The 68,549-nt window shown below is 45.5% G+C and overlaps 1 protein-coding gene across 1 annotated transcript; it reads right to left on the bottom strand.

Annotated features, from left to right (window-relative positions):
- Positions 1-28,641: 28,641 nt before the first annotated feature.
- TAF4 (TATA-box binding protein associated factor 4) lies at positions 28,642-67,709 on the bottom strand (the record flags this gene model as incomplete). The annotated part of the gene is made up of 16 exons (XM_082491204.1): positions 28,642-30,198; positions 33,984-34,103; positions 34,185-34,241; positions 35,940-36,065; positions 36,676-36,806; positions 37,400-37,569; positions 38,166-38,280; positions 38,649-38,793; positions 40,257-40,508; positions 41,650-41,739; positions 42,744-42,866; positions 43,639-43,758; positions 45,494-45,613; positions 46,140-46,306; positions 64,354-65,442; positions 67,394-67,709. 16 exons carry the CDS (start codon positions 67,707-67,709, stop codon positions 30,031-30,033), a joined length of 3,309 nt encoding a protein of 1,102 aa, XP_082347330.1. The 3' UTR covers positions 28,642-30,030.
- Between the last annotated feature and the right edge of the window lie 840 nt (positions 67,710-68,549).

Here is a 68,549-nt window from a genome sequence, read left to right as displayed (position 1 = left end):
AAAAAAGTGAGACTTCGGCTCCACTGGCAATGATGCCCGGCTGGCGGGGGAGCCCCTGGCCATGCCACCCCTCTGCAGATGGAATCTCAGTCCCCATCCTCTGCGCTCCCTCCTGCTCCAGGGAGGCTGCAGTAAACCCGGAGACTTCAGCCCAGGCAAGAGAAGGTTTTTTTACGAGAAACTCTCCATTTCATTACCTAGAAACAACGCAGATGAACAACCAAAGGGCCAAGGCCAGCTCAGCCTACCTTCTGCAGGAGTGTCTCGGGCAGGGTCCTCAGGGCTCGCTTTTCTCAAAGCATCCTAATAAGCACGGCCGAACAATGGCGAGTCTCCTTTGTGGGCTGAGCGGGGAGCAGAGGGCAACGCTGGGTCACCTCCAGAAAGGAGATGCCTTTTTAGCAGGATTTCTTAAGAAAAAGCAGCCTTGTTCTGCCTGCATCCCCTTCCCCTGCTCCCCTTCTGCTCCGCGCAGACCGTTGAACTCGCTGACAAGGAGCAGCTAAATTGGACAAAGCCAGGAAGATAATTAAGTCCCTGCACTTTTTGTGAAAAATAAGGGGCCAGAGGAGAGCTTCGTTCAAGGAGCAGATAAAACAAAATTTATGTAGGCAAAAAAGAGTCTCCATGGCAAAGAGACCTTAAACCTGCCCCGAAGGGGGATAAAACCTCCAAGAGGACTTGCAGCCGGCTACGAGGAACCATGAGGAACCCCGCAGCTCTTTGCTTTGGCACTTGTGAAACAGCTTCTTTCCTATGAGGTTACCGTCCAGCATCCTATGAGGTGACCAGCCAGCATCCCCCCAGGGGCTCAGGGCCCCGAGTCGCTGCTGGAGGAAGAAGCCCGTTTCTCCCTGCGAGCGGGAGGCGGTGGCACGGGGCGTCTGGCGGAGCAGAGTGTCGCGGCGGAGCACAGGGCGAGGGGCTCAGGGGGATGGGGAGCAGCGGTGGCTGTGGCCGGGCGGCCCCTGCTCCCCTGGCTGCTCCCCGAGCCACGTGAGGGCTGTGTGGCTGTGGCGTGGCATATTCCAAATGCCTGAAAATCATCCCATGGGCTCCGTCCTACTTATTTATAGGAGCTTATTCTTGAGAGTCTCCGCGGGGATTGGAGCCCTGCTATGTGAAATCCTGCACAAACACATATTCACAGCCCCCAGACTTGCTTCTCGAGTTGTGATTTGAAGCCCTCACAGACATGGCCAGTCGGAAGCAATCCTTCCCCGGGAATGTGCTGCGGACCTCGAAACATTCATTGCCATCTGTGTTCTTTTTTTTGTTGTGGGTTCATATAGCTCTTCTCTGAGCGAGTTCTGGCCGAGGCAGGGAGATGCCGCGGCACCCGAGGAACACACTTGGCAGCTGATAATGTAATCTCTCTGCCCAAGAAATGCAGTTTCCTGGTGAAGACAAAGCGGCCGGCACAGGCTGGGTAATCCTGCTGCCCGCTCCTGGGACGGCCTAATGCTGCTACTTGCAGACAGAAGGTCTTTTGGACTGATTGCATTATAATTTAATCCATCCTTCAGCAATTCTAGCTCTCAAGATTGTTGTTATTTTACACCTCAGCAGAAGTTCATGAGGAACAAAATGAGGTTGCAATCCTCTAGGGGAAGCTGGCAAGAGTCACAAATCCATCTTTGTGGGAACAGATTTAAGCTTAGGTCCAAATAATTAGTTCTTTACCCAGGCCCTAAGCTAAGGAGAAGGTGAGTTTGTCTGCACGGGCTGCAGAACAGAGCGCCTGGAAAGCTGTGTCACGCTCACATTTCTTTTGCGCCCTCGTTTGGAAAGCGGCGGTTGGGAGCGGGGCCGGACACGGCTCACGGTCGGCAGCCACGGCACGCTGCGGGCAGGGTGACCCAGTGCTCCTGCCTGCACGGCCAGGAGGGGCTTTTGCACGGGACAGGAGAGACCCCCTGGCTCTACATCAAAGCTCATTTGGATAAAAAGCTTTTTTCCCCCACCTTCTGCCTTCTCGGGCAGCCTGGTGCTGCGTGGCACAGGGGGATGCCCGCTGCCGTCAGCTCACCGGCAGAAAATCTGGCAGGATGGGAAGAGGGAGGCTCCACGCATGGGGAGCCGTGGAGGTCTGACTGCCTTCCCGGCGGCAGATCGCTGCCTTTGCTAACTCAGCGATGAATTAACGATGTCTTTAGCACCTCTAATCAGACTCAGCTAAGAAAAGCCTCTTGTTGGTGCAAACAGCATGAAAGCCTTGGGAGGCAGAAAGTGGAGTCATCCCTGTCCTCCCATGAGTTGCGCCCTGCTCTCCCCCAGTATCCGGATAACCCCTTTGTGGAGAAGTCCGCGACGCAGAACTGCTGCGGACCAGTGAAATCCTGAGCTTTAGCTTATTGGCACAGCATCCCCGCGCCAGACGTAGCCAAAGCAAAGGCAGGGCTGAAGGATCCTCCATTCATCAACCCTAGTAATGGGTATGTGCTCAGAAAACATCATTTTTCATCATCGCTCTCCTCCATCACAACAGTGACTGAAGCTCTTCGGGGCAGGAGAGCGCAGTGGAATGGCGCCGGCAAAGGAAAAGATGAAGGAAACCATCTCCTGACGGCACGCAAAGGGGAGGAAATCAGCCCAAAGAATGGAAAGTTAGCTACATAAATTTCTCAAGCTCATGAGGCAGGATAAAGCTCAAACCTCCCTTAGGCAAAGAGTAAAAGGATAAAACAGTCCCATTACACTGAGCCACTTAAAGCCATTTGAAAGATAACGGCGGTTCCTCCCCGTCAGACGGCGGCCATACGGGTGGGAATCCCCCCTCGCATTGACGGAACCTCATTGCAGGAGCACGTACTGTGGGATTGCAGCTCCTGGGGCTGATACCCCCACCCCTACGCACCCTTTTCCCTCTGCCCAGAGGGAGTTCTGCACAAGGGAAGAGCTGGACCCGTGCACAGCCCCTGCCACACCGCCCGTGCCTGCGGCGAGGTCCCGGTGTTGGCCCAGCTTTAGCCTCGAGCATCGAGCCTGTGCCATCGTGGAGGAGACATGAGCTCGATTGGTCTCTCCCCACCCCAAATCTGGGGGAAGACCCCAGCCCCCCTATAGCTGGGGAGCTGCTGCCCCCCCGGGGGTTTGCAGCAATGGGGACCCAGTGGGGGTGGATGGGGCCACCCGGCAGCCCCCCATCCCCTTTTGCAGAGCGCTCTGCAGCCTCCCCAGGCTCCCAGCCCCCAACTGCGCCCTTCCCCTCCACCAACACAGCAGAAAAGCCCTGAGACCCCAGAAGTCCCTCTTTCCTTCCCACCTTTCCTCAAATCCAACCAGGACACATCCCACCTGCCCCCTCTGCCCTGCTCACCCCTCAGAGCTCCTCTCAGAGGCCTTCCCAAAGGGTGGAAGATAAATCCATCAACCCACCCACAAGCTTTAATTCCCCCCTTGCCAGGCTGCCAGGGAACATAAAACCACCGTGCTCACCCCGTGGGCTGCCGTGCCACCCAGGGACTCTGCTGTGACCCGCAGACACCCGGCAAACTCGGCTCATGCATCATCCCTTCCGCTCCCCATCTGATGGCCCAAACCCATGGGAAGGCGTTGAGAACCCTCGAGCCTCCACTCTTCCAGCCCGGAGGAGGGGGAGCAGCAGCCAAGTGGTTCAGGGGCCGCAGGGACACCATGGGGACATATTCCTCACGCTGCCGCTGCCGAGGCTGTGCTCAGGAGGAGCGATGGCTCTGTCAGCTTCCCTCTGCCCACAACCGGCTGCGCTTTCTCTTATTTATTCCCCACTTTGAGCTGCGGCGTGTGGCTGCAGAAGCATTTGGAAGTTTGTGTAAAGGTTTTATTGCTTCATTTTTAACCTCTGCACAAATGTCTACATCATTAGCTTGTTTTTTCCCCCCATATCACCCTCCCCTCCTCCATGCTTTTCTCCTCCTGGCCATCTTTGCGCTCCTGCCGCCTGTCAGCGGAGCAGGAAGGAGAGCTGGGGGGGAGATTTATTAACACTGGGGTTGTTTTGCTGAAGGACGGAGTTGGGCCAGAGTTTTTCAGTGCCACATGCAAAGATGTGCTCATACATGGTCTGGTTCTGCCCCACTCACTTCCTCCCCATGTCTTGACCCCTCAACTGCAAACAAAGCCACCCCGGTCCCTCTGCCACAGCCCGTGTGTCGGTGCAGGGGCAGCAATGCAAAGTCACCATGTGCACACCAGCCCCCAAAACCCCCCCGTGGAGCGATACCTGGCACACGCCGCCCCATTTCACCTTAAAAGCACCAAAGCCTGGCCTGCAAAGCCAAAACTGGGGCCAAGAGCGCAGCCACCACTTCCCTGCTGGGTGCCCGTCCAAAGGGCTGGAGGCCACGGGTATGCAGTTGTCCTCAACCCACCAGGGCATCTGCTGGAGAGCAGGCTTGTGATGGACCACAACTGAGTCCCGGAGCTAGCAAACGGACTCATACCGTGCATTGCTGCTTAATTACGATGCCCTGCTTTGTATTCCCACCAGTGTGAGGCTGTCCACCCCACGCCACCTGGCTAATGACCGTGATAAACCCTACAGAGAGGTGAGGCTACCCTGGAGCTGGGCTGTCCCACCATCGAGGTGCCAACAACAGCCCCAGGGCGAGACAGGGACCTCGTCCCAAGGAGGAGCTGTGGGAGACGCAGCCCCATCTTGGCAGCGAGGAGCCCTGCATCACCTTCACAGCTTTCACATCTAAACCCATCACAGCAAAACATCCAATCGCATCTATTGCAACCGGAGGGTTAAGAAAACGCAGGTGCTGCAAAATTTATCATGCCCTGGCGTTCCCGTCTGATCTCTGTGCTTGTCCACAGGCGAGAAAGAAGCAGCACAGATTTTCTTTTTCTATTTGAAGATGCTCTTCTGCAGCCCTGGGTACACACGTATTTGCCATTTCACCATCATCCTGACTGGGCTTGGCCCCACTTTTCTGTAAAGAAAACATGCCCTGTCCTTGTCAGCAGGTCTAACTCTGCAGCTGGGCACACAGCACGGAAAGATGCGGCCACCCAAAGCTCAGCACCGAAAGGGCTCTTCTCCTCCCACGCCGGCTGTGACTTGGCATTCCAATAAGCTCTTGAGCCCTTGGACTTCAGAGGCCAGTTTGCTGCCTCCAACGGCAGAGTTCACCCCCCAGAAACAGCATGTTCAGTGTTTTAGATAATCTCAAAGCATATTTTCCAGGTGGGGGGTAAGATATGCACAGTAAAATTCTTCCAAAATAGGAACCTTGCCTCTGCAGACATTAGTGATGCAGGCGTCGTATCGAGGATTATCCACCGTCATGGCGTGTAGAGGGAAGATGGATTTCAAGATGATAATAGGAATGACACACGTAGCTTTTTCTCCCTTTCTGCTGACACACAATTTAGCAGTCACTGCAGAATTTTCTTCCCATTTAAAATTTCCATTTAATAGCCAAGAAGCTCATGTTAATTCAGATGATCTTTCCTGCAGAGTGGTAAGGAAGCTTCTTCTAGAAGCTTTTTTTGAGTCTCGGTGGCTGTGTCTAATAAAAAAAAAACACTCCTGTGGCTTTGTAAAGTCCGCAGAGTACGTGTCCTTTACCACGCTATCAAATGCCACTTGACCAAGGTTGGGCAGAGTCAACAGTGTTTAAAAATGAGGTTCTCCAAGAAACATCTCCTCCTAAGAGGGGTTCACGAAGCTTTCTCAACCCATCTGCAGGATGAGGGGGATCTAAGTGAGCGTCCACCTGCCTGCCATCCCATACCCGCGGCAGGACCCCCATGGCACGCAGGCCAGCCCTGGTGGGGCCCCATGGGGAGGGCACAGCCGGGATGTGGGCACACGGGGCTGTGGGGCTGGAGCACCAACGCTTGTCCCCAGCTCAGGGCAGACGTGCTCCCCCAACCTCCTCTGCAAACTTCACCCTCGGAGGGTCGGGCAATACAGTGCATATTTTAGATGGACTTCTTGGTTTTATTCCAATTTTCACGTGTCCCCTCACCCCGACTGTGCCCCAACCCACAGCCACGCAGACTGCTGGAGTTGGGCTGACCCTGGCCAGGCAGCGCCGGCCCTACTGAGCGGAGACGAGAGCAGTCCTACAGCCTCCCCGATAACCCCCCTCTCCCCCAGGCGCCGGCGAAGGTGCCGCCTTGGCAGCTCGCGCCAGCTGGGAAATTGCAGCTCGCTTTACTTACATATTTTTCCAACGAAGTGTAGCTTGCGGTAAGGCTAACCCACCGAGTTAACTTCCTCCTCAGCTAAACAAACAGCAAAATCATTACAAAATTATCTCCTGTGCATTAGAGTTGCATATATTCACTTATCCTATAGAGCAGAAACGCGGGGCATTGCTTAATTAAAGATGTGGGTGTAGAGGCTCCAGGAGCATAGATTTAGCATGCAAATCTCCGGGCTGTAAGCATACAGCCAGGATACATACAGAGCATATTAATGTTTTGTGCGCGGAGCCCCGCTGCTTAAAAAGCAGTGGCTAGACCCAGTCTGAAGGAAGGAGCACCGGCGCTGATTAATCCTGGGCTCTCTGCTCTTGCTGAACTTTATGTATTTACCCAAAAGCATCCCGTGGACAGAGCTCGAGAAGAGAGGGCATCTTCACACCGACCTCGGTGAACGCCATCCGCCAGCAGAAAGCCCCTCCCTCAGTCCTCTCCCTGCCCTGAAATAACTGTATAAACCCAGCACTTCCAAATTCTGGGTTTTGTACAACATAATTCAGGTTATTGCCAAGAACTGCAAATTGTTTACCAGCCCCGTGCAAACAAAGCCTCCCCATCAGCCGCAGAAGCACAGCCCTGGGGCTTTCCAGCAAGCCTCAATTCTTTAATTACTTAACAAAAGCTCACTCTTACCTTTTTTTTTTGCCTTTCCTTCGACTGTTACCTTGGAAAACCACAACCCTGGATGCCTTCCATACCACACGCTGCTAAAAACCTCATTTAGCGGTGATTTTGCCAAAGTAGTTCCCGAGCCGAGGCTGAAGCGGGACCGAAGCCGTGGGGCGGCGGGGAGAGCTGCGTGGCACGAGCGAACCGGCGTCGCCATGAACTCATCTGATGGTAAAAGCTTCTCCTGAACACACGCGTGTGCTCCTGCGCACACGTGCCGGAGAAGGAGCTTCTCCTCCAGCTGCAGACCCGACCTGGCAGCTGCCCCGCACGCACCCCCGGGCATTGCTCTCTAATTTTATACCTCGAACTTTGCTCTTACCTGGTTTTAATCACCAGGACCCCAAAAAAGTGTTTGGGAGAGTAGCAGAGGAGTGACTTTTCACTGGTGTGAGTGGCACGGAGAGCGGGCACTGGGAATGCGGGGCGAGCGGTCCCACAAAACCCAGCTCCCCTCTAACGGCGAAAGGAGTGGGAAAGGTACCGCCATCCTTCAGCTCTCACTGCCACCCGAGTTAGGGAGAGCAAGGCAAGTGGAAGGTAGAGTTTACTAACCTTTTTTTTTTAGGACGGCTTGTTTTTTCCAGCTCAGAAAAGCCTCTAGCCCCTTTCATTGAAAAAATAATCTGCATGTTTTTTTAAAAAAATGATTTGTTAATAAAGAGGCAAAATTTGCATCACATTAACTGAGTAGCGGTTCAAGGTGCAAAATAATTCACTGTCAATCTCGGGAAGGTGTCTGCGGAGGGTAAATAAGCCTCATGCACAGCCGGTTTGGTGTAAGCTGTCATTGCAGCCAATGCATCAGTCAGGAGAAAAACATAACGTTGGCGGATCTCTGAATACATAAATAAAACATGCTTACCACTTGCCATGAGCGAAAAAATTAAAAAAAAAATAAATAAAAAGGCTGCCTTTCTAGCTCCCCCCTCACCCCCTTTATCTACACCACTTTGCTTCGTAGCATAAATTCAGTTTTCAACATCTCTGTTTTCAGACATGCAAATGGGCTCTAAGGAAAGGAGGGAGGGATGGAAAACAAACCCAAAACTTTGGCAAAGCTTAGAAAATGCCAACTCAGCACAGAGGGACCGCTCCAGCCTCATCCCACCCCAGCCCCTGGCGGCGATTTCTAGGGTTTGGGAAGAGCGGTGAAGGCTCAGTGAGGCGCCTGGGGCAGATGAGCCCTCGGCATGCTGGGACCGTCACGGGTTTTCCAGCCCAGACCCTGGATGGCCACAACACCGACGATGGTGGCACCTCCCAGCCCTCCGGCAAATAACCCCGTCAATTCTCAATCAAATCCCCGGCAGCGCAGATGTCACAGTCAAATGCAGTAAATTGATTTGCCGTAAGTCATATTCACCATCTCAGCCATAAATGTGTCAAACCCAATCTTTTTGACTATAAATAATGCCAGAAATTCCCCTTTTTTTAGAAGACTCCAGTACAAAACCTCCAGCAGAGAACTGAAAGTGCTGTATTAACGTGTGGGGGTGTCGAGGCTGCATTTACAAAAAAGATCTGATCCAGACAAGTTTGGCTTCATCCTGCGGGATGCGCCGCAGCCGGGGAAGCCGAGCGGGAGGCGAGACGGTGGCGGCTGTGGGACAACCCTGGGTTTCGCGCTGGAGGAAGGTGCAGGAGAGACCCCCCATGCACAGCACTCCCCTGCAAAGGGAGGAAGGTCAGAAGGGAGAGCTGATATTAATGATTTGATGGGTTTATTTATCCTTCAAGTGCCGTGGGAATTGCACACCCAGCGCTGCTGTCAGCAACCACGAGCCCATGGACGCCTGATGTTTTATTTTGGAAGGATTCAATAAAAGCACCGGGCGACTGGCTCCGGGACGTGGGCTGCCAGCGCCCGCCTGCTTTGTCCCCACGTCCTGAGCGTTGCCAGCCGTTACGTCCAGAGCTCCCTGCGGCTGCCCGGATCTCTGCCCCACGAAGAGGGATTTGGGCAGCTCATCCCCCACTGAGGCCATTGCTTCCGGCTCTTTCAGCGTCTTAGTTCCCACTAAAGCACCCGGAGCACCACCAAACACAACGCACTGCCTAATATTCTGCTCTACAGCACGTCCGCGAGTCAAACACATCTGTCTCCGAAACACACTCCATGGGCTGCTGTGAAACTAGGGAGAGACAGGACTACAGTAATTGATGTCAAACTGCCCTTTCTGCCAACATTTCAGGGGCTGATCTGACGCTACCAATGGAAATCACAGCTTGGGTTTAAGAGAAAGCTCTTTCTGAGGAGGAGACCGAGCTCCCATCCTCCCCCCACCTATTTGAGCAGTGGTGGGAAACATCTCCCCCCGCACCCATCACCTCCTCCCCGTCTGCCGGGAGCATCTCGAAGGCGCTTCTCACCTCCCCACTCCCTTCCTTGCACTCTCTTCTCTTTCCGACACTCTGTCGTCTCTGCTGACAGGTTCAAAGCTCTCCACCAAAACCCATCTACTTAATCACAGACAACCATCCCCATTTCCGTGGAATTACACAAGAAAATCAGGGTGTGCGGCTGCAGCAGCAGTGCTTCCCTCCGGCACACGGGAAACACCACCAGTCCCTTCGTCCAGCCCTTCCCAGCCTCTCGCTGTCCCACCACAAGCACCACCAGCCAAAGCAGCATGTCCAAAGCCATCCCGCCGAACGAGACCCGTGGCTGGAGGCAGCGGGTTGGTAACGGGGGTGGGTTACACCGCTTCCTCCTCCCACTCTCTGCAGTGGCAAGCTCAGCCCTGAGCTGAGGAGCCTTATACCTCCATCACGGGGCTTTGCCTCCAAGGTTACCGGTTGATCCCACTTCATCGGCTCTGCATTGCCCTTGCAGCCCACCAAGGCATCCATCTGAAGTCCTGTCCCAACCACAACCCATGGCCATCGCTGCTGGCTGTGTCGCTGGGCTGTCCCACCACAGCTCTTGGTCTCGCTGGCAAAGGCCACCTCAGGACAGGGTGACCTGACACATGCTTCCACCTGGCGCAAGCTGAATGTCCTTGGGCATAAGGCACTTGCAGGGTCTGGGTTTCTCCTGCTGTTACACAAACGCTGAAGCAAAGCCGAGTCTCTGCTGTAAGTGCAGGAGACGCTGATGCCACCCACCGTACGGGCAGTGATTGTGCTGGAGAACAACTGCTACAGACATCAGCGTTTCGGTGCCTGCCCGACCCTCCCACCTGCCCCAGGGTTCGCTAATACACCGCTGGGGAAGAGCTGGTGGCTGCGGGTGACACGGTGGTGGCATTGGCTGAGTACAGCAAGAGGATGAGCTCACCAGATGAACTGTAGCTTTTTGGTGCAGATTTCTAAGCACCATCCCAATGCGCTTTACCATGAAGAGCACCCCCAGTGCAGTGCCGGTTTGCCCCCAAAATCTGCTTTCACACCCCACCACAGCTTTGCAGCTGAACCATCATCTGTCCTGCAACCTCCTCACCTGGCTCTGGGTTCCCCCACGTCATTAAATTGCAGGAGCCGCAGACGGGAGAAGTTGACACTGGAAATCAGAAATAAGGGCATCGCTTTGTGAACCTGCAGCTCGCTGGCGCTTTCTCTGATCATTAAAAGCCCGCATCCCTTCGAGCCGAGCACAAACCTCCCGCTAGCCGTGCTCCAAACCAGAAGGCGCACAATGGAGACAGCAATTAGGAGCAACCGCTGCATAGACAGAAAAATAATGGATCAGTGCTTCTTCAGATGAGCCCAGCACTGGGAGAGCACCCGAGCTGGGGTGGAACGGGCTCCCTGACCGTCCTGTGATTTGGGCATTTTTCACAGTTTCATACTGGGGTAGAATTAAATAAAAAGGAATGTGCATTGGTGTTTGTTTGGGGTTTTATTTTTTGTTAAATATTAAAAGGTGACAAGCATCAGAAAGCGGTGGGAAAGGGCACTGACTCCAGGTGGGAAGGATGGGGTTACTTTGTGCTGAGCAAAGAGAGTAAGGACAGTTTGGGGGGTTACTTACCTCTATAAATGCCACCTCCATGCACCCCACACGCTGCTCCGCTGGGGCAAGCCGGGGCCTGATGCATCGGTTATTTATTTTTGCAGCAGGTTTTCAAACGTGTGCCGCTCTCGACCCCTGCTGGGGCTGGGGCTGGGGCTGGGGCTGGGAGCTGTTAGCGGCACAGCAGACGGGGGGTCTGGCCCTCCCGCTGGGCACCCATCAGCGAGGGGTGTCCCTCGCCCGGAGCCCGCTGGCAGCACGAGCTCCACGGTGCATATGCCACAGCACCAGTTTGGCTCCTGACCTCTAATTTACTTGGGGTCTCTATGGGATCATAAATGGACTTTGAGATTTTTAACAAATGAGCCATTAATATTCCCTCGGTTTTCCACGCTCAGTGGTGTCAACGCGTTTCTAATGCGAACCCTTCGGCAGAGCTTCCCAGGACTCCCTTCCTCGAAGCGACGCGATGCCATATCTCAAACTCAGCTGCTTTCCGCTGCCGCGTCGGAGTAAAGCCGGTCTGCCACGGCCAGCCTGGCAAGGGGGCGTTATCAAACCCCCCCCAAAAAACCTCATGCATTAGATCTTCACAACAGCAAATCCTTTCTTTAAATCAAATAAAAAAGACAGCCCCTTCCTTCCATCTGCTTGCACAGTTTAAACAAGGATAATGCCTGTCACTGATTAAAAAGAAAAATGTCCCACGCTAAATGCTGCGGAGGGGAGATGGCGGCGGTGGATGTAACATAGCGGTGAGGGAAGAGCGTGCTTGGACGCTTGATTCAATTTGGACTGAGAATTACATGCTTATCTACACTTTTTCCAAGCTAATGGGAAATTTCATAGCTTTTCACGCGCGGCTGATGGACGGTTACCGAGGTACCTGCTCCCAGCCGAGCCCACGGCGCCCTGGGCAGCGCAGTAGCTGGGCAAAGCCTGGGCTTGCTCAGTTCCCAGTTCAACCCCGACTCACAGATGTGGGGTGGTTCGAGCTGCCACGGAGCCACAGGGCAAGGACAAGGACAAGGACAAGGACAAGGACAAGGACAAGGACAAGGACAAGGACAAGGACAAGGTCGGGCGGCCATCCGGTCTTGATGGCACCTCCAGGAGGAAGAGGAGGAGAGCACCAGTGCCTCCCGCTCCCGCGCCTGGAATTAGATGTATGGCTGAGAAACAACCTAATGCAAACACTAATTACCCTAATTCTGATACAGTCTAAACTTCCTACGCTTGGCTTTGTACCGGTAGTGTTTCTTTTCCATCATCCGGTTGGGTGTGATTATATTTAGGAGAGAGTGAGCACAAGAAAGCACAGCCGAGCTGTGCCAGAGCCGCTGCGCGAGTAAAGGAGTTAATGCATTAGAGGCTGTTTTCCTATTATCTTGCACCTTAGTCACTATATAATCAGACATAAATCCGATATGTAAAAGAGGCACTAAAAAAAAAAAAAAAAAGCAAAAAAGCACTTGAAAGTTGCTCATAGTTTTGTTCCATACAGACAGCACTGATCTCCGAAAACATGGGCATTTCAAGGTGCAAATGAGCCTTTCCTGCCTCTTACAGGCTTTTCTAGCGCTTTGACTTCGTGTGAGCGAGGTTAAAGAAGGTGTGATAGGCATTTAATTACAAACACACCGAATTCCTTTGACAAGTTCAAATGAGAGTTTGCCTAAGCAAGAATCGTTTCAATCCCAGCGCAGAGCCACCGCGCGCTCTGAACCGTGCACGAGGAGGTGAAGGCAGAATAATTTAAATAAGAGTCAGGGAAAACAAATCCTTTGACTGCAAAGTTCAGCACGGAGAGTTGCTGTTTTTATACAAAGCTACTGATCTTGGGAGGGGGAAAGAGTTTGCAAATTCAGTGAGGGAGAAACGCAGAAAATTTGCTCAGAAGTCCGAAACGCAGACTCAAATTAACAGCGTGCGGGAGCTAACGCTTGGGCGAGTGCCGCAAGGAATCGCCGCTGAATTTTGAGCCTGGGTTTTTTAAACGAACTCACCTCATTTAGGCTTGTGCCTCTCTTCACATTCACTTCCATGAATATTCAAGCAGAGCGGAGAATTCGCTGGCAGGAATATTAGCGAAAGCGCTGCCAATATCAGAGCATATATTAGCCGGCACTGGAACGCGTTCACAGGAAAGTACATTTCAGAGCCGTAATCGCACTCGAAGTGCCTGTTCGGCGCAGCCCGGCAGTGCCCTGCCCGCGCTGGAGCTGCTGCCGGGCGCCGAGGCGGGCAGCCCCCGCGGCACAGCGTCCCCGGCCACCCCGGAGGGGGTGGCAGTGTCACGATGGGGGTGGCAGCCCCTCTCAGGGGCAGCTACAGCCGAAGGGGGCAAAAACCAACGGGGAGAGGAAAGGAGGCTGCAAAACAGAACCAGGGAGGGACTCATCCTGGGGTGGGGACACCGGGAGAAGAGCAGGAGATATGGTCCCCACCATGGAGATGGGGACCTGATGGCCCCATTGAGGTGCTGCTAATATTAATGAAGATGAAAGCTGGTGGGTCTTTCTCCTCAGATGGGAAGAGAACGCATTTGTCCCCCCACGGCAGCAAAAATTTATTAATGCCCTTGATGCCTTTTGCCCGACACGCTCCAATTTCTTTATGCAGCCAAGTGTTACCTGGAAACGCAAGCTGAAAACCATGAAGAGCAGCGAGTGGGACAGGGCTGTACTGAGGGCGTTGGGGATGAGCTGGGATGGGCACAGTAGGACTCAAAAACCCGTCGGACCTGGGGGTACCAGCAAAGGTGGCAGGAGCAGGGCCCAGACTGAGGCAACCGCTCGCCCCGATGCGGTGGTGGCACCACCACCTCTGCGGCACGGCCGTAGAGCTCCAAGCGGTGAGAGATGCAGAAAGCTGCGGAGGTTTCCTGAAAGAGGGAAGACCACCAGCCGAGGGGTCGTCCTCGTGGCATTCACAGAAAGGGGTCCACGGAGCAAAATTTGGCGTGGCACTTGGCAGTTGCCCATCGAGCCCACCTCCTCCTCAGCCACCTGGAAATGCGTTTCTCACAGCAGCAGCAGGAGGGCCCGTCCACCGCTCCCTTTCTTGGCAGTGTCCGTGTATCTCAGGAAGCCTATAGCCGATGAGATCCATGACACACTGAGGGAAGTGGCACCGAACATATGGCTCTGCTGTGTAATATATTCGGAGAAGTTTGATTTAAACGTAGCGGAGAGGTAGGTGGAGATCCTACAATCTGTTTAGGGGGAGCTGTGCCCTTCAAAGGATTTTGAGGTGATTTGTGACGAAATCGGATGCGACACCGGGCCAAGCTCAATGACACTCGTGCTGACAGCGTGGGGATGACTTCAAATAAAACTGCGGGAGGTGCACCACTGTTGGGGTGTTTCTGGACCACCGGGCACGGATCGGACTTTCCCATTGCTCAGAGGTCGCTCCACAGCAAGATGTCCTGTTCCGGCTCAGGATAAAATGCTGGGTCAGTGCCGAGCAGCGTCCAGGGCCTTTCCTGAGCTCCCAAATCTTAAAACAATGAAAAGCAAGAAACCATGTGCGATGTCCCCGTGCATGCCAGCGCCTGCCCTGGAGCAGGAGGGAGCGGATGCTGCGCCCCCCTCCAGCCTGCAGCGGGGACGCGCTGCTCTGACACAGGCTGCTCCATGCAAGGCTTAGAAAAAAATAATTAGGTATAGTAGTTTAAAACAAACACAGCAACATTCTGCTGGTTGGATGACCTTAATTAGACTGTAAAGTGGGGAAAACATTAATAGGAAGCGGTGCCTGCCTGGAGGTGATGAATGAAATGCATTGATCTCTAAGTACCAAGCTGGCAACGCTTTGTTTGGAGGAAAAGACACGACTAAAAGTAGCCCAGGGGTAAATACAGCACAGCCCCTCACTCATCTGCTGTGGTACAGGTTGGTCAAGCCCACCTCTGCGTTCAGTGCAGGACCAGCTGCGTGAAGCTACGGTCGGTTTTGTACAGAAGTTTGGGATATAATTATCCTTCCTGACCCCAAACTTGGGTCTGTGCAGCCATCGATGTCCCGCTGTTGAGGCAGAGCGAGATTTCCTTGGCAAATCCCACTTGAACTCACAGAGGTGGAAACGGGGAGATCTTAGCTGGCCTGCCTGTGTCACGTACGTACCGCACCTTGTGCTATGAGCAGTCTCCAAAAGCTTCACGCAGTTCCTCGCCCGTAGAAACGCAGCCACTCTTTTCTCGGTGCTTTTACTCAAGCAGCATTGAAGCCTGGAGGGTCCACACAATGTGCCAACGCGCTTCCAGGGCACGTGGGGCCGGACGGAGCCCGCTATTTGACACTTGCTTATTGCCGCTCCGGCTGTAAACTGATTCTCCGCAGAGCCAGGAGTTCATTACCGGAGTTGTTCGCTACAACTGGGTTTTCTGGAGCACGGCTGTGAGAACGAAGGGGAATCTCTGCAAGAGCAGGAGAAAAGAGGGTTTTGGTGTTGGTGCATCCCCGGGGCTCCGCAGGCGGCTTCCCCCCAAGGGGAAGCTTGCAGCGAGGCAAGCTCATCACCTCCTTCATCCCACACAGCTTGGGAATGGATTTCCCCCTGCAGAGCCCCTTCCTCCCTCTTACCGTGCATCCTGCCGCGCTCCCCAGTTTTGCCGCATCTGCGCTCGACAGCGCCGCGCTGGCTGGCGGTACCCGCAGGCCGCTGCCCCTCGCTTGCGGCAGAGGCCGCGTGTCCCGGGGGAGCGTGCATTGGCGGGGGGAAGCAAGCGGGGAATTTACTTTGTTGTTTCTACTATTTAAGTAAAGCCACTTTCTCCTCCGCGCAGCTGAGGAAGTCAGAAACTCTGGGCAAAGGAGCCAACAGCGAGCAGGATTTCTTCCGCTGTTGGGTGTTTATGCCTCTTGCCATTGCCCACACTCACGGGGCGCTGCGCTGGTCCCTTCCCATCTTGTTGCGCAGTCTCTGGTGTCCCTTTGCCTGTCCTCTCCTCTCCTGTACCTCCTACAGAGCAAGAGAATACCTGAAATCAACCTGCGCCACGGGGTACGCGCTAAGTGCCCAGAGACCGGCAAATACGGCGTTGACAACCAATTTGCAGGCTACGGGCGAGGAACCCGGAGCAGTGTTTCCCTGCGTGTGCACGTTGATCGCTCACGTCCCTCCTTCCCACCCAGACGTGCTTCCTTTGCCCAAACCGCAGTATTGTTTTTGCACGACACGTGCTTGTTCTAGGATGTCTTTTAAGGAAATTCTCGGCAGAACTATACACTAAATTTCTTTCCAATTCATGCTCGTTTTGGCATCAGAGGCATGTTATCATACACCAGATGGAGCTAAATAAAAATACCACAAGTGCTGGAGTATACTGATGTGATAGATATATAATAATTAGGATATGCTGTAAAGCTATTAAGGCTGCAAATCTGAAGTATCTATTATATTTTCTCTATTTCTACAGCATTTCTCATATCATGGTGACAACCAGCAACGTTAGCATCCAAATAAGTCTTTTTAAGGCACACGCAGACTGTAACATTGACGGTATTTATCCTGGTATGACTCAGTCTCTCTGATAACGACAGAATTAAAGCAAAGCGCTCTCCCCACACAGGAGACAGCGGTGGCTCTCGGGTCCGGGTACACCGTACCTGGACCAATTCCTCCCGGTTCGTGGGTGCAGGAGCAGCAGAGCATCCACGCTGGAAGGATGGGCAGGGAGGGAGGGACAGCGGCCGGGGCACCCGGGGACAACGTTTCTGACTGTGGAAGTGTCACCACACACCAGCCGGAGTTTTGCAGCGAAACCAGCGTGGGGACACTGCTCCCTGCTTGCAGGCAGCAGGAAGACAAGCTCCGTGCCGCCGCCTTCACGGCACGCCAGCGGCTGCTCATGGCTCCCGCGGGGTCGTAGGGCCCCGTTGCGCCGGCACGGGGGGGTTCGGCGGGCGGTGAGCGGAGACGGGGGCGGTGAGCAGAGACGAGGAGCATCTCTGAGCCAGCACGGGGGAACGAGCTACCTGTCTCCAGCAGGTCCTCTGGAAAAATGCTGCTGAAACATCGCACCTCTCCCGTGTTTTCTCATCCAATATCTCTTAAATTAAGGAACCACCACCACCACCCCCCCAGCTACCCCCGATGGCTGGAGCAGTGACAGCAGCAGGGTGCTCAGGGGGACGAGCCATCCAAATATTTACCCGACTTCTGCGGCGAGCGGGCAGCCGGCAGGGATTGCCCACCGTGCCGGGCACGGCACCAGCTCCCGAGCATCCGCACAGCGTGCTCCAGTGGAAACCCACCCACCGCTTGGGCTTCTCCTCTGCTCCCATTCCACCCAGGGCAGCTCATCCAGCGCCCGGGTGACATTAAGCAAGTGAAGGACACGGCGCCGCTGCATCCCGCACAACCGGCCTGTGTGGCCAAAAGCAGCCGGAGCCGCTCCTCCCCGTGCCAGCGACGCCACCACCGCTTGGCTTCGCTGTGCCCATTCCCCGGCAGGAGGGAGTGACTTTGCAGCCCCCGTTGGTACCGGGCACCAGCCCCAGCGCAGCCGCCCACCCACTGCCCATCGGCTTTTCCCATTGCTGGGGGCTGTTGTGTTGGTGTTTCTCTCCTGAAACACTGGATTTTATACCTACCCTGTCATCGACGATGAGTGGGGTCTATTTCTAATTTCTCTTTAGTCAAATAAAAATATGCCACTTCCAAAAAAATAAACCCCGAATGAAAAAACCCACAGGAAGCCACCTTAGGAGCACACCGGCCGCGTGTGCGCTGTGAGCAGCAGCACCGGTCACGCAGGTGATGCCCTGGGTGTGCATGGCCTGCTGCCCGGGCGCCCGGACACCCACTTCCCGAACTACCTCCCCGTGACATCAGCAAATGCCATTTTACAGATGCTTTGACCAATTCACCCAGTCTTTCCCACCTTCCTGAACTGTTTTTCTCCAGCTGCACGGGTGGGAAAGCCGCAGCCACGGCCCTGCAGCCACGGTGGCCGCGCGGGGAGGGGGTGTTGGTGCCCGAGAGCTGCCGGGCTTCGGGCTGGGACTGCCATCCCCATCCATCTCGCCCCGCAATGGCTGCAAACCCACCCAGGCTGCTGCCGGCCCCCAGGTCCTGCCCTCGCAGCGGCGGGGTCCCATCCTCACCTTTCCCAGATGGACAGATCCGCATCCGAGCCCTGGGGTGGCCAACATGAAACGTGATGGAGGCGCACGTGAGCTGTGGTCGCACCTTTCTGGCTGTGATGGGAAACAACCGACCACCGCCGACGCAGCAGCACCGGCCGCTGCAGTGACCCAGGATGTGGCGTGGCCGGACGCAGCCCGAGGGACGGGCAGGGATCCCCCATCCCCTGCGCTCCCCCGCCCGGGTGGATGGAAAGCGGGATGAGTCCCGCGGGCAGCTGCCGTAGGGGTCGGGGAGGCGGAGAGGCGGCACAGACGGAGCTGGGGTCGCAGGGCTGCAGACGTCATTTCTCCAGGGCTTTCCCAACCTCGTCGCGCCACGCAGGCTTCCCTGGACATGGAGCAGAACATCCACGTTACACAACCCACCGATTCCCCTTTCCCCCTGCACCGCCCTCCTGTACTTGAGATAAAACTTAAAGCATAAGGGTCTCCTTTGATTTTGTTCTTCTTTAACAACTCGAAGCACAGCACTGAACGGCGGCTCCCCCAGGACTGGGCTTCGCTGTGCGAGGTATGTGCAGGGAGAGGTGGCCCTTCCCGAACAAGACCACAGCACGATCCAGGTAGAAAGACAAAGATGAGAACAAACAAGCAAAAAAAAATCATAATTTTCTATTATGTGCCATCAGCTGCTTTTTGCAAGTCTTACCATCAGGGCTGCAGCAGGAATGGGGTTACAATTTCTAAAGCCCACCTAAACCCACCTGCCTCCCCCCCCCGCCCCGCCCAGATAAATAACTGGTCATAATTAGCTTGAAATGGTGTAACTCACACGTGTGACCTCCTCCCCTCCCCAGGCACAGCCACCTCCAGCTACTTCATTATTCCCCGGGATAGTTTATTTCATTTGACTCCCCCGTCAAATGCCGGTACTGCATAAACATCAGCCAGACAAGACCCCGTTTCCATTGGCCCACTGCACTAAGCTGCTAATTAACAATTTTTAGCAAAGCAAAGCAATATGACACAATTCAATTAAAATGACAAAAGGAGGGTAGAAATGACCTCCTATGTTCCCCCCAGTGATTTGTTCCTTTGGCCGAGGCACGGGATGAGCCCGCTCCTCTGCGGCATCGGCGCTAGGGACGCGGGAAAGCCTTCGCGTCAGCGGCGCTGGCAGTGGCCCTCCGTCTCCCCGGGGAGAAGCTCTGGGAGCTCTCTGCTCTGCGTCCCCAAACCCCTCCTGGGTCGCAGCGGGGATCCCCCAGTCCCACTGGAAATCCCCCGGGGCCTTTTCCCGCAGACGGGGGATAAGCCGGTGGGGAAGGAGGGCTGACAGCGCCTGTTCTGGAAGCAGTGGATGGAGGGGTTTTTCTTACCTGTTTAATTAAACATGTTAAGAAACTGCAAGAAGGCATTTATTGGATTTCCCCCCCTGCCTTTCAATGCACTGGAGCTCATTAAAAAATAAAGGAGAGGGGGGTGTTTGCTGCAAATACAGCTTTCAAATAAGTCTTAATTTAAATAATTAAACAGCCAGCATTTATTTTTCGTGTCGTTTTTATTTTCCTACCAGCTTCCTTGTCAGTTTAGCTCTGATTTAAGGCGCCTTGCAGCGGCGGGGCGGGTGTGTGCCTGTGCCATGCCATGGGCTCTGGATCCCAAAAGCTGCTCCAGGAGTTCAGCACGTCTGGCCAAGACCCGTGGGGACGGTCCCATCCCACCTCTCGTGGACAGTGTTTCTGCCCTGGGAGGACACGGTGTCCCCCCTCGCTGCCCGTCTGCAGCGGCTGTGTTGAACTAAGCAGCCGTCCCTTTCCCCTGCAACTGCAGCCAAACCTCCAGAGTTTGTATTTTCAGTTTTTAAAGAGCTTTGGGATACATTAGATGGGATAAAAATTTTATAAGGGAAACATTATACACTTTTGTACATATAAACCTCATTTTTCAGGATAAAAGGCACCTTCTAACTGCCCGGGGTGAGTGGGAGACTCCTCCACTGGGTGCATTAGAGCCTAATTGTTTGTTATGGATGCTACATGTTGCCCTCTAAGTTTTTACTAAAACCTCCAAAGTTTCCTGAACACAAAAATAATAAAAAAATAAGTCTGATTTTTCATAATTACTCCTGCCACAGCTGGCGCTGCCCGGGGCACACGGCTCTGAAAACGTACCTGCCAACAGCTTTGTCTTCATCCCCACACCTGTCCCCACAGCCGCGTGTCCCCGAGGTGCCAGGGCTGGCACATTCCCCGTTGGCCTTTCTCATTTACCCTCATCAGCCCCCGTCGCCGGCGCGGGCAGGTTGTGCCTGCGGAGCTCTGGTGGCCCGAGCGCATCATAACCTGCTCCACGAGCCCTAGAAGCAGCAGACAAGCAATTCTCAGAAAACCCCCATTATTTTAGCAACAACTCCTTACTAACAGCATTCGATGGATGAGAAATGCGTGGTACAGAGGCGGCCGGTGGCCACCCCTGGCACTGGGCTGGGACAGAGTCCTCCATCCCTGGCTGGCCACCGAGACGTCCCCTCCCGCAGTGCTCCTGCTCAGCCAGGCTGACGCCTGGCACCACCACGGGAGGGTGCCACGGACCTGTTCCCGCAGCCGAAGGCACAGCCCTGCGACTGCGGGAGCATTTCCCTGGTGGGTCTTTGAATGGGACATCTCAACCTCTGGGGAGGGACGCAACCCCAGCAGGACCCCCAGCCCCCTGCCCCTGCTCTCCTCTGCTCGCCCATGGCAGAGGCACCAAGTTTTGCTTCTCCGGCGACTTACAGAGCCAAACAGGTTTTTCCTCCTCTCTGACGCACGAGCAGCCTCTTCTTTCAAGGAGGTGATTCCTTCAAAGCTGAGGGGCAGAGAAGCTGCCCTCCATGCCGGGGCAGGCCCTGCCCAGGGCGCTGCCTGTCCTCCTGCTGCCGTCCCCTCGGCTCTCCCCGGCCTCGTGCCCCGCGCAGCCCCGTTCTGCTCAGCATGGGACAACCCCGACCGGGACAGCGCGATGCTCCTGGTTCATCATCCTTGGTGTTGACCCAAGTCAAGGGGTTGTCCCAGCAGCAGCACGAAGCAAAGCACATCAAGTGATAAAAGCAGCAGACAGGCTGAAGGCACCGTCACTTGTCTTTCCCCAGTGGAAAGCACTGGTTAGGGTTTTATAATGACACACTGAACTCCCATGGAAAAACAAACTCTTTTGGCATCACCTTCATGAGATGAACGTCTCCGGCCTCACGGGACAGGAGACATGGGTTTGGCTCAGGGGGAATCAGCCTCAGCGGACTGGAGCTGACCACCCATCCACGAGCCTGGGAAAGAGACAGGGCACTCCCCTGGGGATGGTGGGGCCGGGAGCCCATCCCCGTCCCCCCTAAACAATCCTCTCCGCCAGCCCTGCTAAAAATAGCGTTCTTCCTATTAGCAGATGCAGTCAACTACCACGTTTACATTTGAGTTGTGAATGGTGTCACGTCCCCCAAGTGTCTTAAAGTAATACTTGATGATATTCTCTCCTTCAGTAAACATATTGATTAGATTACAAATAAGATTACCACTAAACACAGCCCTTCGCAGAGAGCGAGGCAGCACCTCTGCTTCCTCCCATCAAGTAGGTTCGAGTTCATTTGTTACAGAAGCTCTTGACCATTGCGATTTAATGCGACTCTGCTTTTCCTCCCCCCCCGGGACACCGAACAATTAGCGGCTGCATTTTGGGGTGATTATAACACACCTTGGGGGTGTCCACGAGGCAAAGAACTAAAGAGCAAAGGACTTAATGACCTAGAAAACGCAGCGATTCCCTGACACGGCGCTGCCCATGGGGCGGTTTGACCTGGAATCGCTGCGGCGGTCGGGGCCGAGCCAGCGCTCGAGCCGCAGGGTGACATCGCAGTGTGGTTTGGGGATCACCTCCGAGGTCGGCGGTGAGCCGGGCACCCAGGGAGACGGCAGAAGGGGCAGCCTCGCCCCTCCGCCTGCTGCCGGCGGTGGGGATGGATGGGATGGAAGTGGGGTCACCCCACCGCTGTCCCCGCACCCACCTCTCCCCATCACCGCATCCCCCAACCATGGCTGAGGGGGGGGGGAATCCCACTGCTGCTCAGCTCAGCGCAGATTAACGGGGATTTCAGGCCAAGAGCCACAGGGAGCCCGGCTGAAACCCGGCAGCAGGGAAACCCACACCAACCCGCTCTTCCACACGCAGAAGCCGTCTTGCAAAGGTGCAAAGCAGCGGTGAAGCTAATTGTGACAAGAGCCAGGACAGACCCCTCTCCGCAGCAGTGCCCTCCCCGCTCTGCCAGCCTCCCAAAGCACATTCCTGAGATATTTGGGATTTTCTACCTCCAGCAGCAGCTTACCTCGACCCTCTTCAAAAACATCTCGTATGAAGCCTTATAGATTTGTAACTTGTAGAAATCACAGCACTTGAAAGAAGGGAGGAAATTAAGAGGCGGTGGTTAAAATGTTGATTCTGTGTGCACTGTGCTTTTTGACACTGATTTCCTTACATCTTGCCATCACCAGAAGTTCCCTTTGAACATCTGTGTCCTGTTCTGTAAACGTTCCTAATCGGCAGCTCTCTTTCTTCTGCGCCTCCACTAATTCCCCTGGCGTGTACCTGCCTTCGTGCTTGTAAGCTCACAGACACCTGCCACCCTCGGCACCTGTGCCCTCCAAAAACACTTAAATACATAAATAAGTAGTCTGGGGCACCCATCCTGATCAAAGCCTGCCGAAGCACGCAGGGCTGTCCTCGTTTCCCTTATTTACTTATTTTTTAATTGGAGGCTTAGTTTTTTTCCTACCGCATCAACTAAGCTACATTTCCCCCCCCCCCCTTTCTCCCCTTCCCACTTTCTATTATTTAGCACTCAGCAAATGAATAATTTATACCTTGATTTAAGCAGAAATGCATCCCCCTCTGTGGCCTGTGATTTCTGGAGGGCTGTGTTTCTCTGTGGGGGGATGGCGGAGGGATGGGGGACTCAGTGGCGGCGTAGTTGGGCTCAGAGCACCATCTGCCGCCCGCCGAGACGAGCCGGCCGCCGTGCGCGGGGGAGAGACGGGTACGGCACCTTATTAATGAAATAACAGCAATTAGAGAGCATTGCCCAGCCGAGGATTTCCGTGCGCTCCCTCAGCAGGAATTCAGCTGAGGCAGGAATGGGATGTGGATTTAATCCCCCCTAAGGGGTGAGGGCACGGGACAGCGAGGACCAGCTGCCTCTGTGACCCTCCCCTCTTTTTGAATTGTTTTTTTGTTTTTTTTTTTTCCCCAGAAATCATTATTTTCCTCTCCCTCAGCCCCAGGGCACGAAACCCCAGTGCTGACCTCTTTACTCCCTCCCACCCGACTCTGCACTGACCCCAGTTTTCTCCCATTAGACCCATGCTGAGTGTTGAACTACTTCACCAACACTAATTTTTTTTTTTTCTCAGCTTCTTATACTTCCACCCACCCCCCCCCTTCCAAATCCAGCCACAGAATACTCTACTACAGAAATGTTCGCTGGATACAGAAAAAATCCCAGTAGCTTTCCTTGATGTAGCTATTAGCATCCCTGTCCTCAGAGGGCGCATCCCATCGCACATCTTCCTCGCGCAGGATGAAACAGCCGAGAGGCTCCCTGCAGCACAATTACGGCATGATCCCCTCTTACACCTCTGAGCAGCTTTGGGTGACAACTCACACTCCCCAGTTCTGCAAAATCAGCTTTAGGCAGCACCAGAGATACAGGAGACCCGCTGGGTCACAGAGCCGGCCCCGCTGCGGGAGAAGGGAGCTTCCCTGCAGACTTTCATATATATTTGTGTGTGTATTTATATATAAATACATATATAATCTATATATAAACATATATACACACATATATTATATATCTCTATATATATGTAAATAAACAAAGCGGGCTGGGAGCAGGGGGAGCCACAAGCCCAGCTGCAGGCGGTGACGGCACAGCCGATGCCACGAGGAGCCCGGGGTCCCGCAGCCCCTCCTGACCTTCTCCACAGTGGCAAAGCAATTGCGTAAACTCCTGGAAGAATCCATCCCCGAGACAGCGGTTCACATGGCAGGGAGGGGACGCCGGCACTGAGCCCTCTCCTCGGCCCCCCCAAGGCTGGTCCCACTCGCCCATCACAGACTTCTGTTGCCATGGAGACAGAGGATGCTCGCTCAGACCTGCTTTGTGTGTTGTGTAGGTACCAGGGGCTGGTTTAGCTGGTTTTTAAAATGTATTTATCTGCATAGACTATGCACAGGACTGGCTTCTCTCACATCTAAACCAACCTGGGCCGAACACATCAGCGGCGGGCGCAGCCTTGGGCAGGTTCCCGTGGGGTGAAGGCACCCCGAGCTTCCCGCCTGCTCATCCCCCTGCGCTGCGGCACATCCCTGCTGCGGGTCCAAGGCTGGACAGAGGGGAAGGTCTCTCATTCTCTCCTCCCTGGTCACCAGCTCCTGCTCTCGGCCATACCCACACGAGCCCTCGGGCAATTTGCAATCAGGAAACTGAGAGTTTTGGGGAGTTTTGCTGGGTTCAAGCCACGGCACGGCTGGCCTTGCAGGGACGGGAAAGGACAGACCTCCACTGGGATTTGGGGCACAAGGAACAGCACTCACCACCACCAGCGCTCTCTGCTCTGCCAACACCGCTGCTTTAGGGTTGTGCTCTGAACAGGGACCTTGAAATATCTGCATGAAGAATAAGCATACACACACAAAACATACTCCCACCATTCAAGAAGAAAAAGGAGAAGAAAAGCTACAATATGAAGAGAACCTCACAACATCTAATCACACACCTGTGCTGTGCATCAGCGGGAAAAGTGTGAGAACATCTAATTTTTCTAAGGCACGTAATGCGTATTTCTCAAATACGAATGATCAGTTCCACCAACTCCACCTCAGGGCGAAGGGCCACGACTTACCCGGATTCTTCCCTTGGCGCTCTCAAAGCGGAGCGAAGGAGCCCGGCCGCTAAACGGGGACACGCCTGAGATGACATTAGGATTTTCATTTTCCTCGTAAAGAGGCTGTATCTAAACATCACCGTTTTGGTCTCCTGGGAAATTAGATATATTGTTCTTCAAAGCAACAACTGGGCAACGCTCCAACGTGTGTGCTTGAAATCAGAGCACCAAATGCATCACAGAAAACTAGAAAGCACTTGCAAATTATTTTTTTTTTTTTTGGCAACTTAATTTTGTTATTGGATTGGAAAGTATGTACGTGCTCAAGGAAACCCATATAGTACTTTTACAAAGCAGTAAAAGTGAGATTTGTTATGCATTTATTCAGTACTCTTACAGAGGCGCGGGACATATCACAGAGCAAACGCCGCTTGTGTTGTTTGTACAAGTCGTCTATTGACTTCAGAATGGGAAACTCCCAGGAGGAAAGGAAGCGGGGTGCAGCCCAGCTCCGCACAGAAATAACAGTAAATAAGCCGAGCAGGAAAACAAAGGGGAAATAAGCTGCGTTTCACGGGGAAAGCTATTTCTGAAGTAGCAGGACACAAGTGAGATCGGGCAGCGGCTGCGAAGCACAGAGCCCCCCCAGAGGTCCCGCTGGCGCTCCCACGCCTGCCGCAGCACGGAGCGAGCATCCTTCAGGAGCCACGGGAGCGCAAGGGCCACGGCTGAACTCCTAAAAGCAAGTTTTAAAGAACTTATTCCCTTTCTCACATTGGGTAATAACAATGCCACGGAAACAGAAGCAGCGCTGGGCTCTGCGGTGCAAAGCGTGCCCGGGGCGGCGATGGGAGAGCGGAGCTTGGCCGCGGCAGCTCTGCTGGGGGAGGACAGGTCTGCGCTGTCAACACACGATCTGAAGCGTGGTCCCAGTTGGTAGCCTGCGGGATATTCTAACGGGGAGGACGCGGACAGCTGCCCGCAGCGGTGGCAGGCGCTGGGGGAACTGAAGGCAGGCCCGCGAGGCGGCGCGGGTGCCGGGACACCGCCGTCCCTACGCTGCCCTTCAGCCAACAACCGCATCCCCAACTCGCCAGCCCGGCAACTTTCACACCAGGGAAACACCACTTGCTGAAAAATATCTCAATATAGGGAGAAGCCAGTCGCATACACGGTGCTGCTTGCATGACGTGTCCAAAGCTCCGAGGATTAGGATCAACCTGTTGTGCCTTAATAGTTTCCTCTCCTCACTTTGTATCCTACTTTAACACACAAGGTTGGCCTGCACTCGCCTAAAGCCCTGACAAGTAAAAATCCTTGCGGAAACACTGAAGTATTTAAAGAAGGGCCCCTTCCCAACTGCAGCTGAGGAGCACGAGGCTTTGCACGCTTATCGGGACACATGGGGGGAACGCCACTGCTGCGGGGGTGAGCGCAGCCGCGTGCCCGACCGCGCTGCCGTCCTACCCCGCTCGCCCCCAGAGCCAAGACGCCTCTCTGCAGACGGACAAATAACTGTAAATGCAAGGAAACGGTTACAATTATCATCGCATTAGACTTCTCATACCATTATTCATAATTTAGACCATCACAGGAATACAGGGAAATTTCTTGGATCTGATGGAAATCCCCAATAAAAACACCCTCAATTCGATGGCATTTATCAGAGCGTTCATGCACGTACCTCTCACTATGTATTTCAATAGGTTCCCTGAAAACATATACTTAATTATATACCTGTGAAATACAAAAACAGGCTGAATTCAGAGTGCCTTATTATATCCTATTTGTTCTGTTGAATTTTTGTGCTAGAAAAAGAGCAGTATCAATAGCTCAGGAACATTACAGCTCTGCACTACCTAATCAGAGGTGCTAAAAACCAGAGGGACATCAGGACGGCTGTAAACCAGGGCTGAGAGACCACCTCCAGGTCACACATACAAACACGGGCAAACCTGCAGGCAAGACAGAAGCGGCCGCTCCCAGACACAGGGCCGAACGTGCTAAAAAAAGGCAGAATAAACCGTCATGGCCTGTGCCACACACAGAGCATCACGGCTGCGGCCACCTCCAACACACACACCTCCAGTTTTGAGGGTGCTACAAGAAGTTGCATCACTCTTTGGATGAAGAGGCCGAACGAAAGGGGCAGGAAATTCCCTTGCACCTGAACCCTCGCTCTTTGGGGGAGCTGTGCAAGCTCAGGGGCCAGGAAAGAACCCGCTTCTCTCTTCCCAGACCACTACCGCACAAGAGAAGTGCTGCTGTGTGCATGCCTTGCCCCGTAAATGCCACCCCTCCTCAGTTACGACTTTGCTCTGAAATGCAAAGCTTCCAAGCAGCTTCAAAGTAGTTAACGTTTTTACCATAAAAAAAAAAAAAAAAAAAAAAAGAAAAAGCCCATGAAGTCAACAACCAATCTGCCACGAGAACCTCTGCTCAGTACGCCAACAGCCACGTGCGGCAGCGTTCACTCCAGCACCAACAATAAAGTGCCAATATTCATCCAAACCACCATGAATTTGAACTACCGGAGGGAGACGGACCCTACCAGCTTTTCAGACTAAAAGAACAGGAACTTTTAAAAGCTGAGAAAAATTATATGGAGTGAAGGACTGACTGTGCACTTAAAAATTGGTTATTTAAGACAAAACCAAGAGCTATGGTCTTGTAGAAGATCTCTCCCGACTTCCTTGGCCTCTCCAGGGTGTTTCTAAGCTGCCACCTCTACCGAAGGGGGAGTGCAGAGTACGGCGCACTCTGTAATACCTTGAATTTTTTAAACACATCTTACCCCCGATGTGCTGTTGGAAGCAACACCTGAAGGTCAGCTTCTTCCCAGCTTACCTGCCGCAGCTTTGCAGATACTGCGCCGGTCGCCGGCCAGCCAGCGGCGATGAACATTTACAACCAGCGCTTGTTACAATCAAAGGAAGGCTATGACGATGTTTTGACCAAAAGGTAAAAGTTGTTTCTTTCCACTTTATCACATTACACAATTTGAAAGACAGTTTGGAGTTTACAAACGATTCAAATCTTCAGGTAAGTGTCACACATGCTGCCAGGTGAGTACATCACTTTAGGAGCTAATCCATTTTTTCCGAGACAACGGGTCTCCTCCCGTGGACCACACCAGTGCCAGGCTGAGCGCCAGTTCAAGAGCAGTGTGCTTGGTGCAGCAGCCCGCAGACAGATTTGTCTCGATGCAAGTAATTATCAAATTTATGTGATTTTTCTGTTAATCTAATAGCAGGATTAGGCCCTCACAATTGTGAATTATTATTTTGAAGCTGCCCATGAGAGGGAGAATGAAAAAAACCGAACCAAACGCTAAACATTCAGCACAGAGCATAAGCAATACACCTTCTCACATCTTCACATTAATAATCCAAAGCGTGTCCCTGATTATATTCCTTTATAGTTGTGCTCCAAATTCTGTGTTTTATGTCACACCTTCTTCGGCAAACCATCGCAGTTAACTGTGCTTGAGGGAGTGGGTTGCCCTCAAGGAGAGGGTGTTTTATTAAACCTTCACTAGACAAAAGCAAAACACTTAAGATCTCTTCAGAAACTTTCCCTGTTTAAAAAAAAAAAAAACAAAAACCAAAACAAAACCCACTATCCATTGATCTTTGTCCAAGACCCCTAAGACAACAATGACATTTCAAGATTCATAAAGTTACATACCTCCAAAACACTGACAAAACAAAACAATATAAAAAAATCCCCAAAGTGCATCTTTAAGAAACAGCATCCCCTCAGGTAGACTAATCATTTACTGTACCAAGAAAAATAAATCCAAGAAGAGAAAAGATTTAGAGAGAAAAATACATTAGCAAATACAGATAAATTTGTTTTTAATAAAGGAGTTAATTTTCTTTCAATCCTATATAAAACAATAGCAATTAAAAACTTCATTTTTGAAAGTAAAATATTTACATATGAACAAGTAACTGTGCAAAATTTACATGAAAAAAAATGGAAAGACAGGATTTCCTAAAAGACAAAATAAAAGGGGTGTAACAGTTGTCAGGTGTTGATAAAAATACTGATCAGCATTCAGTTTACACGCAAGAGAGTTAAGTTCTACCATGAGAGTTCACACAAAGAAAGCCAAAGTATTTACAGTCATAAAAGTACTATCAATAGACAATTTAATACAATAACCTCTGAAAATATAAAGAACCAATTAGTATATTTGTAATAAAAAAATAGGTACAAAGAAGGGACTTTGCTCTGGACATCTTTAAAGTAGGCCCACAGCTTGCATACAGTCTTTTAGCAAAATAATTATAGTTTACATAGCCATTTTTATGTTATGTGCCAAAAATTATGTACAATTACTGACAAAATACACCAACCATTTTTCAACACTTGATTCACACTGAGAAACAGTCTTTTGATGATTCCTCTCAACTTTGATTTTATTTAATCTAAGCTTTCACTTTAGCTAAAAAACACAGTGCAAGTAAAATATATTTATGCTGAAAAGGTTTCTCTTTTTTTCCTTTTTTTCCTTTTTTAACTTTACAGCTTTACAAACTATAGCAAATAAAATGCATTTTTACAGATGCTGCTAAAACATTCAGAAGTAACCCTCCTTTATGGGATTTCAGGGCCTCTAATAAGCAATAATGTGATTAAAATTGAGGTTATGTTTAAAATTAACTGTATATCCCTCTAGATTTTGAACTTTTGGGGGAAAGATAAATATTCTTAAAAATCAGTTTGCTTTGCTAACTGACTGTTTAAAAAAGAAAAAGCTAAATGAAATGAGGTCATCTGCTGTAGACATATGCCTATATAATCGATTTAGTTGAATAAAACTGAACTAAAATGCACAATTAATGTCGAAACTGCTACAGGGCTGACAAAGGGTAGCTAGTTATTTGCTAAACGATTCCATCAGTCTTTATATATGGCTTGTTTGGCAAGAAGGCCACTCAATCAAGAGATGAGTTAAAATTTAATTGTCCTTTTATAGTATCCACAGGCCTTGTAAGTATCCTCACTGTTACAGAAATGTATTTCTCCTATACTGAAGAGTTTATTTATAAACAGGAATATAAAACTGTTCCATGTAAAGAGGTGGTTGTTTTTTAAACAATATCCCATTTGCTTGTTACAAAAAGGCGTAATTTGCAAATATATAAAAAAAGTCCTCAGGCGTCTCTCCGTCAAAAATACCTTGATCTTTTCCACTTTACTTAAGGAATGCTTTATATAGCAATAGTGAATGGCTTGTCTCTCGCTCATTTTCTAAACAAAATATGAGGTCCCTGAGGTTCACCCGCGTTATCCTTTGTCGCGTAAACTGTCTGGTTGTTCCAACTCCAGAGCTGCCTGGGACTGCTGCACTTGATCCAGATCCCTGGAAACGAGAAGAACAGATAAATCAGAACATGTCGGTGCCCCCAGGTATTCTCAAACTTTTCAGAGAAAAAAACGGAGGTTCGAACTAAGTGACTGTGTACAGGGAGCTATCAAACAGTACGCTGTGCTGTATGCTACCAGAGCAGAGATTTCTTTTGAATTCTTATTTATAAACAACAGTTGAGCAATCAGAAGTTTTCAGTGACATACAATACAGACAAAAAAACCTAAAGCACTGCTCTTATCTTTAGGAAGGCACTACTGATGAGCAATCCCAACAACAAGAACAAACATAAGAGACAGTATTCTTCACAGCATACAGATTCCAAGGGTAGCCCTGGAGTTCTAGAGGAGCTGGGGAGCAGGTCTACCCCCCTGGACCACGAAGTCCTGAATAATGTCCTAGATGCCCCCTCATCTTCATGGCAGGGTGCCATGAGCCCTCCTATTGGAGAGAACAGCTGTAACCAAGCTCAGGATTATATTAAGTAACTGGCCCAAACACAGTCAGACACTCCCTAACCACCTCTGAATTCTTCTCCATCATTCAGCAACACTTAACCCTCTGGTACCCACTAGTAACTGGTGAGATAAACAAGTAGTATATTACAATATTTGTCATTTAAAAAAAAAAAAAAAAAAAAACAAACCCAAAATAGGAAGAAAAACCCCATTCGCTATCTTTAGAGATACCCACACCCTTCAGCTGTCCAGATGTACACTGCCTGGTGAGGGAGTTACAAAGCAAATCTGCTGGGGCTGACTGCAACGCATTTCCCTTGCAGAAAGCACGGCTCTGATGGGATAGACACAATTAACGCAACTCTTCCGTGCCTGTTTCGCTTTCCTTTACACAAGCAAGGAAATCCTGCAGTGCTTTAAAGCCCGCAGCCAGCAGAGTCGGCAGGGATGCTACCCAGTAAGAAGGTGCCTCTTCCAGTGAAGACTGGGATTCGATAGCACCCCGTGCCCGGCAGCAGGCCGGGGTTTTGGGCAGCGGGAGGGGTGCAGCGGCCGCCGCAGCCCCGCTCCCCCCCGGCCGCAGTAAGGCACCGCCGCCGCCAGATGGCCCCCACGGCCCCCCCAGCCCGCCGCCGCCCGCTCTACAGCCCTGCGGGCAGCTGCCGGTGCCGGTACTGTGCTCTTTGGGAAAATAATGGTGTTTCGAGTGACTGGGGACAGCTTACACTTGTGTCTTACCTAGGGATTCTTTTCTTCCTCCAATCTCATTTGCTAGAGTAATGTTTTCTTTTCTTTTTTAATGGAACTTCAACACTTACTGACGCCAGAAGACGCAAACGCACTCTACTAGTGAATAAAGATTTATCTGCCTGAGAATTTTATATGTATTTTAATACCCCAGACTTGAGAAAAGCCGAAATTTAGAGTAGTGCAAAAGCCACGTGAATAAGCCGCTGAGGCTCACACTAATACAGCCCTCTCTACCTGTGAAAGCAGTGTATTTATGATCAGAGCACATTATTGATTAAGAAACCAATCTAAACTTGCGCTGTAAATCACCATCTCTGGGTTAGTAGCACACAGTTCTCGGCGCAGGTGTTCTTGCTTCACCACACTGCTAACACTGAAGTCAGACTTTTGTTTCTCAAGCAAGTTACCTGTTGAACCAGCAAGTGTCAATCACTGAAAACCATTAAAATGGCTTAAAGGCCGGATTTTCAAAGGGATATTTTAAGGCACCTGCACAACTTACGTGCCTCATTTCCATCAACTTGAATGGAAATTAGAAGATGCAGGAGAGAGCACTGGATGCTAACTAAATTTTCTCAAATACATACATATGACTACTAACAAGACAATAGAAAGAGCGGTTGGAAAGGTTTTTAAATTTTGTTTTTTAAATATTCCCTAGTAGAAGCTCTAGCCTAATTTTATGGATGTAGCCTACAATATTTTAAATGCAAAGGTAAAATTTCAGGAGTCTTTAAAGACATAAAACTATGCTAGTCCTGTAGGCATGGAATAAGTTAAGAAGCTTTTTGGTAACTTTCCATAAAATCACATGGACATAAAACTCTAAAAATTCAACAAAACAGGTTGCTGTCAGTTTGAAACAAAACAGTACAATTACTACCTAGAAGTGATTTTACATGTAATTAAGATTCAGCATTCCTAGACATCAAAAGCTTACATTTACAAATCTGTGTCTCAGTAATGACAAACCTTATTTTCCACACTTCTTGTAATATGCCTTAACTACAAACTGCATACGAATGGTGACAAGTGGAGCTCAATTTAAAAATGTCAAGTGACACAGCAGCAAAAGCACAGCTGTGAGTCTATCAGATCAAAAGCAGCTGGTTCTTAATTAAACAGACAAAAAGATTAGATTTCCAGGGAACCTGTAGTTAATTGGTTAACCAGTAAGTGATTAATCTGGGATAACTAAATTAGTCAGATTTAGATGAAATACAAACAAGTGTTCACAGTAGATGTAAAATACATTCCATAACCTAAGTGACATTAACAGACTATTAACGTTGCACAGTTGAGCATGCATAAGTAAGCAACGCCAACATTAACACTGCATGAGATACTTCAGCATATTCCTCAGAGACAACTTCATTCATACACACGTCTATCTTCATAAAAGTGCCAATTTCTGCTGGTTTTAAAATTTTAAACCCAATTTATAAACCTTTAACACAGTAATTTGTTAGCTTGTATAAAAATAAGTCTTAGTAACAGGCATTTTAGTAAACAACAAAACTCAAAATTACTTTAAAAGATGCTCAAAAGGCTTGTTTTTTTAATAAATAACATTTACTAGTTTTCAGATTGTTCTCTAACATTTAGATCAAGCACGTGTAAATTATTGTTCCTATCAACTCAATACAGAACTGGGGGAATTCTTTTGAAAAAAAGAGGGTTCTCTACAGTATAAATGCTTTAGCACTAAAAATTTGGACTGCTCAGGGAGTAATAAACAGAATTATTAAACTATGACTGTCCTGCCACTTGCTATCAGATACAAAACTGCAGGGAAAAAATCCTCAAATTATGAAGAGAGCTTTTGGCCCCATAAATGACAAGTTTCAAGAAGATTTTGTACTTTTTAAACACTAGAAAAATCCCACACTGCACGTCTTCCATGCAGAAAGCAATTTTATACTGTTTCACGTTCATTAACTTGTTTAGAAGTACAGCAGATAGTCTACCAACGTACCTGAATTTAAATTAACGTTAAACTAATCAGACACTGACCATGCTGATACTTAACACAGAAATTTTCAAAGGGCCAGATTAAACAGTAGAATATACAAAGGAAATGCAAGAACATCATAATCAGATGGAATGAATCAAACTGATCTGCTGTAGAGATACTAAAACTAAAGGCCAATCAACAGCTGAAGAAAGAAATTAGGCAAATTCCTATAATCTGAAGCTCCCGCTGTCAAATTCTACCACTGCACCCACCGCAGCAGCATTACTCTGCACTCTTATTTAGTTGGACTTGCTACAGCCACAACAATCTCTTCCCAAAACTATGAAGGTCCAAAAAAGCAGAAACTTGAGAGAACAGTGATGGCTTGTCTAACATTCCTCCAGTTCCATGAATCAGGGAATGACAACTCAAGTTTTATTCCCTATGCCACTACACAGATGGTAAAAATTGATCCTGGCCTTGAAGAAAACAAATCTGAATACAAAGTAACAGTTGTGCCGCTCAGAAAGCTTCCACAAACTAGGGAAAAAGGTCTGAGCAGAAAGGTTTTTACAGAGGCTGACGCAGCAACACCAAAGATTACAATTACACCGTACCTCTGTCCCTGATCCAGATCCCGGTGAATCTACTTTCCTTTTCTTTCTGGGACCGATCGCAGCTAATGCAGTCAGGTTGGCATCCCTCTGTCGCATCTGTGCTAGCTCTTGTTGCTGCATCTGCATTCCCCAGAACAAGTACAGTTAGTTATTTTTCTTTCAATTTACAAAAGAAAATTTTGCGTTAAGGTGAACACTTACCTCCTTGGCTTTCTGTTTCAACCTAAGCTGTTCTGGATCTTCTTGCCGAGATCGAGACTATGTTGATAAAGGATGAATATGGAATGTTTGGAGAAAAAGAAAAAAACTAATTCAGTTACAAAAGCAGTTAAAGATTATAACTTTTACATGCATATGAAAGTTTTTCTTAAACTTCAGGAGGAAGTGGAGAATACCTATCACTCCCGGAAAGGGCAACAGGGAAAAATAATTTTTAGAAATTAAAAGCAGTTTTCCATTTCTTAGTTTCGGGTATCCATTTTTGAAAAAGCATCCCATTTTTCAGCATTGTTACAAATAGCAAAGGAATAGCTAAGCATTTATGCCTTAAACACAACCATTACAAGACACAAAGTACACAGACCTGAATTGAAACACACACTGTGCACATGAAAAAAGGAATCTGACCTATACTTTTTGGAAAAATTCCTGCCCTTGCTGTGTAACTACACACTTACTGAGAACATATCTTTCTGCTACACCTACACATACAAGTCAGACTCTTCTTAGACCAAACTGCAGCTAACTGACCAACAGACCATTTACATTAGCAATTGCCCATTTCACTTAGGCGCTCACAATTTCTTCTACGTATCATACTTTTAGAAGTAACAGAACACACAATTTCAGTAAACTTTACTGTCTAATACTATTAACACACATTTGCCTATTAATTTTTTTTTGCTACATATATCAAATCTCTTAGTTTCTTGGTTTTTCCAAGTTAACAAACAGAAAACACAAAGAACTTCAAGACAGTCTTTTCATCCATATCTCTCCATAAGGCAAGACTGCATTCAAACAATTGTTAATCCCATACACTCCTTAGACCACCAACAAAATAAATTATTTTAAGTTAATGTTCAAATGCCCTTAAAAAGTTAAGCTTTTCCTCATGATTAACCTATGTCTTCCCTGCTGCACTTTAGGCGCAGCAAACACAGGGAATTACACAAATATGCAAAACACAGTCATGAAGACCTGTGTCTCACCCCAGACTTTTCTCTTCTGAAGTAAATGGATTTACTCACTAATCTTTCCTCATAGTTCACAACTTTTAGACCTTTAGGCTGCGTTCCTTCTGCAGTCTACTTGGCGTAGGGCCCAAAAACTGGACAGAGTATTCCAGCACAGGTCTAACAGGAACCAACTGAAATGAAGGAGTTAGTTCACAACTTCCATGCGAACACTGGATTTTGACATTATCAACTCATACCAAATTAGAAACCCAACAGAAACCTTCAGTTGGTTTGTGAATTTTTTCTAGAACCCTCCTGCCAGTCATCCTATATTCAGGTCACTGAGTAAAACTGCGAAGTCTAATGCTTACATTTGTGCTTACATCAACTGCTTCCCATTTGTTGCATTTCTCCAACTTGCAAAAAATTTTTCTGAATTCTATTTCTAGTCTCCAAACCACCTCTCACCTCTCTATTCCATTTAAGAGTACCACCAAGCTATAAAATTAATCTTTTTCACAATGCAAAGTGCAAAAAACTAAGTTTTAAGACCTACTTTTAATTTGGGAACATGCAGTGAGACTGGCAAAGAAGTTGTCTCGCATGCTTTACCATGAAAAGCAGAAGAGAGCTCTAGATAAAGAACATATTCATCAAACTCCATCTTTGAAGTTAGAGTCCTCCCCTTCATTGCAAGTGCTTTAGAATGAAAAAAAACTCTGCAGTTTTGACGTCAAAAATGACACTCTGCAAACGTGTATGAAATCCAAGCACTTGCCTTTGCTGCACGCATTAAAATTTCCCTTTCTTGTTCATCTTTACGCTGCTTTTCTATTTGATCAAGTTGTTCAAAGAACTTGAGCTGCGCCCGAACGTCACTTGCTTGTTCGTATCTTTCATCATCCTGAAAACACAGCAAATATGTTTCTCATTACATTTCTTGAAAACAAAGCTGTTACCTTGTACTGCAGAAGAACCTATGCATTCAAAACTCAAATGTTCACTTTGTCCTTTTCAAACAAATAGCAGGTGTATATTCACACCAGTCAAACCAGCCAGAATTCTTAAAAGCATTTTGTTCTATTCCATGAATCATCAGATTTTGACTTCTAAACTAATATCATCACAGCTTTAACCTCACAAACACATTTCAGAGCTCTGTGGGGTTTTTTAAACGCTGTTTAGGCATTTGCATCTATTAAGAACACACATCTGTCAGATAGCAGTCTCTTGAGAATTCAAAGCAGTGCTTTTATCTGCCTATCTGACTGTACAACCACTCAGACTCTAAACATTTGACATAATAAAGGGGAGGGCAAAGTTTCTCTGCATTTGTTTTAAAAACATTTTCTATATGCAAGCGGAAGAGTTCTAGTCACCAGTGTATTAATATCTTAATATGATGAATCAGTCAAAGAGAATAAACAACCTAACTTCACAGAATGATGACCACCTGAACTCTTGCATTACAGCCAAAATGACGGCCTGCTGAATTTGTGCAGTTAAATGGTTACCTTGTAAGAAATATTCTTTTGTTGAGCAGTCTCTGACAATTTTTCCACAAGGTTTTGTAGTCTTTGTTGTGTAGCATGCGATACGTAGCTAACTACATCAGGATGGATTTCTGTTATTCCATGTTTTTTACCTACAATTAGGAAAGAAGTCACTTGTAAAAAATGATTTGACAATATCGCTAAACATGTGGCTAAACTCAGTGATGGAAATTTAAATGCTGTTTGCAAAATAAGACTTCCAGGTATTTCTTAGACAAGCATTAAACAGGAAATGGCAAACACTAAAATCTACATTAGCTTAACAAAATTCAGAATTTATAAATAAATGCTGCATACTAGAGTATAACAAGAATGCTTTTTGTTCTACCATAAATTCTAAACTATTAAGTAAATATGATAGAAGTGTTTCTGGATTTATTTTTTAAAGAACAAATGTCATTAGTTGTGTTATGCCTTACCAGTTTATACAGCCAGAATTTTAATCAGGTCCAGTAATTTTGATGTTAAATTGCCATCGTTTTAGAAGGCAACCCTACAGATTTGCTATCCCTTAACACTATTGTACTTTCAGAAGCTGAATGATTCCCCACAAGCATCAGAATATATAAAAGGTAACAATTCCAGCTACTTTAAACCATTCAAACCAATTTCTATGGAAAATGCCTTATATTAAATGGAAGACCATTGAAATTTTTTTATTAAAGTCCAAGAAAAATCAACATACCTATTTCTAATATCCTTCTTTGTAAAGGTGCTGGGAAAAGGAAGGTTTCGTCTTTACAGGACCTTGTTAACGTGCCCACTAGCTCAGAGTTTGTTGCCAATATCCGTGCACTTTCTTCTGACAGGTTGACTCCAGCCATTGATGCAACATCATTAATGTCATCATCATCCCTTAAGAAAGAGAAACTCATTACAATCATAACATTTAGTGCTTATCTACACACACCGCTACAATACCACAGCTGTATATAATGAATTCCACAGTAAACCTGAATACTTTATTTCACTTTGAATTTTGTTTGCTTTTATTGTATGATAAAGCTAACAAAATTTGATTCCAAAGAGCACTAGAAGTACTTTCACAGTTTTGTACTTCCTAACTGTTTTCTGAAGATCCTTTCTTAAGAAATGTTTCAACACCTTGAGAAACAAGAGACCAGACACAGCACTACCACAAACCAATAATAAACTGCACTCATCACCGTAAGACAGGCTGTACATCCGAATAACCTGAGCAGAGGTGGGGGGAGTGAAGGAATGAATTCTATTTGCTTGTCCAGGCAGGAACCGTTTGTGAGGTTGATATTTATGCTTAGTGCCAGCTAAACACTAAAACCAGTAGCAAACCTGCCCACAGAAAATCTACCTCTAGTTCTTGTGATTTTACCCAGCCTGATTCAGCACCACTGGAGCACCCAGAAAGGTTCCCACTGAGTTCAGCAGGCTGCCCAGGCAGCACAAGCACAGAGAAGTGTATGGTTCCTCACCTAAAAGAGCCTCCCCCAGGTTCTTTCAGTTTGTTCTTCTGAGCAGCAGCTACTTGTGTCGAAACGGTGGCAATAGCCTTGTTTCCAGGTAATACTGCTGGTTTTACCACAGGTACTGCAAGAAAACGGACAAGATTTGTACTCCATCAAATTTGTATCAGAGTTCAGATTTACAAGCCAGTCATGGGTAGTAACAGCAATAGGTCTGGTGCAAAGACTTTACCTCAATAGTTTCTGTCAGCACTTCACCCACCTAAAAGAGAATCCTCCCACCCAATTCCAGTACCCAGACAATTCCTCTGACTGTAAATGCCGCCCTGACATATGTGTAACCCCAGCCACTACGGCACTATGCACGGAAGGTTTCAGCAGTAGTGCAACAGCCACCATACAGCTACAGGGCACTTCAGAACTGATATTCGTAAACCAGACTTCAGTTAATGCTATCAAATATAGCATATACCAAGTACCTTGACCTCTTACCTGTCTGAAGTTGATTCAGTTGAATTTGAGGAGTAGTGAGCATAATACGACTATGTGGTTGCCGCAATGCTACCATTGGTGTCTGTGTCAACGTTACCTGTGGAGGCCTTATCAATGCCCCTGCTTTTTGAGACTGTTGGATAACCTGCAAATAATAATAAATAAAAAAAAAACCCTGTAAACAATCTGAGATATAACTAAGGGTAAGAATCAAGTGGGAAAAACAAACCCTAACAACCAACTTGTCAGTTGTGATCTTAACACGTCTGTTCATTGATCTAGAGTCAGCACACTTTAAGGTATTTAAAAGTTTCTTTATATAAATTATACCTTACAGGAAAACTAATATTCCACTTTCTGTAATACAAAAAAGAAATCAATAACCTATTTCTATTAAAAAACCCACCACCACCACACATCTATAATCAAAGGTCCAGTTAAACTTTCTACATGTGGTTTCTACATTAGAGATACAGAGGCAAACTGGATCTGCCTGAACAAGCTCTAGAACTAAAAATAAGAGAGCCATGATAGAGACAGCGCAGCTGGTTCTACACGTGCTGTTTTCAACCAGAACCAGCATAAGCTATAGCTGTGTAGCTTTCTAATCCCAGATTGTTAGGTTAGACTGAGTCTCAAGCAACTGTAGCCATCCTGCGTCTGAAAGAGAACTCATAAAATTAGGGTTACATCACAGTGCTACAGTCAGAGCCATTTATGCAAACTCCTCTTTTGGCCTCAACTAGTTTTCAGAAGCTTAATTGCAAACTACTGGAAAGAAATCTACCAACTCTACTTATTTTGCAAGCTCCATTTCTATAACTCTGCAAGTCTTACTCTTGCTACTATTTTATATATTTATTCAAATTAAAGGCCAAACTATATTGTTGTAAATCCAGCACTAATTAGTCAATGTTCAGTTTGTATTCCTTCCCTAGGTTCCTAACCTCTTTCTATAATACATAGGTTATAAAGGCAGTAAGGCCAATATCATCACTCATTTTTCTCTCAAGGCAAGTGAAAAATATTTGTGGATTGACAAAAGAGATCTCTCCTTTTCATTTTACATGACAATTTCTGGACAGAGCAGCTCAGATGAATGCCAAACATCCTACAAGGAACACTGAAGTACTATATAGGAAAAAAACGCTAGTAATTTAATAATGTATATTAATTAATACACATCCTAGAAAAAGCTTACACTCAGATACTGCTTTGCTATGAGAAGAGGAAAAAAAGGTGCTGCACATTATATTGTTCTTATTGGGTTTATGTGCAGGCCTGAGGAAGTTATCCTTTCTCCTCTTTTGGGGTAATCTGTTGTTAGACTTCAGAACTGGTAAACGAAAATCCTCTGGAACACTGCTCTCTCATGGCAGTGATTGAGACAATCTGCCAATATTTCATGCTAAAATATGAAATCATATAGTACTTTAATCAAAAATGGATTTTAAATTACACCTTTTTTTTTTCCTTAGCAGCTAGTTTCAATGACCTAGTAAGAGGTCAAAGATCTCTGATTGAGCTAAACCACCAATTTAAGAAGAAAAGTCACTGTTATAAAAAAAACCCTGTGCAATAACAGATGATGCGCTTCAGCTCACGTACCAGTGGTGTAGACTGCCCCTGTTTACTAACACCAACTTGTGTAGGCTGAGTTAGGCTGATTACAGGTTGTTGGAGAGTACTCGTTACAGTTGCAGTCGCCTTCCCTGCTGTGCGCTGAACTGAGGTGCTTAGAAGCACCGCCGCAGATGGAATCGTTGCTATCGTTGCTTGCGTTGTTGGCTGCTGCTGCTGACTTTGTTGAATGAAAGCTGCAGAGTCCGGTGTTAACTGTCTCAAGGCAGGTAAACTCCTCTGAAAAGAAGGAAGGGAAGAATTTGCTTGAGTATTTTAATCCTAGATTACACAAGAAAACTTTAATTGTAAAAAGCAATGCATTTCATTTCAGTCCATTGTATCAGTCTGTGTGCACCTGAAAAAAATGCGATAGCAGCGTGCACAGAAATACCATGCTATTTCACATTTAAAGCTAGACAAAGTGGCAGTATCTTTAGTTGTGGAAGCTTGATCATGCGCATCTATGTTATGCAAGCCTATCCGGAACCCCTGGGACGTATGCCACAACCCAAGCCCATGCTGCCTACCTTGACTGTTCCTATGTACATACCAAGTTATAACATGCAACGGCTTAAAAGACATACTGGAACACTGGTGAAGATTTTAGAATAGCTCAACAGAGACCAGAGTGTTTTCTTATGGTAACAATTTTTGTCCTCATGAGCAGCTCAGGGTTGATCAAGCATTTAAGAACCCAGATACATCACCACACACAAACAACTATACCCCTTAATCATACGTTAGTCAAGCAGAGTTATACTCTTGCCATACAGTGCTGCCATACTTTCTCTGATTTTCAGATGATAAATGTTTTGGAATAAACATTATTTTAAGATGTGTCCAATCACTATGAAATTTATGACAAATGGGATTTATTATCGAGAAATGACAAATTTCCTGTTTATCCATACAAACAGGTACACAGCACAGGCAAAAGAGCATCAGTTTGTTCAGAAGGTACAGTTTTCTGTATCATTGAATCCCTTGTGTTCTTTCCAAGACTAAAAAGAGGATAATAAATCAGTTCATAGGTTTGGTGCTATGGAAAGAAACTGCTTATATGTCACAGAAAAAAAAACTTTTGAAATTTCTCAAAAGAGCTACAATGTAACACACGATAATTTAACACACGATAATAATTACATTATTGACTGTGCCAGTGAATCATACTAACAAACTCTTGGAACCAAGAGGCAGAAGTATTTTTTAAGGGAGCAGAAATATTTTTTTAAGGGAGCAGAAGTCTAACCAGGTACCAATTAAAACTTCCATTAACACCATTTTGGAAGTCCACCTGTACTGGTAAAAGATGTGCTTGTGTTCATTGCTGCTGACATGCAAGCACAGAAATATATCCAGACTAGTGAACACAACTTACCTTCAGGAAAGGCACAAGGTAAGGTTGAGGTGAAGAATTAAGTTCCCTGTACAGCCTACTGGTAAAGTCTTCTGCTTCAATTTTTCCATCCTTCAAGACAGAAAATCCAAATGAATGAACTTGTAGAAATTAACAGAGTAACAGATATCCACACACAAAAAAATTTAAGACTTAACAATATATTGAAAATAAGTGGTTTTATCATCCATCACTATTTTTAGTTATCAATAGCTTTATGGTAGTAACTAATTTTACTACAAATTTCAACTAGTAAGACCTACAGCCCCATCTTTCCTTTTCTTCCTCCTGTCTTTCAGGAATGTCCTACCTACAGATCAAAGAGCCAGGTGGAACCTACAGGAATATTTCATGGTACCCACAATCAGCCAACTATCAACTGCTCAGAACAGCTGGGCAGCCTGGTGTTCCAAAGGTACCTTTTCCATAGGTTCTATAGTTCTGCCATTCCAAATAACTACGGTTGCGCCCACCATATGCTCAAAAGGCAGATGTCTCTCACCAAACTAAATGTATATCCCTCATGGGAAGACACGCTTCGAACTGTGGTCTTGTGACAACCTCTGGTTATCATGGGATAACAGCTGGAATACACAGCTCTACCTTAACTTACAGGTTGCTAACAACGGGGCTAAGCAATACCGGTACTCCTTCTATAAATACTATGTCAAGCTTTTACATTAGCTTCAGATAATATTACTTACTTTTTTTGGTAAAAACTTGTGATTTCCTACACTCAGCTATTGCACTAGCTGTAGTGTCTTCCCTCAAGTATATAATTAATCCTTTTATTAACTGTTTTATCAATTAAAAAATGTAGAATTTAAAGAGTCACCATTTAAATTACTCACACTTCAATTTAACTCATGTTCTCATGCATGGATATGAGCAATAATGTCTCATTTACAAGCTTAAAGGAAAGTTTATGCATATATTTTACTTCAGAAGAAGCAAAGTTTCAATTTGATTTATCTCAGATTTTATAATCTCCCTCCTTTCAAATAAACAACCTCTCAGTTTTGAGTCTAAATTTTCCCAGATACCGTTTCTTACAACTTCTAATGAACTTTTCTTACCAGCAGGTTTTGTACCAATTCTTTCACGTTAGCCGCAGTCTCTGAAGACTGTTTTCCAGATGATGCCAGTTTTATTAATGTGGACAGAAAGTTTTTGCATTTCTTCACATTTTCCATAGTTTCCTGTTACAGGATGAGGAGGGGTAGAAGGGAAAGAGTTGCAGAAGGGAAGATGAACTCTTTTTAATACATGATCTGATCACATACTCTGAGAAATAAAGTCCTTTTCTAGTTCATCACTTCAGAATATTATTTATAAATTCACGTCCTTCACCACTTAAGACATAATCAGACTGAAATTATCATTTTGCTTCCCATGTATGTACGTATTGTACATTTTTGTTATCAAAATTTAATAAATTATTATTCTTAATGAAGTTAGAAAACAACAAGTATTTTAAGAATGGCACATTGTGTATGGAAAACATGTGTTTTAGCCAGACAACAAATAGTAAACTCTTCCTTCCCAGCGTGTAGCACAAGAGCCTGGATTCTCCCTGATTTGCAGGCCTGGAAACACGCATCTTGAATGAGTCAGTGCCAACTTCTTATCCCTTCTCACACTGATTCTACTCTGCAGTGCTGAACAATTCACTTTTCTATAAGGTTCAGCTAATATGTTTTTAAAAGAAAAGGAGTGCTTTAAAACTGTTACAATAATCAAAATTAATACTTTGACAGCTGTCAAAATTCAAGCAGCCTCTGTTCACACTTTATAAATTATACTGTTCTACTAAAAGTTTACCTTTTCCTGACCAATACTTCACAGAACTCCTGCATCTTTACTGCTCTCCACTCTGATCTGTGTTTATGTGCGTGTGTATATACACACACACATGCACATGTGTATATGTGAATGCATAAAAAAAGATTCTAAGTGCACTCGGTATCTTACTGTGGCAGCAGTGGAGGTTGCCGTTGTTCCTTGCACTGTTCTCTGAGGAGTTCCAGTTTGTACAGCTGTTGCTGTCCCCAACGTAGTTGTTTGTGCAGTACCACCCAGAACAATCTGAGGCTGCAGAGAATACAAACATAAGATTATTTTACTTTACCAGAATCTGTTTTTCTGAGCCATCAAACAGAAACTGAGCCACAGGACAGCAGAACACCTTTCTATATAAAAAGAAGTTACTAATCTGCCATCTGTTGCAGTAGAAAGAGCGAGCCACCAGATGGCACAAAACACTACACATTCAAAACTGAAATCCTAAAAGTTGATTAAGAATTGCAGAATTTTTGGTTACCGAGTAAAATGGCAAAATAATACAATAAACATACCCTCATACACCGTGGTTTCAAAACACAACTAAAACGAGCACTACATTTATGTGAATACGATAGCTTTTTTTGCCTGTTCCCTTAAATGCCACTTTCAAAGGGAGGAATTTCTAAAAAGGCACAAGGGACGCAAAAGCTCAGGTCTTATCTAGGTCTTTTTGATGAACAATGAGACAAAACATTTTTCTAGTTTTGTAGACAAGTTGGTAATTCAAAGCAGAAATAGCACCTTTAAAGATTCAATATTGTAAACAAGCACTTTTCACGTACACAGATTCATTCGTGGACTTCCAACACAATCTTAATTACTAACTACAACCCCATCAGAGAGAGAGTTACCAAGTTAAAGCTAGCTCCCAGAATTTTAACAAATCATTTGTAAACTTGATCTTTATAAAGAGATGCACAAGAAAAGAGGCGCCAGTGCTGCCAAAGCTAATTTTCATTGGTATTTTAGGAGACAGAAAAGGAGACAAGGATTTAAGTTGTCTCATTTTTTGAAATCAGGATAAATGAAGTCCATGGTATGCTCATTACAGCAAAAAATATGCAGATGGAATGATTTTTTTTTTTGTCCAGTATAACAGCAGTGCAAATTAAGGAGACTCAGTTAGGTAAATTAACTCTTAGATCTGGAAAGATCACTGGCATAGGCAAAGGCTCTCTGAGGGGAAAAAGGTTAACTGAATGCATAGCAAAACCTGCATGTTTTAAATTAAAACTCTCTAATCCTGTCTACTCAAAGGATGAAGAAAGCACAATGAAACAGATTAGGCGACAGTAATCATATTGTATCACTGTTGCCTGGAAGCCATGTGGAGAATTTCACACTTTTGCACTGTGTTTTAAACTCTTACCACCGCCCTTCGAAAAAAAAAATTCTACAAGAAAGCCTATCATTAATACAAGCCAGGCTATTAGAAGAGACCCCATGTACTGAGACACCTCTATTTATCCTTGAGTTATCAAAATCTCCCTAAGTACACAGACCAAAGCAGAGATTCATGTAAGAGGGAGAAGGCTTGTGGAAGAGAAGGCAACCGGTGCAGTCTTTTTGGTAATTGCAAATTTTGCTGCAGAATTCAGAGGACTACAGATCCATCACAGAAATAACATCACAGCTCCAAATCCAAAGGGAACTGGTGTCACTTTCTTGAGGCAGAAAACATAAAGGTATTTCATTTTAGTCAGTTCTGTGATTATACAAACTAATAACAGAATACGTTTAAACATATATGCATATAGGTATAATACGAAATAATAATAATATACATATAAAAAACTACACATATACATCCAAAATATACAGTAAATTGAGATCTGCAAATGTTTTAGAAAGGATAATCCAGAAGATATTTCTCCCATGCACTTAGCAATTATGTTTCTTGTATTTCTGGCAGTCTTAAGCAGGTTTTCAGCTAATCTTAACCACTGATGTATCTCACGTATACAATAATTTTCTACAAACTCACTTGCACAACAGGAGGACGCTGTAGCGTTGTTGTGGGTTGCACTGTTGTTTGAGCCTGAGACACTTGCTTGATAATAGTAGTTGGTGTCACCTGTCGTGCAATAATAGGTGTTCCTGGAGCCTGGGGAAGAGGAAAAAAAACCCAAACATATTAGTTCCTTTATTTAAGATATAATCTACCTTATTTACTATTTTGTCTCTGGATAGCTGCCATTATTACAGATACAAAAGAATGCATCTGGACCACTACAAAACTGTGAGAAGGATTTTTAGTCTTAATGCAACTGTGGTGATCTCAGTATACGTATACCTATATCAACTTTTTTCTTTTACTTTTATAAAGAATAAGGATTATTTGGGGAAAAAGAGTTCTACGTGTTAACCATATATGGTCTTGAACATTTTTATTTATATCAAACAGTTTTAAACTTAATGCCATTCAGCTAGGTAAAAATATTTTTGATGAGTAACCGCCAAACTGTAACAGAATTAGAACAAAACGCAATGCTTATGCCATGTGGAAAAGCCTGTATAGCACCAGTTTGATCACTGGTTTCTTCAGGTCACTAACATCATACCTTATTTTCTAGTGGATTCTTCACAGGAAAAAAATATTAGTTTTTAACACTACAAATTGCTGTACTAACCTGCACTGTCGATATCTGCACTGGAGGAGCACTGGTAGGTGTAGCAGGACGAGGAGTCATAGTATTTTGAGGCTGAGACTGGGCATGTGCCTGTGCTTGCATCTGCGCCAACGCTTGTTGAGGGATCATCAGCAACTGCCCATTCTCACTACGCACAAGTACCATGCCTGTTAAAAAAGAAATCGGTCAAGACACATACATGCTTTCCAAATATGAAAGAACATATTTTTTTCAGGGTTTTTTTATCCAAGTTGGATACATACTGAATTAACGTGCTGTTGAAGGACTACACAGCTAACGAAAGTGGTTTAGAATGAAAGCAAAATACGCAGCTGCATTATCACATTTTGTCTAGAATAGCTTAATTACAGAAATACTCTTTCTCTATCAAAATGCTCAGTATGGTGTGCATCAGAACACACAATGAGTCGTATCTGCCCCAATCAAAAAACTCCATGTGACTAGAGGTTAAAATTAGCAATCATGTAAAAATTCTGCCTGCTCTTTACTAAGAAAATTGTTTTGTGAAACACTGCAAATAAAAGAAAATCTTGCTATTAGGCAGGATTCTTCTTTGTTTTTCTTTAAGGGGGGGGGGGGGAAATATAATCAAACACAGGCTTCACCATCAACAGGAAAAAAATTGTCTAAGTTCTAAATTAATTTCCCATAACAAATTTAGTAATGAAAGTGGCTATAAAATCATAATCTTTCTCATGTGCATCTGCAACAGACTGCATTGTGCCATGTTACACCCCAAAAGAAAAATAAAACAGAGCGGGAAATGAGGCAGTCATTCTCTGCTCAGTGACTCAGATCGATACACTTAACCCCACTGGGTAGCTATAGAGAACCAGACTTTAACAGGCAGATTTTCAGATGATAGTCCCTCTTTCTTGAAGGCACAAAGAGGATCTGGACAACATGAACAGTTTTCCAAGAGCTCATTCATTCAGCATGCCTCAGTCAGTCCGTAAGAGCCTCAGGTCCTCATCAGCTCTGAAAAAGCCACCAAAGGAAACAAACTGGGCACTCAAAATTAGTTAGCCTTTCTGAGCCACAAACTACAGGAGGAAACTTCACCATGAAAATCAAGAGGCACTACTGAAATCAGGAAGTTTTTCCTAAGTGTTGTTCAGTGAATAAAAAGCCTATACACGCTCCCCAACAGTATCTGGAGATCTGGACCATGCCACCTCAGAGCATGACTACTTCAAAAGAATAAGCATTTATATTCAGATGTGCTGAAATGTTTATAGACAACATCTTAAGCAGTTTTCTTGGACTGTTTGAAAATTAGTTTTAGACTTAAAAAATCCATATACTGATTTCAACAAAAACGAATTCAAAAGAAAACCAGTTTATATTAGTCTATTTGCCCCTAATTTTTTCTTTACATTCTCTACATTAACTCTCTTTTAACGAAGCAGAGTCACACAGAGAGTCAAACCAGTTTACGTGAAAAAGGTGACTTTCCATTGCGACTTATTTAGAAGTGTTAAAGTGGGATGGCAATGTGCTATAGACAAGAGTTCTATCTAGAAACAAATATTCTTAAAATTATTTTCTGTAGGAAAGGGAGAGGTGGGGGAAGCTTATTTATAATTTTGCAGACTGCAGAAATAAATACTCTTAGTTTAGCTGTCAAGTCCAAAAAAAACCATTTTCCAAACCATCCCAAACAGTGAGGTCTTTTTGCCTGTAACTTACGTAGGGAGAAGCTTTTTCATTAAAACAGCAAAGCCATACACCACCACCACAGCTTACAAGAAATTTAAAAGCCTCAATAGGGAATACAGAGCTTGATCCTGTCACCTGCTCATTCGAACCACCACTACTTTCTCACCATCAGCCTCATGCTACAGGGAGGGGGCTACTGACAAAAAAACAGAGAAATTCAATATTTTAAAGACTAGAGAGTGACCTGTTACCACATCAAGCTCATTCCTGCACAAACAGGACTTGGCATCCTCTTCCAATGTGCAAACATAAAGTCTTGGGAAATTAACTGATGTTGCCCATTTTTGTCATCCCTCATAATAATGAGCTAAAGAAGCTAAACACTGAATCAGTGGAAATCTTCAATATTATTATAATTGAAAACACCAGTACACAGTGGAAGTCTGATTAGAGGAGCTATTTTCAAGTCAACATCAAATATTACGGCTTGTTGATTACCATTTAGTTTCTAGTGATGGAAAAGCAACTATATATGCCTGTGCTTTCAGAAGCCCTTAAATGTCACAGAATTGTACTGACATCCCATAAGAAAGTTTTTTCTTAAAATTCACCATTTTAGGGGTTCCCTAGGATATTCTAGGGCTAACGTACCATCCAAACTCTTTAAAGAGTTACATCATGTTTCCTTCCAGAAGCAACATAACAAATACTAACTCTATTTTGCATTTGGGGGAGGAGAGGGTCTTTGTTTTTTAAACTTCTCTCTCAGTGCAAAAGAGATTAAAGTTATTGGGAAGTGCCAACCTAAAGCAGCTCACCTGTATATGAGAACCTTCACAGCACCAGGCAGAGGCACACAGCTCTACACTACCTGTTCCAGTCTCCAGCTCCATACACAATCAGGCTCAAGAACGGGTCTGCACTACACATGACTGTCCTGCAGCAGCACAGCCACCCCTTGGGACACCTGCACAGACAACTCATTGTTTTGCTCCCCAAAACATGAATGAGAAAAGAGAGAAAAGAAGGAAGGAAGATAACCACAAAATGAGAGTTGACTACCCCTGAAGAGCAAGCACAACGTCGGAACAATGAAATATTCTCCCTGAGCTACATGCAAAATTAGAACATGCCTACACATTAACATAGCACAACTGCTGAAACAGACAGTTGAAAAGCATATTAAATGTGAGCTTTAGAAAACATATCAAGAAAGTTCAATTTTTAGCAGCAGACAGACAAAACAATCATTTGTAATTCAAACCCTGACTCTAAGCACTATCCTGTTTGATTCCTAACTATGGAAAGTCTGAACCTTCCCTCAAGTATTGAAGCCATAATGAAAAAAAAATTCATACAAAGCTGCATTCATATCTGTCCCTGTTTAAATAGTTCTTTTATACTGCACTCATATTTGATACGCAGTTATTTCCAATGTATACAGTTTGTAACATGTCTTTAAGTTAGGGTCTACCACTGATGAACTTTGTTATTGAAATTTCTGTGCAGAAATTCACGAGTAATACAGCGTGCAGGCAAGTAATTTTTGACTGAACATTTAACACCTCTCCAGCCTTCTTGAGAATTCTTTAAAGAGGGAGATGGAGCTGCTCTCTCAGCTTCTCTCCCCCCACCCAACTAGAGATTCTTTTCCAACTCAATTAGCTAAAAAAGAAACTCACTAACCCAAAACTATACCCAAGCTGGCATTAAGTGGATTTTCAGTGAAGTTCAGAAAGCTCATTGGAGCTAACTTGATTAAGAATTAAAAAGAAAGTCCCATTTATTTCACGCTTCTAAACAAAGTCACTGTAGGGCTGTAACAGCCTCCTCTCTCCATACATACATTAACCGTCTCTCAGTTGGTTCATTCATTGCAACAGAAAAAAGGAAGGGCCGACAGCCACATGTGTAGAAAAAAAGCATTTCTTTCTTTTACTTTCCAAAACTTATATTTTAAATATTTAGATACAGATAAGTATCATAATCTCAAACTTCAATGCATAAGGATGCAAACGGTCTAGGAATCAGACCAGAAATGACTACCAGGTACTAGAAGAAAGCTCGACTTGTACCATGGTACCTAACTTCTCTAATTAAATTCAGCAACATATTTAAAGTAAGGATGAAAAATAGCTTTCTGTTTCAAGTTTATCACACGTGTTTTTGTTCCACAAATGGATGAACTGCTATTTGACACCAAACAGCTAGTAAAAATCACTGGAAACGTTCAATTAGAAAAAGGTGACAACAAAACTTGGCCATTTTAAATTTCTCTCTGCCTTCTTTTTCCTAGAAGGTCTGATCACGTGTACTCTAAAATCATATTCACTATTAAAAATGCATTCAAGCATTCTTTCCAACTCTCTCATTAAAAAACTAATTAAAATTAAAATTAATTACTATTTTTGTTAGAAGTTGGAGGCTTAACTGAATCCTGAAAGAGGCTCATATTTTAGTTTGAATTAAACAATTCACCACAGGTCCAAATGAAGGATTAACAAAATTGAGTTGGATTGATCCTTATGCCGAAAAGACGTTCCCCTGACTAGTACAATGGTCATCCCATGTGTTCTTGTTGTGGAGACCTTCCCAGATCTCTCCTGTTTGTGAGAGTGTTTGGATGGAAAAGGTCATTATGATATGATGTAGCTGCATGATTCTACACGGTGCCACCTTTGCCTCTCGCTATTTGTACTTCCATTTGCTAATGGCACTTCCGTTTACAAAGTGTTGTGCTTTAGGGTTTTTTGTTGGGTTTTTTGTTTTGGTTTGGGGTTTTTTGTTTTGGTTTTTTTTTGTTGTTTTTTTTTTTTTTAAATTAATAAAACTTGCAAAATCATGCACTGGAATAAAAAGTGAAGACCTCTGGCCACGTGACATGTCAGAAAAACACAAATCAGTCTTTTTTTCTAATGCCTTCCTCTTCCTTCTTTTTTTGAAACATGGCTTCACTTAGCAAAGACTAAAGAAAAAAAAAATCAGAATAATAAAGGAAGAAGAATAAAAAAAATTTTTTAGCCTTTGCAGATGACTCTGATCATCTGCATAACTCCTGAGACATACAGCTTTGTTACTAGGGAACATCTACATCCAAAACACCCAAGCCAAAAGTTTCCTGTTTTGTTAACAGTTTTCACTGGTAAATCTAGATTAATAATATTTATAGGAGCTTGACTTCCCAATGACAGAGTTAAAATTTTCTGCAGATATAGCAGGCCTCTTCAGATTACTGTTCTGAGGAAATAGTCCAGCAAATCATCACCTCTGACAATCGTACCTCGCAGGCAGCCACTCAAACAGCAACATACCTAGGTGTCACCCTCTCTCCGGATAAATGCTCCATTTCTCAGGGACTCGATTCATGGAGCATGTGACATACTGAAAGACTTCATCCACAGTTAGCAAGCACCTAACATGAGCACCATAAAAAGGTATGCCCATGGTTGTCACTGGGCATATCAGCGTGCAAAAATGAACTCTTGTGTATCTGTGAAACACAAAACCCAGAAACTATCCTTACAGATCACAAGTGACAACATCTCTCTCTCTGATTCAAATACCGAATGTAAAAACAGATAGGTTCAAGTTTACAGATTTTGCTCGTTACCCACAACGTAGCTCATGGTCAATTCAGAACCATTACTAAAGAACCTAGACCTTTAGTAAGTTCTTTTCTTTAGTAGCTGAGACATGACAGAAGAATTAATGGATGTATGATCTTGAAATTGCATGGACAATGCCCCTTTTCAGTTTCCTGCGGAAATTCTCTTATTAAAGTAAAAAAGTAACTGAACTTTATTTCCAGAGAAAAAAAAAAAAAAACAAAAAAACAGTTTGGGTCAGGGAGAACTGTTAAGCAGCAAAGAATCACCTTCAATACACATACATGCTGGTGTTCAAAAGAAATGTCCAAGCCTGAAAGAATAACCAGAGGATTGATGCTTCTGGTGTAGGAAATCAAAGTCCTCACAAACATCTCTAGAAAAGAGGGTTATTATTCATAAAGTTCCAACATCTGACAAATTTTCAAATCCTAACCAGATTTGCCAGGAAAGTTCACTAAGAGGTTATCTTAATGTCAAAGCAGTTTGTGCCTTAAGCTCTCAAGCACATACTCATTTGTGGCAAAATGCTGCAAACATTTGACATGGCCAAAAGAAAAAAAATCAGATGGCAATCATAAGCAGGCTGTGCCATATTAGCAGAAGAAAGCTCTATAACAGTACCCCTCCTGTATTGTCAGAAAAGATTCTGTCGCAACAAAAAGGAAAGCAAGTGTCTGTAAGGTTATGCAAGTTGATATCATACACACCACAAAAACCATATAAAGCAAAGGGGAGTCAATGCTCTACAGATAATTGGATCAGGCTATACGGAGACCCTGGAATGACAAAACCTTTATAAAAGAATGAAGTTTCTAAGATTTTCACAATACAAAAAGGCTAATATACTACAGAGGCAGCTGGAGAAAAGGATAACTGCCTATACAAACTGCAGGAAGAACTTTCTGCAAAAGCAATATATATGACAGGGTCCCTTATTGCAGAAAAAGAAATGATAACCTGGTAGGGATATCAACGCTGTCCAACAATCCACCATTCCTCCTCTTTTGATAACTGACCCACCTGGAAAAGTTCTCATTCTATAGGAATGAAAGGCCATGAAGAGGGAAGAACCTAACAAAACCTAGTCCACTGCAGCTCCAGGAAAAACCGTGTAATTAAGGGAATCTTCTCTAACACAAGACAACTTTCAGCAGATTTAGAATTATTTACATACCTCAAAGAAGAGCATCTGTAATAAACCATCAGACATGTAGCAGCTCACAAAGCTGCTATACACCAACTCATGAGAAACAGTGATTACAAATAAAGATGAATAGCAAATGGCAACACAACTGTGGATTAGGTGTTACTGAAAATACATTATTTTGTACCTGATGAGAGATGTGCACCATCACATTAGATGCACTGTCCTAGTTTAGGTGCTTAGAACCTCAGGTGACATGTGCTGCACAACAAATCCAGAAAAATCCACTTGAATTTCCTTGCCAAAGTCTTTGACACTGTCAGCGATCCAGGCTCCTGAGCTTCATGAACAAATGTAGCTGGTTTGTCACTTCTATAAAGGCGTCTCAGCTCCACAAGGACAACCATAGCACTTACGGAGAAGTCTACACAGTGCAGGTATCAACTCCTACAAACCAGCTAGCTGAAAATGAACCACCACTGTCTGTGACTTCACCTGCTCCAGAAGCGCTTGCGCTGCACTGCCACGGAGGTCTGTACGAACGCGAGTTAGTAGCAGATACGCTCCCTGCTGAGTTGCAGGTCTCCAGGCCATAGAAGCGCCAGGCGGTGCTAGAGCTGTCCAGCACGCCAGAGCAACGCGAGACACCGTACCGGATTCCCTCACCTCTTGTTTCAGAGTAAAGGGCACCCTAAAGCAATGAACGCTGAGGTTTTGCACAGAACTGTATTGAGAGCGCACAGCACATGCTATGCCGAACACATCTTAAAGGTGGCTGTTAAATGTTCAGCACCTGTTGTGCTTAAGGTGAGCTGCAACTTGGCATGAAAAAAACATGACTGTCAGGTGTTGCTCCAGAGCATCTCTAATACAGAGCACTCGGAGTCTCTCCTGACAGGCACTAAACTTTACACCGTAGTAAAGACTGGCATGGCACAGAGTTTTGGACAAGAACTTCCTACAAAAAGCACATCACTCCTTTCACTTTTCAACTCACGTCACGCTGGAATAAAGTCAAATTTTACCCAGACACAATGCCTAACAGTTTTGGTACAGCATTAGTTTACTACAGCATTCCACTCCGTTTGCCTACCATCACTCTCCCCACACGCCCAATCTGCACACACAGACCATAACTAACGGTTGCTGCCTGTGAAATATTAATTCTTGAACAGCTGAATTACAATTATTGCCAACATAGATGAAAGATACATTCTCAAAAATCACCAAGAATCCTGACTGCAGTGCACAGAAAATGTATTTTGTACAGACCAAGTACACAAGTTCACATCAGAAAACTGCTTTTGTTTTTTCTTACTAGAGACAAAAGACAAAACAGACCCAACTTCATAGTGAAAGCTTTGGCTTATTCTCACTATGCAAGAATTCCGTTTCAAACTATGGAACTCAACTGTACTGTGTAAAAAGTGAACTAGTGAATCATTTGTAAAGTATTGATCCACAAGTCTCTTAAGAATATAGTTAAAGCAATAATGTCATGCTGGAGTGCCAAAAATCCACTGTATTTAACAGTGATCCCATATGGAAAAAATCTTACCTGCTCAGTTGAAAAGGTGTGCAGGAAGTGTTCTGGGAAACATGTCATTTTATATAGAAACAATTGACAAATGCTTCAACAACAATGCGATTTAAAACTATTCTGACTTTTCCAGAAAGCTGTATTCCTTGAAAGTGTGTTAACATTCCTTTTGTAGTCAAGCATACGAAGCCAAAACACCAGAGTACTCTGTCAAACTGCAACCCAATCATCACACAAATCTGTCTTTAGTCTGATGCGGAAAGAACTAAGAAAAACACTATCAAGAGCTAAACCAATTACTTTAATTATTGATCTCGAAGTGATTCAGATTTAGCTCTGCCATTAATTTCAGTACACTGGCATCAAACAATAATGCAGTTATACCAAAATCAGACTTGTTTTTGAGAAAGGAAGACACAAAATAAAGTGTCACTAATTCTTTTCATCTGTTACTCTAAACTCAACTAGTCTTCATTTCTGGCAAACAGTTTGTCTGTACCAAGGCATACCAACATCAGTGCTGTTCAAGCACCCAATGAAATGGGAACAGGCAGGCTACTTAGCATTTGCCACAGTCTGCACGCAAATACTTAATGAGGAGTAATGCATTAAATCCATGTTATCTTCCTTCAAAAAGCAATACCCTAAAACAACTAAGTATATAAAAACCTGTGAAAAATGCATTTCTTTAATTTGTCCCCACAGTGACTGCCCTGCTCTAGGTATACACCGTCTGTAATTTTAGCAGTGACAAAACCCTTTGCTGATGCCACCTTTTCACTTGGAGCTGTGGAGACCCGACGTTAGACAGTTCCACCAACTGACAGCTACCCAGCGCAGCCTCAGTGGAAACGTTCCCTTCAAATCCTCCTCTGCAGAAACAGCCTGCAATTTTACGACTCTCACTGCTGATCCAGAAGTTATTCTTCTTTGAGAATATGCCAAACACTACACCTCAAATACAAACTATCACCCTGGACATGATATTACATGTCATTTGGCTGATAGCAACATTTATTAAGTAGCACTGCTTTTTCAGTTAGTCTGAACACAGAAATAAAAGTATTTTCACACCTGTAAGCTTGAATGCAGAAAGCTTTTAAACAAAATCATGTCTAGTTTTGATTTTTACTAACCATCAAGTGTACAGTCCTGAGTAATGACTAAGCTTAATGACTGGGTATGACTAACACTTATAAATAATTAGTGCCTTCTCTCCCCCTCCCCCATGGAGGAGAGGGAAGGAAAGAAAACCAAATGATACGGTGGAAAAAAGGAAGAATGAAAGAAAATAAGAGGTTGAAGTTCACGGCATGAACACTTGCCTCCTCTTCCAGTCCACCCTTAATACCACAGCAAACATGACTGCACATCTGTTTATTAAAAACTAACAGCTCCTCAGTCTTCTCTATAAACTTCTGCACAGTTTAGCCATTCTCAGCCTTCCTACTGCAGATCTCTTCTTCTGACCTCCTCCACCGATCCCTCAGCAAACACTCTTCTGGTCACCTCCACTGACTCTTTCGCCACAGGTGCTGCAGCTCCTCAGCGCTGCTCCTTGGAGTCGGTACTTCTGACTCATGGGAGTACAACTGGTCCCACTCGCTGCACCACCACTTACCCGAATGTGCCTGATGTTATTACATTCTGAGAGAGGCACTAAATCTAACCCTCCCCTAGAGAAATATTTGATTAATAAACTGAAGGAAGGTGTGAAGACAGCTTACTACAGCCTTGCTGCCCCCTCAAACCATTTAAGAAAGACTAGAGCTTGGCACCACACCTCATTGCTTAGCTTTTGTTTATACTCTGATACCTAGAGCACACATTTTTCAACCAAATCTATACTGCTTGTCTGCACAGAGTCTATCCAGCATGTGCTTTATTCTGTACAAAAGTACTGTGATGGCTTTTAATAGTTCAGCTACTCTCGAAGCATATATTAATCAAGTTATAATGATAAGTTAGACCATTTTTACTAGAGAGATTTACTTGATTCTGTACAAATCTTAGAATAGTCATGCTAGCCATGTAGAATACTACTACATACTGAGACAAGTTTTATGTCACTAGTTGTCTACGTACTGCTTACAATGTGTTTCTGAAAAAAATATTTTAGTAATGCATTTTAAGGAAAAAAAGCATCAAAATTAAAAGGTGCATGGTGTTCATAATTTGCAGTTCTAATTCATAAATGGAGTTCTACACTGACAAGAAGTTACCCAACTTTTATCAATACACTTTTCTAAATCCCACAAAAAGAGCTTGGCAACTGCACTAAATCCTCTACAAATACACAGTAAAAGGACTGTCCCAGGGTAAAAGGATTTATAACCTATTTATGCACTTTGCTGAGAATCAGCCTTTTATGATCAAAATGTAACTTTCTGATCACTGGTAATACAAGTACAGAAACACATCTTTTTAAAATGTTATTTCTAGTCCGACAACAGTTCCAGAGCCAAAGATTATCTACATTTGTACAGTGCCTTAAGACAGCTCTGTGAGGTGCTGAACTGCCTGTACAGATCTCACAGCAGAAACAGAACACAGCTGTAACAATTCCTTTTGATTATCACGTCTTTCTTGACTATTGATAAGCTATAGCATCATATAATGATGATAATCAAGGTTTTGTTCTCACCAGAAAAATATTCTCTATTTAAGAAACCTTTAGTTAAAGGCACAAATAAAGCTTCAAGGACAATTACTGAAGTTTACATTAAGTATAATACTAAAGACAACTGAAGAAAATTACTCCAAGACAGAAGGCTTTGTGGTAAAAACTTGGCTCTTAGTTCCTGAGACACCTGTACCTCCAGAAGACAACCAGCATTTCTGGAAGGAAATCACCACAGAACAGAACCAGGGTAAAAGTTTCCAGATTAAACTGAGGTAAAACTGTCCTAAAAGGTTATTTTAATAAATAAATAATCTTTTGGTCTATTTATGTGTCCATTGTCTCAATGAAAAAAAAAAAGCCTCATCTGCTTTGAAATATGGGTGACCACACAGTCCTTACACCTGTTTTATTACAGCCTAGTCTGTGTACAGTTTTTATGCTTCTCTCAATATTTGAGCTGGAAATGGGACCACTTTGCCGCAATAATTTACTGGTACAATCTCCAGAGTGGACACAACCGTATCGTTGTAAAAGATGCTTATTGTATAAGCTATATTCCTTCTCTTATGAGGAAGCAGTATGCAAGAGGGCTGACACCACTGAAACTGTATGTATCCAGACAAGAAAGGTTTTACAACTTCCAAGAAACCTGTATCAGTATAAATACACTACAGCTTCTTGCATTTAGGCAAGACCACAACTGGTTTAAAAACAAATTCAAGTTAATGCATTAACAACCTATAACGACACAAAACCAAAGCCTGAACATCCCCACAGCCGCTGCCTCTGTAAAACAACTGCGTGTGGCCTGTCAAAGGGATGGAGACATACTGAGGCTTCGCTCCCAGAAGTGCACCAGGGAAACTTCGGCAACCTTCACAGATCACGCAACTATTTGTACACAGGAACATCCCTGTGGCTGTGCACAGAAAAAGGCCTTTGTAACTTATGAGCGCCACGTATTCTCTCTCAATTTTGGCCTTCCTTCACACACAGCTTTACAGTTCATAATACAACTGGAATAGCTGTCTACTAAGTACACTAAAAATTCCTCTCTATCATTGTCTTCAGTTGTGAGAAACACAATTTTCAATTTTTTTTCATCCCACTACCTATTCAAATTTCCTTTCACAGGAGATAATACACCTCATATAAAAAAAAAAAAAAAAAAAGTTAAACTTGCTAACACTTACTGTCTTCCACCTGGCAAAAGCCTTCTTTTTAACATCAAGCAAAGACACCAAACTCAAGGAGCAGATTCAGACAGATAAATGGAGTTATAAACATTCGTAAAGTTTCAACACAGAGAACAATCCTGACAAGAGTAGTTATTTTCAGGTAAAAATGCTGATTTCAAGTATTTCTGACAAAAACTGCATCCAGTAACAAAGTTTAACGTGCGGTGTTCTTAGTGACTTCTACGTCTAGTTCCTACCAAGCAGAATCTTAGTATTTGATCACGCAGTTTTTATGAGAACGGAAAGCTAGAAAGAAAGCTTTCCACAAGCAAATCTCTTCTCTTTGCTAAAACTCACTCAGGCTAATATCAGTATTTTCAACTGTGTTCCTGAACTACACTTCATACATTTTTAGGATTCTATTTACATATCATTTCCCAAAACAGAGAAGACAAACAATAGTAAGAGTTTTCATACGCCAAAACATTTCATTTGAAGAGAGTTTGTGATACCTCGTAATTTGTTTATCTGTGCCCAAAACTGTTGCATTTTCATCTCAGATTGCTAACTTTGCTGCAGCATCCTGTGTTAGTAAATGATTCAAGTCCTGGGCAGCATCCAAATTTGTGGCCCTCAAACCAAGATGCTGCATTTTAGAAGCAACCCACATAGATTTCCAGAGATGGAAAACTCATTTAGCTCACTGAACATAGAAACACCATGTAACTTCTAGAGTAGCAGAGTGCAAAATGGCTCAAAAGAAATAAATCACTCACTTCTGGTCATTGACCAACCACCTTGAATGTAAGCCTAGTGATATCCAAAAAAAACCCAGAAACACCACAATTTGAAGTGTAGATAGGTATATGAAACAAATCCATATATGCTCTTCCAAAGGCTGTTGGGAACAACAGTATTTTCCATACAGAACCGAACAATATGTAGTCAGTTAATAGCCTTCATAGCTTAACGGAATCACAATTATACACCCGTTAGATCCCATCACTTAAAGAGACGCCCTTATCAGATGTACAAAACGAGGCATTGGTTTGCCTCATGACACTCAATTTAACAAAAACAACAAAAAAAATCCTATCACACAGCTCTCTGAGTCTTAAGTTCTTTGGGGTACAGAGCTAAGCATGCAGGATTCCTCAATTATGAAAGTTGCAATAAGAACAAACACAACTTTCAGTCTGGTGACATATGGCAGATCTGATGTAGCAGATTTCAAATAAAGCAGAATGTTCCTTTTGCTGATGCAGGATTTGAACATAAAATCCACCCCTCACCCAGAAGAGTTCTGCAGAAGAGATCCACAGTTATCTTTCAGAAAGAGAGATACCACTTTATGTGCCAAGTATAGGACTCGCAAGCTCTAATCTTGGCAAAATATCGATTCCCTCATGGCCTTGGGCAAGTCAGAACTTCTCTAACTTGCTCTTTCCCCCAGCTCTAAAACCAAGTTCATACTACTTTATTTACCAACCACACAGGCATGTTGCAAGGATTAAGTTTTGTAAAATGCTTTGAAAATAAAACATGCTATAAGAAACCTCCTATTATCATTGTGCATTACAGACATTATTTTTAACAAAATACAGCCATGCCAACACAGTTAACAGGCATAATATTGGCAGCACATGCAACATACAGGAAAACTAAAATCAGGATATGTTTGAACTCGCTTGCTAGTCAGTGAGAAATAGAAACAACTACGTGCCACTACTTCACAGTATTTCTTCTGTTCCTTTCCATATTTCTTCTGTTACAGAAATCTGTAGATTTCCTCATCTATCTATACTCCTTGTTACTTTAGGCGCTTCTGGGGTTCATGTTTCAAGTGCAAAGTAACCCAAAGAATGCCCCATTCAGTATGAAAAAGTAACACAAATGGTTTTATGATTAAAAGATTGACTGGTTCTTCCCAGCCTGCTGCCTCTTCTCCTTTTTCTATCTGCTCTCTTTTGCCCGACAGCCTAGCACCCCAACTCCTTACTGAAGAAAACTGAACTGCTCCTGCAGCAGTTATTTTTCAGTGACTCCAGCTCCAAAAAGTATGACTGCTCAAGTCAAAAGGACCTGAACCCATGCTTTAAATTAAGCAGGTTCATTAATTTAAGTTAAATTTAAGTTCAGGTAGTTTTCCCATCCTAACGCCGCTATAATCAAGGCCTAAGTGAGAATCCTTCTTGGATACCTAACACAAGCTAAAAATTGTCAGTTTCTACAAGACTTCAGCTTCCATTTAACACCAAGTGAAGCTTCCAGGCTCTAAAGGCTGTGAAGAAAACCTTGAACATGCAAAAAGATGTAGTCCATCCTCCAGGGACTGCAGATGTTTAGCACCAACGTTCCTCCAGGTACCCTTTACTTCTAGAAAAGCACCAACAGTAAGTTTAAACCAACTGTAGAGGCTATTTGCATTAGTACTGTTCAAAACTCTGGAACATACAATTTTTAAAGGAGCCCCGCCAGTTTCAAAGGTGGGAAATGGCCCATCTTGTAGTCACAAGTCAGAGATGCCTCCAGAAAGCAAGCCATGAAGAAGTCCAGTCTCATCCCCTACCATCAGCTACTGGCAGATCCAACTGAGTTTTGTGAAAGTAATAAAGAAAATCTGTGATAGCAGTTTTGCCACAGCTGCACAACTGCATTACTGACTGGTAGGGAGAATACTGGTCATGGTCATAGAAGTAAAAAAATTATATAAAAACAACCTCTCCTATCTGCTACCTTCAAACAGGACTGAGTGTCACAGAGTCTTGTTTATTCAGGAAAAAAAGAAGGAGTTTTTATGATCAACCTAGCAAATTTTCCTAAGTCCTAACATTCACTCAGAAGGTAAAAGAAAAGACGGGGACGGGGGAAGTGAAGGTTTCTAGATTTCAGTTTCACCTAAGCTAGTAGAGAAAACTGTCCAGCCCTACAAGCTCTATATTGTTCTTACTGTATAGCTACAGCACTCTCTCCAAGCTGCTCCTTTGTTTAAGCAGGCACCTTAAAAGCTTACTATGAGATGCATAAAAATAAAGCAGAAGAGAGTAACAACATAAAGCATCTGCAAGAACAGAAACCAAATCTTTGAACCCTCAAATTGACAACACTGCTAAAGTAAGCATAAGCTCATAGATGACGGTTTTGGAATTGGATTATAGCATTGCTGGAGAAGATAGTATTTTGAAAAGTGATTTTTAAGTGCACAACTTTTGTCATTTTACAAGTTCATTCTACCATGTGTCAGTGATGACCTCTAAACACTTCATGAACTCTTACATTGCAAAAGATTAATCTTGGGGCATAATCTCAATTACAGTTTTCTGCAGACTTTTTTGAGCATCTGTAACACCAGAACACTGACTCAATGCTTTAACAAACTCATCAATTTTCCTACCTCGTACCATATTATTGTACGCAACACATTTCACATTATTGCTTGAAGTACTCTGAAACAAAGAACTTCATATAACTTATTTTCAGTCACAGTTTCAGAAGATGTCGCATCTTTAAAGTAGCATTGTACAAAGAGAAACTTGTGTTCTCGCCCCCTAGAAAATTATAAGACAATATTTTCATGTCTTTGCTACAAAGCTATAAATAAGGTTATTTTTGAACTTTCATTACCCAGATCTGTCCAACTGGACCACAAAGTTCCAAACACAGGCTCCTGAAAAAAATATTAAGCGCAATAGTCCTCTTCCTCAAAGATGTCAGTGGTGGAAAACCATTATTAATGTACAGACGCTCTGAAGAGTCCAATTTCTTTGAGAAGCAATATAGCAGAATCCAGCAAGGTCACAACAACTACGGCCCATTAGCTCTTCAAACACCTCTAATTTCATCAGTCAATGTTTGTTGCACAATTGCCTTGATGCAATACAAAGCATTATTCTAAAAGTAATATATTTTAAAGAGCGTTAATCAAGCTATTTTCCACATGCTCTACATAAGAGAACATTAGAAACCTTCAAGGTTTCTAATTTTCCAGTTCCAGGTTAATAACAGTTACTGACATTTTATATCCTGCTTTCCATACATGTGAAACTGTAACTGTATTTTGGAGAGCTAGCAATAATAATTCAGGGTAAGAAAATAACTGCTGCTTATTGGTCAAACCTTGTGTAAGAATTTTCTTTCTAAGTGTTTGTAAATCTTGGTGTAAAAAGCAACATGTGCAGTGTATGATCTCAAGCTATTTCACGCACTTACAAACTCTTATTAGCCTACACTACTAACTTTTAAAAACATACACTTGTGCATGCAAATTTGATGCATACAGTAGATGCACAGGATACAAGCACTGCAGGTGCAGCTTCATACTACCAAACTGCCTTTAAAAATCTGGCCTATGATGCTGTAATTTGAAATACAATTTCAAAAGCGTAGTCATCTATTCTCCTTTCACTATGAATGTATACATACTCTGCTAAAGATTAAAGCAGTTGGATGGGGCTAGACTTTCAGAGGTGCTCAGCCCCTGCACCTGTGAGATGTTTGCAAGAGCTCAACATCCATCAGTTCTTAAGTGTGCTGTAAGAAATGCTTTATGCAAAACATTTTCAAAGTTGGCTACTTTCACAAGGTATAAAAATGTAAACCAAAGCAATTTAAAAAAAATCCGTTCCACCAAAAAAAAATCCTATCTAATATTAAGTCTGTCTCATCATGCAAGAGCCCAATTTCCAATTTCTATGTATTCAGTCATGCATACTTGCGTATTTTAAGAGTCATGCTATTCTTTTGAAGTTATAAATATTTTTAAAGTGTAGGACAGACAAGAAAAGTGCTTAATAAAAAAACTCAAGTGTTTAGAACCTATATTGTTTTACTTTGATCTATTGAGACCTCCAAAGAAGCAATTTATGGTCCAATTATGCTTAAGGACTGGCAACGTTGCTTTTAAGAGCAACACATTTCAGTATGCTATGGCAGTTTGAAAATATCAGCTACCTGGAAAAAAGGTCCCACTGGACTCAACAGCAGTATTTTTCCCATAATCAGGTTTATAACGCAATATTAGTGAAAACGTAGGTATATATGGCAATAGACTGTAAATCTGAAAAATCTTTTGATACACTGTGGCAATAAATAAATAAATAAGGCTTTTCCAGCCTATCAATTTACAAGCTTCAAATTAAGCACTGGGATTTCAAGGTCTGAGTTTTACTGATATTTTTAAAATCAGGAACGTGTGTCAATTCAAATTACTCATAGAGGAAATAATCCTCTACACAAAAAAATGAGGACTATTTATGCCAGTTAGAACTTTGATACACAGAATGTCTGACAGACTTCAAACTACATGGCATCACATACCATAAATAGTATATTACACAAAAAGATGGTGTGTACTAACAGAGTATGGTCTCTGATCTACCTTACATGACAGATCCATTGCTTTAAGGTTGGTTAGAAGTTTCAATAAATGTATTTTTACAAAGACCAATTGAAATGGATGATACACAACCACCACTGATTTCATTCGGTACTAGCAGTAAAATTTAATTAGCTGTTCTTTGTATACTGCCCTGAAAACACTGAATAGTAAGAATACAGCTCTTACTATATATTATTAAAAAGACAGGGGACTGTGTAGGTTCACATGAGTATTTTCAGATAAAAATGAAACTGCATGCAAGTACAAGCCTGGTTCAAAATAACGGCAAATATATAACCTTAAATCTCCAAACCTCGGATATTTAAGGAGGGACAGTTCTCGGGAAATAAATGCTTCTCATCCTGCTTTTTACTCACCCACTGAGTTCAGGACTAGATTCCTTGTCCAGAGATGCTCAGCACTAAGCATGAGACTAGCTACTACAAAAGCTGCAACCCTAGACACAACAGGGTGAGGTAAGGACATAGGAAGACTGCCTTTTGTATCAGAACTCCAGTGACTAAAAAGATCATCATAAGCTTTAAATCTGTGAGTTTTTAAGTCAGACTTTGAAGGTATTTAGAGCAAAAGAAGGTAGTTTTCCTGTGTTGTATCTGCTGCTTCTCTATTCATGAGAGCTCTATGGTACTGGGGGCATGCAGGGACAGAGAGGGAACTGAACAGCACGCGAAGGTTATACGAACTACTGACAAAATCGCCTTAAAAGTCAAAATACCTTACGTGAAAATGAAATAGCAACATTTCATTTGATAATATTCTATTGTCATGCTTTGGCAGTTTGCAGCTTCATCTCACATTGTACAAAAATACCAGACAGAATTATTTTCAAATTATTACTGCTGAAAAGACGTTTTGGTCACCCGAAATCATATGCTAAGTAGTGGAATGCTACTATTCTACTACTCAAAACCAGACGATTCTCATTGTTGAATGTAATGCCTTTTCCACAATTCACAATTAAAGAGCAAGAAATCTTATTTGGATACCTTCCTTCCTGCAAGAAATACACTCCCAAAATAAAACCCTTCAATCCTCTTTCTTACCTGGTGGTAACTGAAAATTCTGAATGTTAGTTGGATTCTGAGGTGGCTGAGGCAAACGAGGTGCTAAAACTGTAGGAGTCAAAGTTGCTCTGATTCCACTCGTAGTTGCTGTTGGAGTCCTTGGCAGACTTTGTGCCACCGTATTGGCAGTGCCTTTAGCCATTCCTGTGGGGGTGCCAGGAGCTGCAGGAGGTATCCCACCAGGATTGGGAGCAACATTGGAGAGCCCAGCTTGCATAGTTTGCCCAATAATCATGTTACCCCCTGTAGTACTGGGCTGGCCACCAGTAGCCAGCGTCTGCTGCTGGGATACTGCCTGGACTATAGTTTTAGGAGACTCAGATTTGATGACCTGTGTGGTGGGAGCTGCTGGCACAGTGGAACCAGACTGGCTGTTCACAAGCGATGTCTGGAGGGAAACTCCAGATCCTACAGTGGCTGTAGCAACAGCAGGAAAACTCCCCACACTGATGGTTGAATTGATCACAGTATTGCTCCCATTTTGAGTGGCTGCACCAGCTGCAGCTACTGTGGGTCCTGCTGTGTGAATCGGTGGCCTTACAAGTGTTACTGTAGGCGCCCCAGTTCCAATGCTCGGTGGTGGCTGCGAGGAGATAACTGTGGGCGAGGAGGAAGATGCAGAGGACACAGCAGTATTAAGGAAAGAAGTCTGGATGACAGTGTTGGAAGCTGATGGCAAAACAGCATTAACAGTATTTCCTTTCCCCACAGATCCAGGTCCATTGTTAACAAGAGGGGCAACAGCAGGTGCAGAAGCAGGGTTAGCAGTCACAGGAGTCCCAGCGAACGCAGCACCTCCTGTATGGTGAGAGTTCATCACCACGTTACTCCCATTCAAAGTTTGCACTGTTGTGGTCCCGATCTTGCCATTCCTGGTGGACAAGGCAGTTGCCATGGTGCTGATAACCACCGATTTGCCCTGATTGAGGGTCCCTGGAGCAGCAGTGACATCAGATCCTCCTGCTGCTGCAGTGGTGGTGCTGGTGCTCGTTGTGGTGGCTCCATCCAGAGCTGAAGTCTGGGACCTGGTGTTATGATTAATAACGCCCCCTTGCACTCCTCCTGCTCCTGCAAAACAACAACAAGGTTAAACAGAGAGAATGAGCAAGAAGAGAAGTCCACCGAAGACAAAATGTTGTCCCTCATCATCAAGTCTTCTCCATCTCCAAGGCGGCCTGCCTGGAGCCAAGAAAACAGGACAGAGCACAAAGTGAAGGTGGCTTTGAAGACATTACCTTGAAGCCTCCTATTTCCCGCCCAAGACAGACAGATTCAATATTAATTGTAACACCCCTGCTTTCAACACTACAGTAAGACAAAATAAGGAAAACAGATTTGATATGAACCAAGGGAAGGGAGGGCGAAGATCATCTTAGACCTCTTGCCCATTCTAGAGCCTGCCGTCACATTTAGCAGCAGGACTGCAACTGCAAGGAGGGAAAAATGGCAATGCAAGACACATTAATAAGACATATTCCCTATGCCCAGCACACGTTACCCTCTAACACTTTCACCTCCTACAGGGTAAGTCAGTTAGATCAGGAGGTTCAACAACAGCAAAATATGAAAAAGAGAAAGAAAAACATGAGGCTGCCAAGATAAGAAGTACTGCAAGGCCTGGAGCAGGCTACCAGAAGGCCCCTCCACTTTATTACAAAATTTGTTCTTCTGGATCTGAAGTTCCCTCAGCCAAAGGTAGTTAAAAATAAATAAATAAAAAGCAAAGCTGGTTTTCAGAAGGGACAAGATGATGTAGCTCCTTGTCCTGAATAATCCTCATGCCCCTTGATGAGGCCTGGTGTTATCACAAGTACAATCGCACAGAGTCCAGCTCCTGGCCCTAAGGAGACAGAAATGGGAAAAGAATAGCGACAGACAGACACGGAGATGCATGTTATAAGGGTTAAGAAGATCCTCCTAGAAGAGCTTCATTAATCATGACAGAAGGTCTATAATATCTTCTTACACTTCAGCAACAAGAAAGCAAAAAAAAAAAAAAAATGGGGGGAGGGGAGGAATTGCAGGCAAATTCTGGGGAGACATTTTTTTAATTCCCCTGAAAAACAGCTTCCCTCCATTCCCATATAGTGAGCCCTTAGTCCCAGCCTTCACACTATTCCCCTACAATCTTCATAACGCGACGAGGGGGAATATTCCCAGGTAGCTACGAGGGGGTGGGTGGGAGAAGACACTGTACAAGGTGGGGTGCTGTGGCCTGAATTCCCCCCCTTCCTGGGACCCGGTGTTGTGACAACCCCCCCTTCAGGGCAGAGGAGGAATGAGAGGTGTTAGATGCCCCCCTCCAAGCCCCTGGAACAAGGGGGGGGAGAAGAAGAATAATATTCAGGCAGGCAGATATGGGGGGGAAGCATTTTGAGGGACTTCCTCCCCTTGAAATCCCCCCTCGCTTCCTCCTCTACAGGAAATAGGTGTCATGATTAATAACACCCCCCTTGCACTTCAGCAACAGAGAAGGGGGAGGGGAAGGAGCATTTACAGAGACAGCTAAGGCGGCATTATCAAGAGGGAATCCCCCCCATAACCTCCACCCCTGGAAAGGGAAGGGGAGCAGTCACAGGCGGCACGGGAGGCACAGCCGTTACCAAGGGGGTGGGCTCTGCCTCCCTGAGCCCCCGAGATTAACAGAACCCTTGTACACTCCAGCAACAAGGGCAGGAAAAGCAGAGGGGACCGGCAGAGTCACGGACGGGCACTGCCGGCTCATGCTGCGGGGAGGCTGCCCCCACACATGATAAAACACCCTCTAGTAAGCAGAAGCGAGGAGGGAAAATAAAGGGGAGGGAGCAGAGGCGCGGATACACACCGAGGGGGCATGATGAGGGGAGGCTCTCCCCCAGATGATCGATACCACCCTTTGCACTCCCGCTCCTGCCACAACGAGAAGGAGGAGAGAGGGAAAAGGGGGGAAAGCAGTGAGGGAAGGAGGCAGCCGGAGCTGGGGAGTGGGGGGAGGGGAGGGCCCCTCTCCCTCAGAGCCCCCCACCCCTGCCCATGTTACCTGCTTTTGTGATCTCTGGGGCACTCAGTCCCATCTTGCTGCTGCTGCTGCTCTCTGTTTGGGCATTAGCATTGCCTCCTACTACTACTCCTCCAGGGCTAGGGCTAGGGCTGCTGCTGCTACTGCTGCTGCTCACAACATGGTTCCCCAGCAGCCCCCCAGCGGCCCTCAGGGGCTCCTGCGCCTTGTGGTGCTGGTGGTGGTGGCCGGAGGCCGCCAGCTGGGACTCCAGGGAGCCCACCAGGTCGCTCACCACCTTCTCATCCACCTCCGTGTTCAGGAAAACCTCATCCAGCAGATCCGAGCCCGCCGCCATCTTTTTTTTGGAGGGTTCCTGTGAGCTGCTCCCTCCTCCCCCCCCTCCCCTTCCACTCCTCCCTCCCTCCCCCCACCCCACACACACACTCGGCCCCCGCCGACTGCGCAGGCGCAAGCGCCCAGCCTCACATCACCGGCCGGAGAGGGATTCCGCCCGCCGCTGATTGGCCGCCGGCCGCCTATAAAAGGCAGGGCAAATGGCTGCGAGCGCTTAGTTGGAGCCGGGCGGCAGCGGTCCGGCAGCGGCGCGGCGGCTGGGGGTGGGAGGGGGGCGGCGGTGGCGGCGGGCCGTGGTAGTGGTGGCGGGCGAGGCCGGGCGGGCGGAGCGGCGGGGGCGGCCGCCGCGGTTCTTTGTCTGCCTCGGCCCAAAATGGCTGCATGGCTCCCTGCGTCCGGGTCTCCCCCGCCGGCGCGAGTCTGAAGGGCGCCCCACACCTGTGCCAGCTGCTGTAACCGATCCACCGGCCGGGGGGGGCGGGAGGCGGCCCACGCCCAGCCCCGGGCGAGGAGGATCGCGCCGGGCCCCGCGCCTCCCTCCGCCGTTGGCAGAGGCGGGCGGCCCCGCGGCGCGGCCCGCCCGGGGGCGGGGGAGTGGGCCGCAGCCCCTCGGTGCGGGAGGCGGCACCGCCGGCCGGGCCGAGGGGGGGGCGGCCGCCGCCGCCGTGTGGCGGGCGCGGTCTCGGCGGGCTGGCCTGAGCGGCCTGACTCAGCACGCCGCGCCCGGGGAAAGGTGGGGGGCGGGAGGGGGGGGCGGCTACGGTTTCAGAGCTGGGGAGGGGAAAAGGGAGAGGAGGGGGTGGGTGGACGGAAAAAGCGAGGGAGATCCCAATTTTGAACG

The sequence above is a fragment of the Vanellus vanellus genome, assembly GCF_965231255.1.
Source record: "Vanellus vanellus genome assembly, chromosome: 15".
In the NCBI taxonomy this organism is placed as follows: Eukaryota; Metazoa; Chordata; class Aves; order Charadriiformes; family Charadriidae; genus Vanellus; species Vanellus vanellus.
The sequence above is the reverse complement of the archived record's forward strand: the minus strand, read 5'-3'. Positions and strand labels throughout refer to the sequence as shown.